At 44.8% G+C, this 58,310-nt stretch overlaps 2 protein-coding genes across 2 annotated transcripts; one reads left to right on the top strand and one right to left on the bottom strand.

Annotated features, from left to right (window-relative positions):
• The first annotated feature begins 5,413 nt into the window (after positions 1-5,413).
• LOC102874234 (NADH-cytochrome b5 reductase-like) lies at positions 5,414-31,182 on the top strand. The gene is made up of 6 exons (XM_006879712.1): positions 5,414-5,611; positions 15,173-15,321; positions 18,977-19,064; positions 22,684-22,788; positions 28,325-28,528; positions 30,979-31,182. Exons 1-6 carry the CDS (start codon positions 5,414-5,416, stop codon positions 31,180-31,182), a joined length of 948 nt encoding a protein of 315 aa, XP_006879774.1.
• Positions 31,183-43,258: 12,076 nt separating this feature from the next.
• LOC102869225 (tctex1 domain-containing protein 4-like) lies at positions 43,259-50,259 on the bottom strand. The gene is made up of 4 exons (XM_006879813.1): positions 50,198-50,259; positions 49,720-49,864; positions 47,135-47,290; positions 43,259-43,606 (listed from the first exon to the last, which is right to left on the bottom strand). Exons 1-4 carry the CDS (start codon positions 50,257-50,259, stop codon positions 43,259-43,261), a joined length of 711 nt encoding a protein of 236 aa, XP_006879875.1.
• Between the last annotated feature and the right edge of the window lie 8,051 nt (positions 50,260-58,310).

Raw genomic sequence — 58,310 nt, 5'->3', positions numbered from 1 at the left:
ATCTGCATAAAGCAGGTTGTTGATGAGTCTTCCTCATACGTAAACATGTTATTTCTGAACAGTATGAGGTGCTGTCCTAGAGAGATTCACTTGCACAAGAAGTCTCTGTTAACCACCTACCCTGTCCCTCTTCTCTTCCCTGGCCATCCCTCCCTTGGTGCCAGTTACCCAGAGCTTCATCTCCAAGCCTTATATATCTAAATTTGTTTAATCCAGCCGATAACTAGGTTTTGAACTTGGAAGCCCCACGGGCCCTTCAGACTTCTTGGTTAGATGCTGTTGAGTCGACCATGACTATCAGCAACCCTGTGAACAATAGATCTGAACTTTCTCTATTCTGCACCATCATCACGATCTTGGTCAAGCCATTCTCTATCTTGTTGAGGATTATCCTCTTTTTCCTCTGACTTCCACCTTTCCAGAGTTATGTCCTTCTGCCCAAAGTATGTGAGACAACACTGTTCACCATTCTTGCCTCTGAGGAGCATCCTGGTTGTACTCTCTCCAAAACAGGCATGGATCTTCTTTTTGGCAGTTCATTCAGTTGTTGTTGTTGTTGTTGTTATGTGCCATCGAGTCACTTGTGACTCATAGTGACCCTATGTACAACAGCCCTAAACTCTGCTCTGTCCTGTGCCAATCACACTGTCTCCGACATGCCCATCCCGATGACCCCAGTCATTGAATCAATCCACCTCATAAAGGGCCTTCCCCTCCTGCGCTGTCCCTCCATCCTCCCAAGCATGGTATCCCTTTCCAAGGACCACTCTCTCCTTACAACATGTCCAAAGTATGTTAGACAGAGCCTCAGAATCCTTGCCTCCAAGGAACCACCCAGTTCAACCCTTTGCAGGATGAATCTGTTTGTTTTCCTAGCATCCATGGTATTCTCAATACTCTTCTCCAGTACCACAGCTCAAAGGCATCAATTCTCCTTCTATCCTTCTTGGTCATTGTCCAACTCTCTGATGCATAACAGGTGATTGTGAAGACCATGGCCTGTATCAGACGCACCTTAGTCTCCAGAGAGACACCACTGCTCTTCAGTACTTTGGAGAGGTCTCTAACAACAGACTTTCCCATGGCAATATGCCTTTTAATTTCCTGGTTCAGTCAGTACTATTGCGAAATGCCACAGCTCAGAGGCATTGATGCTTCTTTTCTCATCTTTACTGATTGTCCAATTTTCAGATGCATAGGAGGCAATTGAAAGTACTCTGACTTGGATCAAGGTTGGATCCAATTGATACTTCCTTAATATCTGTTCCTTCCTGAATCTGCTCTGGTGCAGGTCCTTATCACTTCTCACCTGGATTATCACAGCCTCTGTCTTCCATTTTCCTGTGGTTGGGGAACAGTATATCAAAGTTATTACAGTCGTCTGAAGCTTTGGATCCTAATAAACTGCAGTTAAAATTCTGCTGCAACCACACTAGAGATCCTTATTCTTCTCAATGTTAGCCATAACTTGTTATGATCCACACAGTCAAATGTCTTTGCATAGTCAATAGACATTCTTTAGGTATTCTTTACTTTCAGCCAGAATCCATCTGACATCAGCAAGGATATCCCTGGTGCCGTGACCTCTTAACATTGAGAAGAGTAGAATTCCAGAGCATTTAATTGTTCTCATGTGAAACCTAAACCTAGACCAGGAGGCTGTTGTATAAACAAAGTGAGGGAACACTGTTGTTGTTGTTATGTACTATTGAGTCTCTTGCGACTCATAGCGACCCTAGGTGCCCTGAAACCTGCTCTATCCTGTGCCAACTTTATTGTCTCTGACACACTGACCCTCATTACCCTAGTCACTGAGTCAATCCATCTCATTGATGGTCTCCCTCTCTTTTCTCTGTCCCTCTACCCTTCCAAGCATGATGTCCCTCTCCAAGGATGGTCCCTCTGCAGCATGCCTAAGGTATGTCAGATGAAGCCTCAGAATCCTTGCCTCCAAGGAGCAGGCTGACTTCACCTTGTGAAGACTATGACCTAGATCAGGTGCACCTTGGTCTCCAGACTGACATCATTGCTCTTCCGTACTCTGGAGAGATCCCTGACAACCAACTTTCCCAATGCAATTCATCTCTTGATTTCCTGGCTGTTGGTACCAAGAGTGTTGGTAGTGGTGCCAAGCAAACTAAAGCTGTTAACAGTCTCAATCTCTTCACCATCCATCATGATACTGCCAGTTGGCCTAGTGGTGAGAATCTTTATTTTCTTGATGTTGAGTTTCAATTCATATTTAAGACTCCATGCAGTCCTTGACCTTCTGCAGCAAGTGCTTCAGGTCCTCTTCAGTTTTGGTAAACAGGGTTGTGTCATCTGCATAAAGCAGGTTGTTGATGAGTCTTCCTCCAATCCTGATGCCACATTCCTCCTCATACAGCCCAGGCTTCCGGATGATCTGTTCTGCATATAGATTGTAAAGGTATGGAGACAGAATATATCCCTAGTATACACCCTTCCCAATTTTGAACCATGCAGTGCTTCCTTGCTCTGTTCTGACAACTGCCTCTTAGTCCAAGAATAGGTTTCACATAAGCACAATCAAATTCTGGGATTCCCATTCTTCTCAGAGTCAGCCACAATTTGTTGTGATCCACACAGTCAAATGCATTTGCATAGTCAATGAAATGCAGACACTCCTCTGGTACTCTCTGCTTTCAGCCAAGGTCCATCTAACACTAGCTATAATATCCCTAGTACCACGGCCTCTTCTTTTTTTTTTTTTTTTATTTTATTATTTGTGCATGTGCGTGTACCGTCAAATCAGATCTGACTGGTACAGGAGGAGATTGTCCCTCCTTTCCCGGCATAGCATCTGGTGGATCCGAACCGTGCTCCTCTGGGATTGCAGTGCAGCTTCTTGCCACTAGGCCACCAGAGCTCCCCTTGCCTCTTCTAAACCCAGCCTGCACATCTGGCAGTTCTCTGTTGATGTGCTCCTCCGGTCATTTTTGGATAATTTTCAGCAGAAACTTGCTTGCATGAGATGTTAATGTTCTTGTTCGAAAATTTGTGCACTTTGTCAAGTACCCTTTCTTTGGAATGGGAACAAATATAGAAAATTAGGAATGGAGTGCATCAAAGTTGTATTCTCTATACCTATTCAATCTATATGCTGAGCAACTTATTCAAGAAGCTAGACTCTATGAAGAGGAATGTGGCGCTAGGATTGGAGGAAGACTCATCACTAACCTGTGTTATGCAGATGACACACCTTACTTGCTGAAAATGAGAAGGACTTGTGGCACTTGTTGCAGAAGATTAAGGAATGTAACCTTCAGTATGGATTGCACCTAACAACAACAGCAGTAACCACCATATTAGGATATTAGGAGTTCTGTGACCATAGATACCTGATTATATCTTCTCAGACTCCAATTTTCTTGTCTGTAAAATGGAACCATTTATACCATCTTGATTGCTGTGAAAATTAAATGAGTTGCAACACTTTGGTGAGTGACTCTTGCCAATAATGCTGAGTGAAAGAAACCAGACATAAAAGAATAGTAAGATTCTTTTCATGTAAAGGGGCAAGGCTAAATGTTGTTAGGTGCTGTTGAACTGAGTACAAACCATGTGAGCAATAGATCTGGATCTGTCCTATCCTGTGCCATCCTCACACTTCCTGACACACTGGAGCCCATTGCAGCAGTCACTGTGTCAATCCACTTAGCTGAGGGTCTTCTCTCCTTCCTCCACCTTTTTAAGCATTATGTCCCTCTCCAAGGAATAGCCCCTCCTAGCAACTTGCCAAAGGATATCAGGCTAAGCTTTATTCTCTTTGCCTCCAAAGAGCTCTCTGGCTACACTTTGTCCAAGACATATTTGTTTGTTCTTTTGGCCATCTTTGGGATGTTCAGTGCTCTTCTCCAACACCACAGTGCAAAGGCATCAATTATGTCATCTTTACTTGTTGTCCAGCTCTCAGATACATAGCAAATGATTGGAAAGACCATGACCTGATCAGATACAACTTAATCCTCCAATTGAATCATTACTCCTCGTAATTTGGAGAGGTCCCTGACTGCAAATTTTCCCAGTGCAATGCATCTCCTTATTTCCTGACTGCTGGTACCAAGGGTGTTGATTGTGGATCAAAGTAAGATGGAACTATTGATAGTTTCAATCTTCTCCATCTATCATGGTGTTAGCTATTGCTCCAGTGGTAAGCATTTTTGTTTTCTTGAAATTGAGATGCAGTCCATATTGAAGGCTGTATTGATCTTCTGCCACAAGTGCTTCCAGTCCTCCTCACTATCAGTAAGCGAGGTTTTGCCATCTGCGTAATACAGGCTACTAATGAGTCTTCCTCTGATCTTGATGCCACATTTCTCTTCATAGAGTCCAGCTGCTTGAATGATTTGCTCAGCATACAGGAGGGACTGGTCCTTGGAGAGGGACATCATGTTTGGCAGAGTAGAGGGGCGGCGCAGGAGAGGAAGACCCTCGATGAGATGGATCGATTCTCTGAGTGGAGTGGTGGGAATGAGTGTGTTTGAGATGGCGAGGTTGGCACAGGATAGAACAGCCTTTAGGGCTCTTGTACACAGGGTCGCTATGAGTCACAAGTGACTCGATGGCACATACCAACAACAACATACAGATTGTATAGGTATGGAGAGAGAATACAAACCTGATACATTCTCTTCTTAATTTTAAACCATTTAGTGTTCCCTCACTATGTTTTCACAACAGACTCTTGGTCTAGGTCTAGGTTTCCCATGGACACAGTTAAGTACTACGAGATTCCCAAGCTGAATGGTAATGATTAACGTTGCAACATAGCTGGCTAAACTAACAAAAAGCTAGTAAATTATTAAAAAGTCAAGATAGTGGTCACCTTTTGGAGAAGGAGGAAATTGTGATTAGGACCAGCTACATGGTTTGGTTCTGTGAGAAAAACAAAATAACACAGGTTGTTTTTACCTGCCTAGGTAGTAGTTACACTGATGTTCTTTTACAGTTATTCATGAAATGTTGCATAAATGTTTATGCATCTTTTTTATATGTACATTTTGCTTCATCATTTAAAGACCTTTTTTCAACTCAATGAGATAATCTATATAAAATGCTTGACCCAGTGCTCAGGACCTGGACAGAGGTGAGGAAGCCTGGGCCCCAGCTCTGACTGTAGTGTCTTGTCTGTGTGCGTCCCCTGTTAAACAGAACAGCCTGTTCTGTGCTGACTCATCCCTGCCCCCTGTGCTTGTACAGAACCTGGCACCAGCAAGCCTTGGGGAGAATGGGAGCAATGGAGGTGACCAAAGTATAACTCGTATGTTTTTTCTGTTCTAGGCTGGCAAGGAAGCAAAACCTTTGCCCACAGCCCTATGAGCAAGGCTTGCTCTGAGAAAATCACTGGTAATTCCTCCCAGGCCCTGTTCCCCAGGCTCCCCAGTCCCCACTGATGCTGGGTGACAGAGAAGAGGAGGAGGATGACGAGGAAGCTTGGCTCCAGCTTCGACCTGTGGAGCCCTTGCCCTCCCAGTGCTGTGGCGGTGGCTGCTCCCCCTGTGTGTTCGACCTTTACCACCGAGACCTGGGGAGGTGGGAGGCAGCCCGAGCCAGCAAGGACAGGAGCCTGCTGAGCAGGGAGGAGCCCCAGGTGAGGGAGGCCACCCCTTCGCTAAAGGACCAGAGCCACGTTCTACCACGTCTTCGTCCTTCCCACCTGCTCTGGAAAGCCTTTCCGACTGTCTGCACCTGAGCGGAAAGAGTGTGCATAATGGGAACAAGTGCAAAGTCAGTCTCTAGGGTGAACTAACTAGTAGTTGTGTAGTTTTTGGCAAAGCCCTTTAACCTCCCTAAACCTTAGTTTTCTCCCCTGTAGAATTGGGTTGAACATTTGTCATGTTTAGCACAGAGACTGACATTCATTTAATTTAACAAACATTTGCTGAGTGCCTGCCATACACTGGGCCCTGTGACAGGCAGTCGGGAGCTCTGGTGGCATGGTAGCATGTTGTGCCTCTAACCGAAGGCAGAAGAGTTCCTCAGGAGAAAGAGGAGTCATCTCCTCTCATTAAGATTTACAGCCTTACAGACCCAGTGGAGGGTTTGTTATAGACCCCGGGTATTTGAAAGGGAGCAAGACAGCCTTTGCTTTCATCTAGTAAATGAACACATAGTATCACTCACTCACTCACTTAATCGTTGCCACTGAGTCAGAACTGACCCATAGCTGACTCTCCATCTGGTTTTCATAGCCTGTAAATTGCATGGGAGGAAATTGTCCATCTTTCTACCATGGAGCAGCTGGTGGATTTGAACCACCTGCCTTTGAGTTGACAGCATAATTCTACCCAATTAGGCCACCAGAGCTCCCTAGTACATAGTATATATAGACCAGATAAATAGGCTATGCTGTTAATATTTCTACTACCACCAGCAGCAGCCCTACGTCTGTTACTATCGTTTCTTTTTTTTTCTGGCCCGCTGTAAAGTTCAACCCTTGAATTGTGCAAATAGGGAAACTAAGCCTGTGCTCCTTCTATTACTACACATAAGCCTGGTTTGAATTCCCATCCTGTTAGCCTGTCTTTGGATGGTCTTCCCGTTGTCCACGTCCCATCTGATTGGTAGTGTGGAAGCATCTCCTCCCACTTTCCTGGATCTCACTTCTTTCAACGCAACTTGGCATCACAGTTGCTTTTTAATCAATTATTAGCTATTTTCCATTGCTAGGATCCAAATTAGGCCAAAGCTTATTCTAACCTGTAGATCATGCATCCTGAGTAAATTATTTTTTTAACCCCAAAGTGCACCTTTACATTTATCACTGTTAAATGCCTCTGTGTAGTTCTACCTCTGGAACATATTGGTAGGGACCAAAGCCTTCTGACCTCTGCCAACGACAGAAATATTCATGACAATGCCCGTGTTTCTCCTCCTCACTGTCTGACCCCCCTCACTTTTTCTTGATCTCTGCAAATTTCATTTCATCTAAGAGACTTTTTAACTACTCTCTCTACTAATTCCTTATGACTCTACAACCTCTCATCCTGTTTCATTTCTCTTCTTAACCTTTACCACCACCAGACGCCAGCTAGATTGTTTATTTGTAAACCTCTTTGCTATACTTTAAGTTCTAAAAGAGCAGGGTTTCTATTTCTGCCTTGCTCATTGCTTTAACCTCAGAACCTCAAGTAGCACCTAGAATTGCAGGTAGTGCATAATAAGACTGTTGACTTTCTCCCTTATCTGTCAGAAAGCATGCACCCCATGTGCAGGGCCCAGGGGGGTTGATGATAAAGTAAAGATGCCTGTGTTCTTACCCTCAGAAACCTCCCCTTACAGAAAGGAGATGTAATACATGATTCAGAAGTTCTTGAACTTGAACTAGATAATGCATTGATAGTAAATAATGATAACACGCTTATATAGCACTTCCAAGACTGAATTCTTTTAAAATTTTTTTTCCTGGGACAATGAATTCTCTTTTGTGATTTTATTTATACCAATTTTGTATTCCAATGGACTAGCATTCCCTGGATCCTTCACTGGAGGGAGGGGGAGATGGGGAAAAGGTAAAAATCAGTTGCTATCAAGTTAACTTGGACTTAGGACAATTATGTTTGTCAGCATAGCAATGTGCTTTATAGTACCTTTATATTATAATATATATATATATATATATATATGGTTTGTTGTTAGGTGCTGTCGAGTTGAGTATGACTCATAGTTACCCTATGAACAAAAAATCTGAACCTGGTCCTGTCCTGCACCATCCTCACACTTCCTGATACACAAGAGCCCATTGCAGCAGTCACGTTGTCAATCTACTTGGTTGAGGGGCCTTCCTCTCTTTCGCTGACCCTCCACCCTTCCCAGCATCATGTCCCTCTCCAAGGAATAGCACCTCTTAGCAACATGTCAAAAAGTATGTGAGGTGAAGCCTCATCATTCTTGCCTCCAAAGGGCGCTCTGGCCACACCCACTCCAAGATATATATATATCTGTTCTTTTGGCCGTCCATGGGATGTTTAGTACTTTTCTCTAACACCACAATTCTTTTTCTGTCATCCTTATTCATTGTCCAGACCTTGGATACATAGCTAGTAATCGGAAAGACTATGGCCTGAATCATATGTACCTTAGTCCTCAAACTGACATCATCACTTCTCAATAATTTGGAAAGGTCCCTAACTGCAGATTTTTGCAATGCAATGCGTCTCTTTACTTCCTGACTTCTTGTGCCAAGAGTGTTAATTGTGGATCCAAGCAAGATGAAGTTGTTGACAGTTTCAGGCTCCTCTCCATCCATCATGACACTGCCTATTCGTCCAGTGGTAAGAATCTTTGTTTTCTTGATATTGAGACACAAACTGTACTGAAGGCTACCTTTCTTGATCTTCTATAACAAGTGCTTCACAAGTCCGCCTCACTTTCAGCAAGTAATGTGCATAACGCAAGTTATTAATGAGTCACCCTCCAATCGTGATGCCATACTCTTCATAGAGTCAAGCTTCTCAGATAATTTGCTCAGCATATGGATCCAACAGGAGTGAAGAAAGAATACAACTTGACAGACGCCCTTCCCAATTCCAAACCATGCAGTGCTCCCCTGCTCTGTTTGCACAACAGCCTCCTGGTTCAGGTATAGGTTCTGAATGAGCACAGTTAAGTGCTCTGGGACTCCCATTTTTCTCAGTGTCAGCCACAACTTGTCATTATCCACACAGTCAAATGCCTCTGCATAGTCAATAAAGTACAAACAGATATTCTTCTGGTATTCCTTATTTTAAGCCAGAATACATCTGACATTTTATAGATACAAATTATTGCAATTTGAGTGTAAGTTTATAGAGTGAGCAAGTTAATTTTCCGTTCAGATATTCATATTTTGTTTTGAGATTCACTCAATCCTTACATTATAACAGCCTTAGTCCCTATGATTTGCTTTCCATTCATCCTTCTATCTTCTGAGCTTTATCCCTGGGTAAATGCTGCCCTTTTGCTCTTGTGTGGTTAGTTATTTAAGAAATGAACACTGCCCTCATGTTACTACTCTCTCCCTTATAAGTCTGTCTGTTGTTTGCCTGGAAGTTGAGCCATGTGGGGTGAGTTTTGTTCCAGGCTTAACTAAATGCCAAAATCTTGAGGGTCCCATTGTTTTCTCTCACTCCAGCAGACCTGGCCATTTTTATAATTTCGTGTTTTGTTCCCTATTTTTTCCTCCTGCTTTGTCTCTCCTGTGTTCTTTTATATTTTATTTTTTTTTTAATTTTGTGTGTGTGTGTTTACTGTCAGATCGGATCCGACTGGTACAGGAAGAGATTGCCCCTCCTTCTTCAGCAGAGCATCTGTTGGATTTGAACTGCCCCTGTGTTCTTTTTTTAAGATCAATCTGCAGTAGTAGCACCATCTAGTTCTTCTGGTCTCAAGAGTTGTGGAGGTAGAGGTTAGAGTGGTCCATTGGTATTTTAGACTTATTGCCTCAGTGTGTCTTTGTCAATACCTAGTTTTTGTACTTGCATGCATGAGTTCATTTACTCCTTATAAATGCCTATTTTGTAGGTACTGTTACTATACCCAAGAGAAAACTGAAGTCCAAGAGCTTTAGTAACTTGCCCAAGGTCATACAGTGTTGAAGTGTTGAAGCTCTGATTTAAAACAAGCCATTTGACTAGAACCTGTGGTGTCTGCCCAATGATTAGCACCAGCTGAGATACAGACATTGCCAGTGAGAATAAGGATGTGAGCTGAGATCCAGTTATCTCGGTTAATTGTATAATCTTATGCATGTCAGTTTAGTTTGCTAAATCTCAGTTTTCTTATTCGATCAATAGGGATATCATAACAAATAATGGCTGACATTTAAAAAAATGGGGATCCTAGAACACTTATTTGTGCTCATGTGAAATCTCAGCATAGACCATGGAGCAGCTGTCTGAATAGAAGAAGGAAACACTGCATGGTTTAAAATCAGGAAATATGTGCATCAAGGTTCTATCCTTTCTCCATACCTGTTCAGTCTGTATGCAGAGCAACACATTCAAGAAGCCGGACTATATGAAGAAGGATGTGGCATCAGGATTGGAGGAAGAGTTATCAACAATCTGTGTTATACATATGGCAAACCCTTGCTTATAGACAGTAAAGAAGACTTGAAGCACTTACTGTAGAAGATGAAAGACTACAGCCTTCAACATGGGATGTATCTCAACATGAAGAAAACAAATGTTTACTATTAGACCAACAATAGACAGCATCATTTTTATTTTTTTTAAATTACACTACTTTATTTACAAAATTTGAATACATTGTTTTTCAGACCCGATTCTTCCAATTTCTCCCCCCCCCCAGCAAATTGTACAGCTCCATGATTAATTTCTCCTCCCCCTGCACATCCTCACCCCTCTGCTTTTACTCCCCCTGCCTTAGATCCCCATACTCATTCTACAATAATGGTTTTGTACAATATTTATCCTTGTGTAACTGAGTCAGTTCACTCAGCATAATGCTCTCTAGTCCCTCCCAAGTCAGGTAATAATTTACAAGTAAATCACTGCTCCTGCATGCTGCATCGTATTCCATTGTGTGAATGTAACATAATTTCTCAATCCATTCAATTGTGTTTGGACATCTGGGTTATTTCCGTTTTCTTGCAATGGTAAATAACGAATAGGCAATATCTTGATAAATGGAGAAAACCCTGAAGTTGTAAAGTATTTTCTTTTACTTGGATCCTTCATTAGCACCCAGAACAGCATCAGTCAAGAAATCAGAAGACATGTCGTGTTGGGAAAATCTGCTGTCAAGGACCTCTCCAAAGTTCTAAAGAACAAAGATGTCATTTTATTTTCTCTTTTTAAACATTTCCAACTTTTATTTGCCAGAGCCACTTCTGAACAACGAGATGGAAATTTGGAACATTCACAAGAACACACACCCAGCTAGAAATCTGCTTAAACTGTGGTTGCTCAACATGTTCTATTCATTCCTGCATATTCTCAATCAATTCTTCCTTATATTTGCCTTTCTCTTTTCCAACTTGCCGAAATTTGGCTTTACATGCAAGAATTTTTTTCTAGTCTTTATTCAGTTTTAGCCTGATAATAACCACCTTGCTTGAGTGGATGCCCACAGGCACAGGTAGACCACGTTTTGAATGCAGATGACATAGTTCTTTTTGTACACTGGACGACTTTGTCCATTTGCTGACCTTTGTGGTGCCCTCTAACCACCTGCCCCTCATCATCTTTGCAGACGGGAATGGAGCGCATGTTGTACATGGCACAGTTCCTTGGAGAGAAGGGAGGACATGATCTCCCTGCCCACGTGCGAGGGGCCAGTGAAGTGATGTTTGTGATTCTTGTTGAGGTTTGAGGTCATGAAAAGGTTGAACTTCATGGCAACTGTCAGGCATCCAGCAGCATCAGACTTTCCACCCACCAAGGATGTCATTATAACGATTAAGGTGTGCCTGATCCAAGCCATGGTATATTGTTAAATGTTTTCTGTCTCTGAATGTTGGACAGTGAATAAGGAAGACAGAATAAGAATTGATGCCTTTGAATTGTGGTGTTGGAGTACTAAATATCCCATGGACTGCCAAAAGAGCAAGCTAGCATGACTTTCAACCTTTCTCCAGGTTCTCGAGGGTTTCTGAGACAAGCTATTTACAGAAGTGGATGCCACTCCTGCTTCCAAGCTTGTTTTAATCGGGAGCTCCACCAAACACTCCACCATGGGTAACCATTATCACATTTGACACATCAGTGTCACAGTGTTCAGCTTCACAACAACCACAAGTTACCTCTGTACGGCAAGTGGACACACCAGGGCTGTACGACCTAGAAGAATGTTTGACCAAAAACAATTAAGAACAGACCTGAGGGCCACAGATTAGAGTCACCCACCTTTGGCTTGGTAGCATCATTTGCAGTCCAGTAGGCCATCTGGTCTCTCTCTGTGTTGTGAAGTCGAGTCGTAGGTGAATTGGAGGAAGTGCACATGGGGTGCATCTTTGAGGCAACAATGGTGAAACGTCCTTTCACATACTTTGGGCAGGGGCATGCTGTCAGGAGAGGCTGGTCCTTGGAAAGGGACATCATGCTGGGAAAGACGGAGGGTCAGAGAAAGAGAGGAAGACCCTTCACAAGATGAATTGGCAAGTGGTTATAATAATGGAGTGAAGTGAAGTTTAGATCTGTTCATAAGGCTGTTAGGAGTCATGATTGACTCTACAGCACCTAAAGCAACCACTCTCAGTTTTCTCATTTGAACAGTATGAATATAAACACATTGTCGGTTGTTCCCTGGTTGAGTGGGCCATCGAGAGCTGTGCTGTTAACCCAAAAGTGATATCTCTCTGATGGTTAGAATCTTCACATCCTCCAGTGGCCCTGAGAGAGAATGATGGGCTGTCTCCTCCTGTGTGCTTTGCTGCCTCAGAAAACCCACTAGAGGTGCATGGGATAGATGAAGAAAGGACACAGTGGAGGCCAAGACAGAGTGTTGGTCAGCTCTCTGGCACTGTTGGGGCTGCAGAGTTGGTGCCTCAGGAATCTGTGATGCCAGGCCCCAAGCTAGGCATGGAGTAAACCTAGTGTGATCATTTTACAGGAAGTCCTCTGTGAGTCCTGGTATCCAGAAAAGTCATCATGGAAGTGGGGGGATGGAGTGGTAAGGACACTAAGCTAAACTTAGAAGACATGACCTTGAGTCCCTGCTCAGAGAATATGAAATGAAGGTACTGGATTAAGTAATCCACAAGAACCAAGATATGATCTTGAATCTATTCCATATGAATTTCAAGATCATTTTAGGAATAGATTTGAGGTATAGAACACCAGTGATTAAAGACCAGATGAGCTATGAAATGATGTAAAGGATATAATTCATGAAGACAACAAAAGGTCATTACAAAAACAGAGGAGAAAGAAAAAACTGAAACAGATGTCAGAGAGACTCTGATAGTTACACCAGAGCATTGAGAAGAAAAAACAAAACAAAAAACCCTAAAAACGGAAAACATGCCAAAGCATAAGATTTTGAAGGTTAGTTCGAGAGGACACAGCAAAGTATTATAATGGAATGAGAGTTGGGATTGGAGATTAGAAAGGGAAAAACTTGCTGTGCATTTCTCAAGCTGAGAGAACTGAAAAACAAATTTAAACTTTGAGTTGAAATATTGAAAGATGCTATGAACAATATATTAAATGATCCAGAAAGCATCAAAAGAAGACAGAGGGAATACACAGAATCAGTGTACAAAAAAGAACTGATTGATACTGAAGAATTTCAGGAAGTACCATATGAGCAGGAGCCAGTGGTAATAAAGGAGGAAGTGGAAGCTACATTGAAGGCATTGGCAAAAAATAAGGCCCCATCAGGTATCAGTGGGATACCAAATGACTTGTTTCAATTAACATATACAGCCTTGGATTTGCTCGCCAGTCTTTGCTAGGAAATTTGGAGGACAGCTCTCTGGACAACGTATTGGAAAAGGTCCATATTTTTTTGTATTCCCGAGAAAGGTGATCCAACTGAATATGGACACTTATCAAACAGTATCATTAATATAACATGCGAGCAAAATGTTGCTGAAGATCCTTCAAAAATGGCTACAACAGTACATAGATGGAGAACTGTCAAAAGTTCAAACAAGATTTAGAAGAAGCTGGTGTCAGATGGATCCTGGCTGAAAGTAAAGACTACCAGAAGAATGTCTTTTTGTGCTTTATTGACTTTGCAAAGGTGTTTGTGTTTTTCATAATAAGTTGAGGCTGATATAAGAATGGAAATTCCAGAGCACTTAATTGTGCTTATGTAAAACCTTGACCTGGACCAAGAAGCTGTTGTGTGAACAGAGCAGGGGAGCACTGCATGTTTTAAAATTGAAAAGGGAGTGTGTCAGGGTTGTATTCTCTTTCCATACCTATTCAATCTATATGCTGAGCCAATTATTTAAGAAGCTAGATTCTGTGAAGAAGAGTGTGGCATCAGGATTGGAGGGAGACTCATCGATAACCTGTGTTATGTGGATAACACAGCCTTGCTTGCTGAATGAGGAGGACTTGAAGCAGAAGATCAAGGAATGCAGCTTTCAATTTGCATTGCATCTCAATGTCAAGAAAACCAAGATTATTACCACTGGACCAATAAGGCATGGTGGATGGAGAGGAGATTGAAACTGTCAACAACTTCATCTTACTTGGATTCACAATTAACACCTTTGACGCCACCAGTCAAGAATCAAGAGACACATTGCACTGGGAAAGTCTTCAGTTAGGGACTTCTCGAAATTATTGAGGAGTCATGATATCAGTTTGATGACTAAGGCATGTCTGATTCAGGCCATGGTCTTTCTGATTACTTGCTATGCATCTGAGAACTGGACAATTAATAGGGATGGCAGAAGAATTGATCACTTTGAGCTGTGGTGCTGGAGAAGAACACTGAACATCCCATGGACAGCCAAAAGAACAAATATGTCTTGGAGAGGGTGCAGCCAGAATGCTCTTTGGAGGCAAGAATGATGAGGCATCACCTCACATACTTCAGACGTGTTGCTTGGAGGGACATGATGCTTGAGAGGGTGGAGGGTTGCAAAGAAGAGGAAGACCCTCGACCAGGTAGAGATTGACACGGTGACTGCTACAGTGGATTATAGGTGTCAGGAAGTGTGAGGATGGCACAGGATAGGACTGGGTTCAGATCCACTGTTCATAGGGTCGCTTTGAGTTGTACTCGACTCAGCGGTATCTAACAACAGCAATCTTTAAAATGCCATCATTTTCTTAATTCTCTAAATTTGGATTTTAGCAGGTTTGCAGACCATCTAGGTTATTTCGTAGACTAGGATGTGTGTTCTGGATAGAGGGTACAGCTTGAGTAGAGAGGCAGGAGGCAGCAAATTATGCTTAGGAGGATAGTCTGCTGTCTGATACATGGAAAGTAGAGTAAGGTTGGACACTCACCCACTAGGCCCTTGAATATCCAGCAAAGGAGTCTGCCCTTTGTCAAGGGGAAGCTCATTACAAAGTGCTCTGGCAGTCTTCAACGAGAACATGAAAGAGCTAAGATGGGACTACCCTCTGTTGTACAGAAAATTTAATGACCAGGACACCTTTTCCCTGAGGACAGTGTGAAGGATGGTTGTGGATGCCTGCTTATCCTTTGAGCCTTGGCCTTAACCTTGTTGGATCTTTTGCCTTTGCAGAGCTGCCCCTCCAATCTGAACCCAGAGACCTTCCTGGCCTTCAGCATCAGCACTGTGGACAAGGTCACCAAGGATACCTACTGTGCCCGATTTGCACTGCCTGGGAACAGCCAGCTTGGCCTGCGGCCTGGCCAGCACCTCATCCTACGGTACATGCAGGTAGTGGGAGTGTCGAAGCCTGGAGTCCTGCTTTGCCATTTGCTAGCTGTATGTGGTCTAGGACAATTTGCTTACCTTCCATTAAGCTTTTATTTTGTAACTTTAAAAACAGGCATATTTAATGTAACTCAGAGGATTCTTGGGATTGAACTTTTAGAATAATAATTATTATAATAGCAAATAACTTTATAGCACTTACAGTCCTAGGCTAGGGTCTTATATGCATGAGCTCATTTAATCCTCACAAAATCCTGTGTGGTTGATGTACCACGCTTACCCAAGTAGAAGCTCAAGTCAGAGAAGTACAGTTTTGGAGCCAGGATTTGAAGGCAGGCAGTTAGACTCTAGGTCCTGTGGTGGTGGCGGTGGTAGTTAGGTGTCATCGAGTTGAATATGAAATTATGAAAGATGCAGCTTCACCCTCTTTGCCTCCAAGGAGCACTCTGGTTGCACTTTCTCCAAGATGTATCTGTTTTTTTCTTTTGGAAGTTCATGGGATATTCAGTACTCCAACTCCACAGCTCAAAGGCATCCATTCTTCTGTCATCCTTATTCATTGCCCAGCTCTCTGATGTGTAGCAGGTGATTGAAAAAACCTTGGCCTGAGTCAGACACACCTTAGTCTTCATACTGATATCATTGCTCTGCAACATTTTGGAGAGGTCTCTGACAGCAGACTTGCTCAATGCTATACAGCTCCTGGTTTCCTGACTGCTGGTATCAAGGGTGTTGATTGTTGACCCAAGCAAAATGAAATAATTGACAGCTTCAATCCTTTCTCTATCATAATGTTGACTATTGATCCTGTAGTGAGGACCTTTGTTTCATTGATGTTGAGGTGTAATCTGTACCAAAGGCTGTAGTCCTTTATCATCTGCAGTTTCATAGCCTCTTTCACTTTTCAGGAAGCAAAGCTGTGTCATTTGCATAACACAGGTTGTTGATGAGTCCTCTAATCCTGATGATGCCACAATCTTCATAGAATCTAACTTTGTGAATTATGTGCTCAGCATACAGACTGAAATGGTGTGGAGAAAGGATACAATCCTGATGCACCAACCTAATATGATTAATACTAGTTGAGAGAAGGAATATTGTCATTTAGAGAAGACTTGCCCAAGATCTCACAGCTGATATGTAGTGGAGCCCAAGTTTAAACTCAGAAAGTCTGGCTGCTGAGGCTCTGTTCTCTCCATGAGTTGTTAAGTCTTTGCTTACTTTTGAATCCTATTCCCACCCTGAATCCCACTCTACCTGTCCAGGGACAAGGTTCAACATAGCTTTTTTCCTGAACTCCTTTAATGATTGCTGTTACAGAGAGGGGAGCTCTGGTGGCTTAGTGGTGAGGAGGTTACGCTCCCCATCACAAGGCATGTGGTTTGAGTCCACATGCTGCTCCGTGGGAGAAAGATGAGCAGTCTCCTCCCACTGTGTTCTACTTTTGAAAGATGGGCAGTCTCTTCTCATAAAGATTTACAGCTTCAGAAACCAGATGGAGGGTTGTCTTGAGTCCAAATCAACTACTGTGAGTGGTTGACTACAAAGGTAGTCAAAGGGAAAAAACAAACACGAATTCTAGTTAAAGAGGACACAATGGGAGGGAAATTGTGTGAAACTTGGAGGGTTGCTCTGTGATCCCAGGAAGTCACTTTACACAGTGGTAGCTGTGGGTCAGATCTGACAGCAGATATGTTTTTACCTTTTCTTTCCCCCAATTAAATGATGACATTTACAAATTTGGAACTTTGCATGGAAAATCTTGGATTTCCTGCATCTCTTGAAAATAAGGTATCTGGTAAACCTAGCCTACATTTACTCATAGTGATCCTGTGAGAGAAATGAACTCTCTGTAGGCAGGGCTTTCCTCTTCAGGTTCACGTAGCTGGTAGCAGACTACCCTTTTATTTTTTTATTTTAATTTTTTTTAGACTACCCTTTTAGATGTGTGAGTTGACACATATGAATGAGTAATAGTTGTGGTTAAGGAGCTGGATGCACCAAAGGCTCCAGGAAGAGTTTGGGAGTGGTGGAGAGAAAGGGAGGCCTCCAGTGGGATTCAGGTGGAGGAGCCTGTGTGGAAAAGGCATTAACTTTGACTTGGAAACATTGAGGCTGAAACTCATAGTGGCCTTTGGAAATGAAGACATCCATCCACCAGGCACTTCATTCCCTGACTCTGAGACTTGGTAGAGAAATCTGATTCAGATATGCATTTGAGAGTTAATCAGCATATACCTGAGAATGTGTGTTGTGTGGAAAGAGGACAGGGCATAGGACAGATAACAGTGGTGTTGGTAGGAGGAGGAACCAGCAGAGACTTCAGAAGATACAACCAGAGGACACATTGGAAAAACTCATTACTGAGCAGACTCGCCTACTTGGCTTCACTTTGACCCTAGTGCTGATACTCAACTAGTACTGGTAGCTGGCCTGATTGGCATCCTTAAAGCTCGTTATTCCAGTGGGTGGGAGGGATCACAGGGCAGGTCACTGCTCCATGCAGTTCTTCAGTTTTCCTGCCTGTAAATCAGGAATGCCCAGAACTGCCTGTCTCCGACTGACCTCTATTCTCTTTACCTTTGCAGTGATGTTCCTAGCCCACATCCAACTCCGCTACTCCCCAAACACCTCTCAGTGCTCTGCTTTGCCTTCACAGGGAAATCGAACCCAACACCCCACCTTCTTTTCCACCAGCTCTCCCTCTTCCTCTCTAAGCATATGCTATGTTCCAACTTCATTACTCACTCAGTGTTTCTTGTCTTGCCCCTACGTTGTCCTGCCTCTGAGCTCTTGCCCAAACTATTCTTTCTGGCCAGAATGACTTCCTTTCCTGTCTTCACTCTTGTCTGTGGCCTGTTCCTCCTTCAGTACAAACTCTAGGAGGTGAGAAGGCACATTCCTACATAAAATGTCAATTCCTATCTCCATTATAAAAGAATGTTCTTTTCAATCAAGCTATTACATGTATTCTATTCTTTATTTCATCATTTATTCTACAAGCATTTGCTGAATATGTTTCTTGCCTTTAGCTTCCCTGCAACAGGACTTTGTAAATCTTTACATACGCCCAGGATGAGAATTCTGCACATAGTAGGACTTTTGAAGAGTGTCTGGGAACTCCCATGCAGCTCAGGAGCAGTAAGGAAGAACCCAGCTCTGGAGTCAGATGGAGCCAGAGTGGCATTCTAGCCGTGTGGCCCTGGGTTGTGTGAATTAAACAAGACAATACGTACTGTGTATCTAGGGTGTAGTAGACATTTCAGACAACATTACAGCAATAAGAAGGCAGTCAGCTCTAATTCATTGTGACCTTATAGAGCAGAAGAACAGCATCATATGTTAAAAAAACTTTCCCAAGTGGAGCCACATAACAGGTAGCTGAGGCAGGCGGGCAACAGACTGTTGTTCCCATTGTACAGAAGGAGCTGCAGAGGTTCTTGGGTATAAAATGATTTGGGTTTCCCAGCCGTCAGGTGGCAGTGATGGGATCCAGTGCTCTTTTCTCTGCTTCTCTGAGCCTGACCCTCAGTGAGAACCACCAGGAATCACCAGACGCTACCTTTGCTTTTACCAGCTTGCTGCAGAGAGGGTACTTGGTGTAGATTTGTTGAGTGACTGGCTGGCTGGCTGCCTTCTCTTTTCCAGGGGAACAGTAGATGGCTTAGAAATCCAGAGAGCATATACACCCATTAGCCCTGCCAACGCAAAAGGATACTTTGAAGTTTTAATTAAGGTGAGTTGACGCATGCAGATGCTCTAAGATGTCACGCACTGTGTTTCCATTTGCCAGTTTGGTGGAGATGGGGCAATTCCCACTGATGTGAAAAGCCAGTGTTTACTGGAAGCAGATTGATGTGAGGGTGGAGCAAGGACGTGAAAGAGGCCTTGGTCAGCTTCATTTTTTCTGGGAGAGGACCTCGATAGACCACCAACACAGGGCTTTTTCTGCATTTGAAGGGATCTTATCTCCAAACAAGGTTAAAACTGAGGAGCTGGGAAGGATGCGACTTTTGTGGAGGACACTCCTCAATCCACCACTAGATTCCAAAGGGGCAGGATTTGAATTAGAGAATCCAGTGAAAAGTGGGACATAGAGGACCTGTTGTCATTTCTTAGAAGAAAGTATGGGTCCAGAGGCATTTGAATTGGGCCTTGAAAAGTGAATATAAATTCACAGGGAATATAAACAAGTGGCAGGGGGTGGTATTCCGGGCTGACGGGCTAAATAACCTAAGGCACGAAGGGATGCAAAATAGTAGTTTCCCAGTCTGGAAGTAGCTGGAGGGTAGGAGTTTAGGGATAAAATTAACCGAGTGAGCTAGACACAAAACATCCTGAAGTCTCAGGGAGTAGGACTTGTATAAAAAGTCACGAATGGCCAATTATATGGGGGAAATAATTAGATTGGACTATATGACATTGCTGGTACTCTTAACATTAAGTTTTGACTTAAACAACTGTTTACATGGGTCAACCTAATGTACAATTCTAGAGCATCATTTCCCAAACAGAATCCTTGAGAACACCAGTATTTTAAGAGTTGCAGTTTATGAATTCTTCTACTTTCTGGGCCAGGAATCATCATGCCCTTTTTTCATCGATAACAAACCAAGGCCCCAGAAGCTGCCAGCGGTTCACATCTAGTAAGAAGTGCGGCTGGTGGGTGAGCCCCGGCCCCCTGACTCCAAGCCCCTAGCACTGTTTCCGTCTCCCAGCTTCCCTGTCTGCCTTCTGAGGCAGTGTTTATTCCCTCACACATAAGCTTGGATGGTATCCCTTCTCCACGCAACTGTTTGTCTGGGAGATTCCACAAATCCTCTCCAAATGGCCTGCTTCCCCAAGCTGCTTGTCTGGGTGCGCTTCTGTTGAAAGGATAAGCCTGGAGACAGCTCTTCAGGGCAGCTGGATCTCTCCCAGCTGCAAGGCTGATTTTCTCCTTCGTTTACCGGAAAGCCTCTCTTTAGAGAGATGCTTAATTATCCCTAAGCCGCTGGCTAGGAAGAGCCAGAAATGTCTTTGCAGACTGGGAAGCATGGCAGGATTTTTTTTTTTTTTCAGTTTACCCTTCCAGATAGAAGGAAAGGAAGAACTCTCATTTCTCAGACACCTGCTGGGCACCAGGCATTACTTCTGGCTCTTTATTCTCATAATCTCATCCCATGCAGGGTACGTTGTTCCTCCTACCCCCTCATCGTACAGATGAAGAAACTGAAACGCAAAGATATGATGCCATTGTCCCAAAGCCCCTCAAGTAATGATAGAACAAAAGTTGAATGTCTTTAACAAGTGTATAGTGATCATTCACTCTGTGAGCAATGGAGATAGTGAGAAAAACACTTCCTTTTTCCTTGGGTGATGTTCATGCTATTGAGCCTCTAAAGCTATAGCTAGTGCTTTTACCTTCACCTAGCCTGTGGCCAGAGAGCACTGGTGACATGTGGTAAGGAGTTAGGCTGCCAACCCCAAGGAATGCAGTTTGAATCCACCAGCTGCTCCAGCAGTCTCCTCCCGAGTGATATACTGCCTCTGAAAACCCACTGGTCAGTTCCAACTCGACGACAGCAACAGGCTGGGGCCAGAAAATAAGGAGTGCTTTAAGACACAGCCTCTAATATGTTAAAGGGAAGAGCCCTCCCCTCTTTCTTAGACCTCTTCCAGGTGACCAGAGGTTTCCCTCCAGGTCCTGCTTCATGCATGTACAACCTAGAGGAGTCTGGGATGGTTCCAGGGATGGCCATGGGGACTTAAAGTCAGCCTGGTGATCAAGGCATACTCCTTCCTTCAATCCTGGTTATAATCTCACTACAACACCTTTCTAGTCTGTCATCTTCACCCCACCATCACTCACCCCCCAAAGATTCCTTGCTGTTCCCAAGATAAGACCTGAGCTATCCTGCCCCAAAGTATCCCACAGCTAATGCCCAAAATTCTTCATTCTTACTCACATCTTCTGTGAATACTAACTTTTCATTCTTCAAAATCCAACTCCAAAGCTTCCTGTTCCAGGGGCCATGTTCATCCCACCCCATAGCGGTGGCTATGCCCTCCTTGGAGTTCTTTTGGCCCTATATATTTTCATGAGATATTAGGTGTTCCTGCCTTGCTGGGGGTTTAGTTTAGTGGTAAGGAGTTGTACTGCCAACCCAAAAGCAAGTGGTTCAAATCCACCAGTCGTTCTGTGGGAGAAAGATGGACAGTTTCCTCCCACGCAGTTTATGACCTCTTGAGATCTTGCTGGAGGGTTAGCTATGACTGGTTCCGAGTTGATGGAGCATAACAGTAACAAACAGCCTTGCTTATATCTGAGGCGCAGGGCTGTCCTAGACTGTGAGCTCCTTAAGGGGAGGGCCTGAATTTCAATCCATGAATTGGTTCATGTCTTTATCAAGTCCATTTGGCTGACCTTGTTGAGCTTACGTTCCAGCTATCTCTCTAGTGTCCCAAGATGGTACTTGGCCCAGAATAGTGCCCAGGAAATGGAAGCTGTCCTCCCCTCCGCCTCCAGAAATGTAGACTCTTTCCTACAGCCTTTATTTTCTTACCCATCGAGGAGATGAATTAGGCCAGCCTATAAAAGAACTATTTCATTCTGAACTTAACTAGTTGCCATTGAGTTGATTCCTGCCCATGGTGACCCCGTGTGTGTGTTTCAGAGTAAAATTGTTATAAGGATTTTCACTGGCTGTGATCTTCTCAGATTTCCAGTACCTTCTGAGGTACATCTTGGTGGATTTTAAACCTTAGACAAATGCTTAAAAGAGAAATGTTTGGGCCACTAAGAATTCTAATGGTGATTTAAAATTGTTAATCATTGGTGACCTGTCAAGAATGGGAGATTTTAAAGATAGATTTCAGAAGAAATCAGAACTGGTAACACTGATCCTACCACCTGGACTAGAGCTATGAACTGATTCCCTCCTTTAGAAGTAGCATTCACTTGCCAATTTACCTCAGTCCCCACCACTCCCTCTTGTATCTCAGAGGCTGAGTCTGAGTGTTCGCTAACATTAATCATGTTCTTTCTCGCAGTTCACTTAGTTTTGTCACCTGCATGGCTCCTGTAGGTATTTGGGTTTGAGATCGTTGTTGTTAAGACTATACGCCCTAAAAAAAAAAAAAGACTATACGCCCTACAGATTTTCACTCCATCCTCATCATTTACCTTTTGTTTAAGCCTCTGGGCCTCATCTGAGAAATGGGATCGTCAGAGCAGCTGCACAGGCTGATTGGGAGGTTTAGATGTGCTAACCCATGAAGCACTCAGAGGCAGGATGGGCCTGACATTAATGGCTAATGTGGTTTGTAGTAGTAGCATCTGTCTGATCCCCTAAGGCCTCTGTGTTCACTTTTAGTGCTATCGGGAGGGGCTGATGTCCCAGTATGTCGAGTCCTGGAAAGCAGGAGACACAGCTTTCTGGAGAGGACCCTTTGGAGGCTTCTTCTATAAACCGAACCAGGTCAGTCGCAGCACACTAATAAACCCACAAGAAACCTCTCTCAGTTTACTCTCTGAGACTCTATCTAGCTTTTATGTTTGAAGTTATAGAATCTCACTGTGCCAGTTTTCTTGAGCTCAATATCAAAAGTAGCTTTGAAGTTGGGTGTGGGAAAAGATGGAATAGGCTTTAATAAACAAAACCTCCTTCCCAACCTTCAGACCATGGATGGCTGCTCCTTGTTTAGAAAACCTGGACTTATGTGCCTGGTATTTCAGATTTCAAGCTTCCATAAGAGCAGAGGAAGAGGAAGGAATAAGTCTAAGATGCACAGAAGACACTGATGAAAAATAAGGCTCTAGGAATTGATGGAATACTAGTTGGCATGTTTTGACAAAACGATGTAGTATCAGAAGTGCTTGTTCATTCATCTCAGATAAGACATTTGAAATAGCTACCTGGCCAGCTGGCTGGAAGAGAAATTCATATCTATACCCATCCAAAAAAAGGTTATCCAATAGAATGTAGCAGTTATCAAACAAAATCATTTATGCCACACAAGCAAAATTTTGCTGAAGATAATTAAAAAACAGTTGCAGCAGTACATTGACAAAGAACTACTAGAAATGCAAGCTGAATTTAGTAGAGGATGTAGAATGAGATGATGTTACTACTGATGTCATATAAATCTTGACTAAATGCAGAGAATACCAGAAAGATGTTTACCTGTGTTCTAGTAACTGTGTAAAGCCATTCCGTTTTGTAGATCTTAACAAATTATAATAACAGTGTAAAGAATAGAAATTCTAGAACATTTAACTTTTCTCCAAAAGGAGGAACAGGTAAGGATTAACCTCAGGCAGAATTTATGCACAGACCGAGAAACATTCATTCAGACAGAACAAGAGAGTACCGTGTGGTTTAAAATCAGGAAAAGTATATTGCAGGGTTGCATCTTTTCACTGCACTTACTCAATCTATATACTGAGCAAATAATTAGAGAAGCTGGGCTGTATAAAGAAGATTATAGCTTCAGAATTGAGAAAGACTCATTAACAACTTGCAATGTGCAATTAGACACTACTTGCTTGCTAAAAGCTGAGGACTTAAAGCACTTACTGAGAGAGAAAAAACTATGGCTTTCACTATGGATGACACCTCAGCATAAAACAAAAATCCTCACAGCCTCACCAATAAGCAACATCAAGGTAAATGGAGAAAATACTGAATTTATCAAGGATTTAATTTTACTTGAATCCACAATCAATACCTATGAAAACAAGAGTAAAGAAGTGGTATTTTGCATTGGATAGATCTGCTGCAGAAGATCTCTTTAATTTGTTAAATAAAAGCAAGATTTCACCATGAGGACTAAAGTGCACTTGACCCCAGCCGTGGCATTTTCAGTTGTCTCATACACATGTCAAAGCAGCTCTGTAGCCTAGAGGGTAAGGAGTTGTGTTGTCAGATGATAAGCACGTGATTCGAATTCATTAGCTGTTCTTCAGAAGAAAGTTAGTCAGTTACTTCCTGTGCGATACACAGCCTCTGAAAACCTGCTGGAGTGTCAGCTAGGAGTGGGTTCCAAATCGATGGCACATAACAACAACAACAACAACATATACACATGAAAGCAAGACAGTGAATAAGAAGATTTAAGGATTGATGCATTTGAGTCACAGTATTGGTAAAGAATAATGAAAATACCTGGAGTACTAGAAGAGTCTTGAACATACCATGGACTGCCAAGAAAACAAATAGGTCTGTCTTGGAGAAGGTGAAGCCAAAAGTCTGTCCTTGGAAGCTAGGATTTTGAAACTTTGCCTCACTTATTTTGGGCATGTGGCCAGGAGAGATCAATCCTTGGAGAAGGACATCATGCTAGGAAGGATGGTGGGACAGCGCAGGAGAGAGAGACCCAGGATGAGATGGATTGATATAGTGACTGGGACGATGGGGGTTGGTGTGTCGGAGTTAGTGAGACTGGTGCTCGGAACAGGGAGGGGTTCAGAGAGGCTGTACATAGGATCGCGATACATCGCAACGTACTATGACAGGTTTGAAAGCAGGAGTGACATCCACTTCCTAAATAACATGCCTCCGGAAACCCTGTGAACTTTGATAAATGTCAATAGTTGTAGAGGGGCTACAAGCCTTTGGTTCATAGGGTCGCTATGAGTTGTGCTCGACTTGAAGGCAATTAGCAACAACAACCAGAAGAATGAACAAATTTGTCTTAGAAGAAATACAGCCAAAATGCTTCTTAGAAATGAAGATGGTGATACTTCATCTCAGTTAGGAGGGCCCAGTTTCTGGAGAGAGAGCAAGCTTGGCAGTGTAGAGGGCTACTGATAAAGAAGAGGACTCTCAACGTGATGGACTGACACAGTGGCAGGAAGAGTGGGCTCAGACAAAGCAATTACTGTGCGGCTAGAGAGCACCAGAGGTCTGCCTGTGCTTCATTGACTGTGCAAAGGCATTTGATTGTGTGGATCACAACAAACTGTGGCTGACTCTGAGAAGAATGGGAATACCAGAATACTTGATCGTGCTAATGCAAAACCTATACGTGAACCAAGAGGCAATCATCAGAACAGAGCAAGGAAACACTGCATGGTTCAAAGTTGGGAAGGGCGTATGCCAGGGATGTGTCCTGTCTGCAAACCTTTTCAATCTGTACACAGAACAGATTATCTGGGAGGCTGAGCTCTATGAGGAGGAATGTGGCATTAGGATTGGAAGAAGACTCATCAACACCTGCATTACACAGATGACACAACCCTGCTTGCTGAAACAGGAGGACCTGAAGCGCTTACTACAGAAGGTCAAGGACTGCAGCCTTCAATATGGATTGAAGCTCAACATTAAGAAAACAAAGATTCTCATCATTGGGCTGATTGGCAGCATCATGATAGATGGTGATGACATTGTGATTGTTAACACCTTCAGTTTGCTTGGCTCCACAACCAACACTCTTGGTACCAGCAGCCAGGAAATGAAAATATTAATTGCATTGGGAAAGTCAGCAGTCTCCACCAAGGTGCACCCAATTCAGGCCATGGTCTTTGCAATTATTTGGTGTGCATCAGAGAACTGGACAGTGACTAGGGATGACAGAAGGAGAACTGATGCCTTTGAGCTGTGGTGGTACTGGAGAAGAGTATTGAATATACCATGGGCTGCTAGGAGAACAAACAAGTTCATCCTGGAGAAGGTGAAGCCAGACTGCTCCTTGGATACAAGAATTCTGAAGCTTTGTCTGACATACTTTGGATATATTGCAAAGTGGGATCAGTCCTTGGAGAGGAATATCATGCTTGGGAGGGTGGAGGAACAGCACAAGAGAGGAAGACAGACCCTTGATGAGATGGATTGATGCAATGACTGGGGTAATGAGGGTAGGTGTGTCAGAGACAATAAGATTGGCTCAGAATAGAGCAGAGTTCAGGGCTGTTGTACGTGGGGTCTCTATGAGTCGCTATGAGACGGGAAGTGTTTCATTGTTCTACACAGGGTCCTTATGAGTGAGAACCATCTGGAAGGTACCTAACAACAGTAGCTTCCACAAAGATTTACAGCCTTGGAAATCCTACAGGGAGGGCCAACTCTGTTCTGCAGGACTGGTAAGAGGTGGAATCAACCTGAAAACAACAGATCCTTACACCATCTAGGATGCTGGTCCATAGTGAGTTGCACTGCAAACCCGAAGGGCGCTTATATCTGCAGTTTGAATTCACTAGCCACTCAAGGGAAAGAAAGATCAGTAGTCTCCTCCTGCAGTTTACAGACCCAGAAACTCAATAAAGGGTTGCACATGACAGCAGTGAACTCGAGTTTTTTGTTTAAAGAGTCCCTGGGTGGTATAAACAATTAACCCACGCATCTCAAACCAGCAAGTTGGAAGTTCCATTCCTCCCAGAGGCACCTCAGTATAAAGGCCTGGTGGTTTACTTCTGAAAAAGCCATTGTAAACTGGAAAACGTTCTGCTCTGACACTCATGGGACGTTATAATCCAGAATCCACGCAGCAGCAACTGGTGAAGGTATGCCATCTGACCCCCATTTATTTTTTTAAATTTCATATTCTAATCATGTAACCAGAGAGACCCCTCCTGGAATACGCTCCATGGCTTGATGCTCAGGGCCTTTGCTTTCCAACCTGGGAAGCTCATCCCTTCCCCATCACAATGTGCTCAAATCCTTCCCTGACTTTATCAGGAAGAATGAATCCTTTCTCATCAGTGAGTGCCCGTCTGGAAAGCAGTTGGCTGCCTGTACCAAGAATCCTAAGAATCTTCAAATCCTTTGACCCATTAATTCCACTTCTGGAAGTCTGTCCTGTTGAAAGACTCCAGACTGCTGGCTGACTTGTGCATGTTCATTGCAGCTTTTTAATAGCACATGCTTGGAGACAACCCAAGAATAAGGGAACTGGTCAGTAAACTGGCTTCCAAATGCTTGAGAAAAGATTTTTCTGGGTCTGGAAATGATGTTTGTAAATGATGTTGTGTGCTTATCCTTTAAGATTAGCTAGCAAAATTGAATGCATAATAGGCTGAGAAACTGTTAAAATGCATAGAAAAAAATATGGAAAGAAAGCACAATGAAATCTTTGCTTCTCTCAATGGTAAACTTAGAGGTGTTTTTTCTTTTCTTCATTATACTTTCCAAATTATTTGCAAGGAACACCTATTACCTTTATAATTAGAAAAACAAAAGAAAATGAAAACAAATGGAAAAGAATGAATCATGCCTGCCTCTCTTATTTCTGTTTAATTTAAAAATAGCTTTTATTGGATTTTTTCTTATTATAAATGCAAGACACGTTTGTTGCACCAGGGGGGAAAATTGGCAGATACTGAGAGGCAAAAGGAAGAAAATAAAAACATCCACAGGCCATCTCCCCAGATACCTTGGGACCTTAGTGTATACCCTTCCTCTGCTATGTTTGGATATACCTAAAAGCACATACATACACACATAGATAACATATGTGTACACATACATAATGATAATATCAAAGGCTTCTGGTCCATCTGTGATATGCCAGGCTATTATTTTTCATACTTGCCACATAATATCTCATTTAATCCTCACAACAGCTTTTGGTTATTATCTATCCCAACTTCTTTCAGCAGCTCTTCAGGAGAAAGATAGGCAATCTCCCTGTGTGAGCTGAAGGCGACCTCCCTGGCAAAGGGGAAGGACCCAATGAACAAGCTTCCCTGGGAGGTAGTGAGCTCCCTGACAGTGGAAGTGAGTGAGCAGAAGCCCAGTGGGGTGCCTTAGAAGGCAGCCGAACTGCTTACAGGGTAGGCTGCATAGTTACACTCCCTGTCAACCCCATTTCCATGATTTGTGTTTCACAGGCCTCACTTGCTATAGCTTTTCACAAGTAAAGATGGTTTTTTTGTAAAAGGTAGATGGACAGGACACCAGAAGGGACTATGTGATCTGGTCCAAGCCAGTCCAAGAAAGGGCTTAGTTGTAGGGTGGTGGCAGGGTCTCTTTGAGAAGTTTCCCAGTCCTCCTGTCTTGTTCCATCCCCATCATTCAGTATGGTGAGCTCCTTATGCTGGCTGCAGGCACAGGCCTGGCTCCCATGGTGCCCATCCTGCAGAGCATCACGGACAACGCTGATGACGAGACCTTTGTCACCCTGGTTGGCTGCTTCAAGACCTTCGAGGGCATCTACCTGAAAACCTTCCTCCAGGAGCAGGCCCGCTTTTGGAATGTCCGTACCTTCTTTGTACTCAGTCAGGTGAGCCCAACATGGTGACCTCCTTCTTTGATTAAGACTTTGTGGGTTCCTGTGACCTGTCCTGAGGGCCTGTTGTCCCCTCACTGCCCGATACACTAATAATAGCCCCGTCACTGGGTGAGCACCCCAGTTGCTGGGCGAGAAAGGCAGGGATTGTTGTGACATTCCACCAACAAGGAAACTGAAGCATATATCGTGCTGCTAGGCGGGCTGAGCTAGGATGTGGGCCCAGGGCTGTCTGATTCCAGATCTCGCCTGTCACACTGCCTCATCCCACCTCCCGCAGCAGGTGTGCTGGATAGAGCCTGGAGCCCGTAGTGGAGCCTGGGCAGGAGACATGCTGTAAGCTGTGGTGAGCTCCTTGAGGCAGGAACAGCGTGTTGACGTCATTACTCTCTTCCTGCTCAGCACTCTGCTGGCCACAGAGTAACCAACAACCACCTACTGCTGCCGAACTGATCCTACCTCATGGCAGCCCTTCCTCAGGTTTCCCAGGCTTTGAATCCCAACAGGAACAGACTGACTCATCTCCCTTGGTGTCGCTAGTGGGCTCAAACTGCTGACTTTTTTGGCCAGAAGCACAACTCTTAGCCTGCTTTTACCACCAAGGCACAGTTCTACCCTGTGCGTGCAGGATTGCCACGGGTCAAAATCAACTTGGCGGCTAGGATTCTACCCCCATTTGTCTCCATCCTGTGTCTCTGTTAAGCCCAAGGAACTAGAAACAGCCTGTGGCTGTCAGGTCAGCAACTGCTCGTGTGTCAGAGTACAGCGTCCATAGGCTCTCCTTCGGCTTCTTTGTCTGAGCTCATTGTCAGGTTTTTCTGGGGAGACTCAGACCTCCAGCCTTTTCACTTAGCAGCCAGCATGTGAACCAGCCAGGACTCGTTGACTTTAAGAGGGTCTGCAGTGTCAACAGTCGTGTTCTGTTTTTGGACACTGGGTTTCTGAATGGCCTCCCTTTTAAAAAAAAACTTCAAAATCCTTGATTATTTGTGCACTTTTCTATGTGTATCTTAAACATATTTAAAAAATAGAAGAAACATCTCCAAGTCAGAGCTGGAGCTTGCACTTTGTGGTGCCAAGGATGGAAGCCACAGTCAAGGCTGGAAGGGAGGGCAGGAAAGGAGCCTGGGTCCCTTTGAGCTTTCCAAAGCCCAGGACTTCCTTGGAATACTCCCTCTAGGTGTTAAAAATGGTTTTTGTTTCAAAATTTATTTTCTTGTTAATTTTTATTGCTGTGAAAATGTAAATACAGCATCATTAGGCCTTCTGTGCTGAGAGATGAACCCTCTGCTGCCTGGCCTCTCTGTTACACCCAGCCAGCTGCTCCCCAGAGATTCTCTGTTTAGTCCTGTCTCCCACGTGGGAGATGGCAGCTCCACGAGGCCAGGAACCACGTCTTTTCAGAGAAGTTGCTGGCTCTCCATTGGTGAAGTGCTGTTCGGCACAGGCGGGGTGAACATTCAGCAGATTCAAGTGAGTTGACCTTGACAGAGGCAAAAATTGCGTGTTCTGAGAGTGATGGTGATGAACAGCCTTGGAACTATTCTGAGAGACCCTCAGGCATGGGGTGAAGGTGTTTCCCTAAGGTGCAGTGAGCACTAGAAGGCAGTGAGCCGTGGTGAGAGCCCACAGCCCTACGTCACTGGGTTCCCTGGGTCACCGTACCAAGCCTGGTGGTGAAGGGTCAGTTCCAAAAGGTCGGACAGAGCAGAACTGCCGCATACGTCTCTAGGGCTGTGATCTTTATAGAAGCAGATGATGCCATTTTTCTCCCTTGGAGAGGCTTGTGGGTTTGAAACACTCACCCTTTGGTTCATGACAAAGTGCTTTTACCATAGCATCACCATGGATTTTTGTTTTATAAAATTAATCACCAGAGATTCCTGTAATCTGCTCATAATCTTGTTAAAAGGATGGTAAGAGTTCACACAAGAAGTACCTGGTAGGACCACGGTAGTACCATGGCTTGGTGAAGTTTGTTTCGCACCCTCTCTTCCTTAGTTTCCTTCTTTTTTTTTTTAAATTTTAAAGTCTAAATTTAAAATTTTCTTTTAAAGGAACTAAAAGGGACTTTATACTTAGAGATCTAATTCCAGTTCCAGGGCAGTCCTTCACCACCAGCTCTCAAGATCTTGAGCACTGAGCCACAATTTATGTCCTCAAGGAAGGCTCACCAGTGGACAGAAGTTCACATACATAATTTTTTCAATTTCCTCGGAAACCCAAAGCTGTCAGTCTTCCTACCTGCCCCCCCCCCGGATTGTCAGGCTAGAAACCATTCTGAGTGCTCACGGGTTGAACACTGAGTGTAGAAATAGCCACTTTCTCTTTGCCCCAATGCCTCAGGTACAGCAGAGCGGCTTAGTTTCCTTCTTATCCAAGAAGCTTGGCTGTGTGAACACTGAGGCTCTCCCAGAAGTCACTCATTGTTGCTTGTCTTCCAGGAGGACTCCCTGGAGCAGCTCCCCTGGAGTTACCGAGAGAAGACGCACTTGGGCCGCCTGGCCGGGGACCTGATAGCAGAGCTGATTGGCTCCTGTCGCAGGAAGCCTTTTGCCTTGGTCTGTGGATCCACTGAGTTCACCAGAGACATGGCCAGGTGCTTGTTGAGTGCTGGCCTGGCCAAAGACTCCTACTTTCTCTTCTAGCCCTGGCCTCTCTCCCGGGAGCCTGCTGTCGGGACCTAGGAGGGAGCATGGCTGGAATCCAAAGACACAGAGCCCAGGCATAGCTCTGCCATGAACTAGATAGATCGTGACCTCAGGTGAATGCCTTTGTCTTTCACTGCAGACCTCCATCTCTCATCTACTCCGAGAGGTTATTGATCCCTCTTGGCATCCAGCTTGTGGAAGGAGGAGTACGAGTTATCAGAGCTCTGAGGAGAGTGAACCAGCCTGGATGTCAGGAAGGACTTCTCAGGAAGCAACAGCTGTATTGAACCTTAAGGATGAGTAGGAAAGTGACAGGAGGAGGTGGGTAGGGTTTCCTGGGTCCCTCAGATGAGAAGACTGGTTAAATGTTCCTGTGGGATCCTGCCATTTAATTACAGCTTTCCCTGGAGACCGCATCCCTGCTATAGCCTCAGTGTTGGCACAGAGTAGATGCCACTAAGTATTCAGGGAGCAGCCACAGAAGAGGCTAAGAGCTCTTTGGACGAAGAACTTGCCTTATGTACCTCTAGGGCCCGACACCCTATAAATAAAGTCTTGGCTTCTGTGGCCTGACCACATTCTCAGTGTAAAGTAGGACCCTCTGTTACCTCTATTTTGTTTTGGTCCCAAGCCTTTCCTGCTGCAGATGCCTTTTCTTTGAGTCTCCTATTCCTGGCTCAAGAGCCCAGCCCACAGTCCTTTCCCAGCAAAAGAGACACAGGAGGAAAATAGCCCTCCCTCCTGCTTTAGGCAGCCAGCTCAGCCTGCACCTTCAGCTCCTGCACCCTGACGACGGTTGCTATGGAGATCTAAAGATAGAGCAGGAGTCAGGAGACCTGGGTCCTTCTCCCTATTCTGCCCACTGAGTGGCTGCTGATGCCGGTCCACCCACCCTTCCCCAACCCACCCCTTCCATCCTGCGCAGGGCATGCCCTCCCCAGGGAGCCAGGCACTCCTGGGCTGTGCAGTGCCAGTAATGAATTCCGCATTTCACAGCCTAGGCTCCGGTGTGCTACACCAGTCACGCTGGGTACTGGCAGCCCCACAGACAGAGACCAGTAAACCGCAGAGGCTTGGGACCAGCGTATCCCAGAGTTTGCATTCGACAGCCTTCATCGGGTCAAGGCTGAAGCTTAGAGTTCATCCAGGTTAACAGATTCTGTATAATGGGAAAACTGAGGCCCAGGAAGGGTAAATGACTCGCCCAGAGTTCAGCAGTTAGTGGCAGAGCAAGCACTGGAAGCCAGATGTCCTCATTTCAACCTCATGCTCATTCCTCTGCACTGGTACTTTTCAAACTGAACTCATCGGGCCACCAGGGTTCCTCAGGTGTTGGCAGTGACAGATGGCCAGGTGGGCTCTCAAGGCCCACCTTTAACCAAACAGTTTTACTGTTGTTCCTTTTGTCTGTTGGGCCGTGGAATATTTTTGAGGGGGTTATTAAGGGAGACTTCCACCCTTGCCCAAAAATGGGGTGGGGGAACACCGATGCTGTGCTATGTTTGATAAATAATCATCATAGTAGTTAGGGGGTGGTGTAGAATTTTAAAACTGTTTTACAGAAAGGATTCCATGTAAAGGAACACTGCATGTGACTTCTGAAAAACACAGTATGTATTGTCGTTAGGTGCCGTCCAGTCACCTACGACTCAGAGCAACTTTCATCCACAGATCTAGTCTCTGCCCTGTCCTGAGCCATCTCCCCATTTCTAATAGGCTGAGCCATTGCGGCAATCCCTGTATCAATCCATCTTGCTAAGATTCTTCCTGTCTTTCTCTGGCCCTCCGCCTTTCCCAGCGCGATGTCTGTTTCCAAGGACTGGCCCCTCGTGACCGCGTTCCCAGTGCATGTGAGATGAAGCGTCACCGTCTATGCCTCTAAGGAGCATCCTGGATGCACTTCCTCTGCGACGGATTTGTTTGTTCTTTCGGCAGTATAAGAATATTCAGTACTTTTCTCTAACATCACAGTTCAAAAGGCATTGATTCTTCAGTCATTTTTATCGTCCAGCTTTCAGATGTGTAGGAAGTACTTGAAAATATCATGGCTTGGATCAGGTTCACACAAATCTTTAAACTGATAGCCTTCTAATATTATTGTTAAGTGCCATTGAGTCGTAGATGACTCATAGTGACACTATGATAGAAAGTCCTCAACACTTGCATCCTGCTTCCAAGCTTCTTTTAATTGAGGAGTTCCACCAAACACTGTCCACCGTGGGTAACCATTATTGCATTTGATGCCTCAGTGTCACAGTGTTTAGCTTCACAGCAACCACAAGTTACCTCTGTACACAGCAAGTGGACACACCAGAGCTCTGCGACCTAGAAGAATGTTTGACCAAAAACAATTACAAACAGGCCTGAGGGCCACGGATTAGAGTTACCCATGATGCATATTAGTATTTAAAAAGAAAAGTTGGCCATCCAGTGGATTCTGTCTCACAGTGACCCCCCAAAGGGCAGAGGAGAACTATGTCATGGGGTTTTCAAGGCTGTGACATTGTATAAGTCACCAAACCTTTCTTCTGAAGTTCCTCTGGGTGAAATTGAGTCACTGTCATTTCAGTTGGCAATCCAGTGCTTAACCATTCGTGCCACCCAAAGGCTTGTGAGCATTATTTTTTTACATTTTATTATTTTTTGTGTGTGTACCATCAAATTGGATCCGACTGGTACAGGAGGAGATTGTCCCTCCTTCTCCAGCAGAGCATCTAGTGGATTCAAACTGCACGCCTCTGGGGTTTCAGTGCAGCTTCTTGCCACTAGGCCACCAGAGCTCCCATCGTTAGCATTATTTAGGCTCTGGAAAGAACCTATTTCATTTGGTTTAACTCAGTTTCTTAAGCATATTTAACGACAGAGCACTTTATCTTCCAGAATCTTCTAGAATCATGGAGACCATTGTTCTCTGACATAAGTGGTTCTTGTGGCACTGTAGTTAAGGCATGTAACTGGTAATCAGATGCTTGACAGTTCAAACTCACCAGCTGTTTCAAGAGAGAAAGATGAGGCAGTCTATTTCCATGAAGATTTACCATTGTAGAAACCCTATGGAGCAGTTCTTTGTCCTGCAAGGTGGCTGTGAGTTTGAATCCACTTGATGACGAGGGAATTGTCCATGAATTAGGCAGTGGGAAATAGCAGTCTGTTTCAGCACAGGCTTGTGAATGGGAAAGGCTGGAGCAGGATGTGTGCTTGTTACTGCCTGGCCCTGTGACTTGGCTCCCTCAGCCCTCCAAAATCTGCAAGTCTCCTTCCACAGATTCTTCTCCCTCAGGAAGTCCTATTGGTTCTCATTACCTGTCTTCACAAATGCTCTTTAGAGTGCCTGTTATAAGCCAGGCTGTTCTAAGCACCAAGGAAACAATAGGAGCAGGCAGGTGCAGCCCTTTCTGTCAGAAAGCTAGCAGCCTATTGAGGAAGGCAGAAATTACACTTGTAATTTTACAAGTAATGAGTGCTATGAAAAAGGAAGCAGGGAGTGTTAGGAGAGGAGATGACAAAGGCTTTTGCCTGTCCTGAGGAGGGTCAGGGAAACATTATTGCTGCTGAGGTTGGAAATGTCAAAGGCAATACTCTTGCTCATAAGTAGGGGTGTTAGAAGTGTCCTCATTTAGAGGGGAGAGGGCCTGGGCCCTTCTTTTATGCCTGTCTTTGCCCTAGGGTTTGAAAAAAAGATATTAGAACCACTCAGAGGCTCTGAAGACATTGCTTTGAATGAACAAGTGTCTTCCCCTCCCCGACCCTCCATGTTGGGTCAGTGCAGTCCAGATACTGGTGAGATCTCGCAGAATATTGGTGAGGATCCAATCCTTTATCCCAAGATGCCAAAGAGCTCATATATGTTCAGGAACATGAGTGCTCATGGCAGGGTGCTCTGCCTCACAAGCTGGGGGAGAAGGGAGAAGCCAGGCCCACTTGACCTCTCAGTTAGAGATGCCAAAGACATCAGAGGTCCGTAGAGCAGCTAAGATTCTGTGAGCCTGGCACTCTACCTTTTCTGCGCATGTCTGGAGCTTCAGGAAGGTAACAACTACCACAGAGATGGAGGGCTGATTCTTGGTAGCAGAAACAACTGCTGCTTTTGTTCAGGTCTAATGTTTTGCCTGCAGCATGTAAGCATTCACTTAATTGTCTCCCATCCTCCAGATTCTCCCACCAAGTGCTGTCCACACAACAGCCATGCTGATTAATTTACAACTGTGAGTCTGTCGTTGTTGGTATGTTCCATCCAGTTGACAACCCATATACACTCATAGCGACTCGTATGCACAATATCTCTGAACTCTGCTCTAACCTGAGCCAGTCTCACTTTCTCCAACACACCTATCCTCATAACCTTATTCAATCCACCTCATCTGTGGTCTTCCTCTCCTGTGCTGTGTCCCTCCACTCTTCCAAGCATGATATCCTTCTCCAAGGACTTGTCCTTCTTGGCCACATGCCCAAAGTATGTGAGACGGAGCCTCAAAATCCTTGCCTCCAAGCAGCAGTTTTGTTTCACCTTCTATAAGAAAGACCTTTTTGTTCTATTGGCCATCCATGGTATGTTCAAGACTCCTCTCCAGCACCACAACTCAAAGGCATCATTGTCCTGCTCTCTGATGCATAGCAATAATTGTAAAAATTAGGTGCACCTTACTCTCTAGATTGACATCTTTGCTCTTCAGCACTCTGGAGAGATCCATGACAGCAGATTTTCCCAATTGAGTTCATCCTGATTTCCTGACTGCTGATACCAAGAGTATTGATTGTGGAGCTGGGCAAGCTGAAATTGTTAACCATCTTAATCTCTTCTCCTTTTATCATGATGCTGCCAGTTGGCCCAGTGGTGAGAATCTTTGTCTTCTTGATGTTGAGCTGCAATCTATATTGCACACTACAGTCCTTGACCCTCTGCAGCAAATGCATCAGTTCTTCTTCAGTTTCAGCAAGCAAAACTGTGTCACCTGCATAACGCAGGTTGTTTCAAGCAGAGCCTGCCATGCCCCTGCTCAAAACCTTTTGATGGCTTTCTTTGTCCTTCATGATGTGGCATAAAGGCCTTAGCCTGGCATCTCCGTTCTGCTTACCTCTCACCCTAAGTCTCCCTAGCATGTTCTCATCAGTTCCTTTGCACTAGCTGCTCCCTCTGCCTCGACCATCCTTCTACCCTCCTTTCTTCCTTCCATGCCATTTTCTGTGCCTCCTTACCTTTTGTAGTCTCAGCTCAGGCCACTTCCTTTGGGAAAGCTTGCCTGCATTTTCCACCCAAGGCTAGATTAGAACATCCTCAGCAAACAAAGATTCTTGTGTGTTCTGCTCCAGAACCTATCAGGCCGTTTTCATTTGCAGGTGAACACATCCAGGGCCCACACTGGGACCCGTCCATTGCATCCTGAATGTCCAGTGCGCTCAGTACACTGAATACACAAGTTAGTGTCCTTACATCCTGTAAGGTTAAGCACTCCGTTTTTTGAAAGTTTGACTGTTCAGACCCACCCAAGTGTGCTGTGGGAGAAAGACCTGGCAATCTGTTCCTATAAGAATTACATCCTAGAAAACTCTAGAGGACCATTCTGCTGTCTCATGAAGGTAACAGTGAGTCAGAGTCAGTGTGATGGTATCCAACAGGGAGCAGCACTCTTTGGGTTGTACATTGCTTTTCATCTAGATCAGAGCTTATAATCTTCAACAAAGTACATAGTATTTTATTACTCAAATATATTGATAAGGAAACTAAGTTTCCAAGACATGAAGTAATTCTACAGGTCATGAAAGGAATACAGGTCCCAGCATGTGATGATTGTAAGGATATATATGACATGTGAGCACAGCAGGAAACACATAGCTACTTTTGTATTGTTTGAAATTGCAATAAAAACTATTTGTCCAAAGAATGGAAAAGAAGCTGTTCTATATTCTGTGTAAGAATTCTGCACCGCCAAGCGGTTGGCCCCTCTGGCCAAGCTCATCCATGACAACTTTGGCATTGTAGAGGGACTCATGATCACAGTCCTTGACTTCAAAGGACAGCTCTAGAAGACAAAGCAAAGTAGTATTACAAAATGAGCAAAGAGTTGGAGTGAGAAAACCAAAAGGGAAGAAACATGCTCGACATTTCTCAAGCTGAAAGAACTGAAGAACAAATCCAAGCTTAGACTGAAGGGTTCTGGGGACCAAATCTTGAATAATGCAAGAAGTATCAAAAGAAGATGGAAGGAATACAAAGTCACTGTACGGGAGAGAATTGGTTGACAGGGAATCATTTCAGGAAGCAGCATGTACTCAAGAACCAATAGCAAGGCTCTCTGCTTCTCATTGATCCTCATTGATCGACAGCCCTCTCTTCTCGTGCATTCTCAGCTGCATTCGTATTGGACACCTGGTCACCAGGGCTGCTTTTGTCTTTAAATATATACTGATTTATTTACAAAGTCAGATGACTTTTTTTTTCACACAAGATCCTTCCCTTTTCCTTCCCACCCCCCTCCACCCATCGAATTGTAAACTCTATGATTAACACCCCACCCACCCCTGCCCGTCCTCACCCCTCTGCAGGGCTGCTTTTAACTCTGGCAAAGTGGATGTTGTTGCCATAAATGACCCCTTCATTGACCTCAATTGCATGGTCTATATGTTCCAGTATGATTCCACCCATGGCAAGTTCAATGTCACTGTCAAGTCTGAGAATGGGAAGCTTGTCATCAATGGGGAAGCCATCACTATCTTCCAGGAGCGAGATCCCGCCAATATCAAATGGGGTGATGCTGACACTAAGTATGTTGTGGAGTGCACTGGTGTCTCCACAACCTTGGAGAAGGCTGGGGCTCATTTGAAGGGTGGTGCCAAGTGGAAAGTCATCTGCTCCTTCTGCTGGTGCCCCCTTGATTGTGATGGGCGTGAACCAGGAGAAGTATGACAACTGTCTCAAGATTTTCAGCAATGCCTTCTGCATCACCAACTGCTTGGTCCCCCTGGCCAAGGTCATCCATGACAACTTTGGCATCGTAGAGGGACCCATGACCACAGTCCTTGCTATTACTCCCACCCAGAAGACTGGAAAGCTGTGGTGTGATGGCCATGGAGCTGTGCAAACATCATCCCTGCATCTACTGGCACTGCCAAGGCTAAGGGAAAGGTCATCCCTGAGCTGAATGGGAAACTTACTGGCATGACTTTCCATGTCCCCACCTGCAATATGTCAGTCATGGATCTGACCTGTCATCTGGAGAAAGCTGCCAAATATGGTGACATCAGGAAAGCAGTAAAAAACAAGAAACTTATGAAATAATATGCAAAATGGATGACCCTGGAGGACATTATGCTGAGTGAAATATCCCAATCACAAAAGGACAAATATTGCATAGGGCCACTGTTGTAAAATGGGACTGACACTAGGATTGAGGGAAGACAGAAGGAGCGGAGGAATGATGTATTATACTGCATTGAAACAGATGAGGGAGAAAACTGTTTAAAAGGGACATGTGATTGGGTATTAATTGTCATGACAGGAATCCAGAATGAAGGCTGCACAGTGGAGTGGAGTTTGGGGGAGGGATTGCATAACAATGGAAGAGTTTTACTTTTCAAAGAGAAGAGTGAATTGGGGGAGGGGAGGGGATTGGGCAGGGAGAAAAGTGCAACAATGAATGATCGGAAACCCTAAATTTCTGTAAACTTTCATTAAAATGAATTTTTTTAAAAAAGCAGTAAAGCAGGCATCAGAAGGGCCTCTAAAGGGCATTCTGGGATACACTGTGACTGTAAACATGACACCCACTCTTAAATCGTTGTTGCTGGGGCTGGCATTGCCCTAAACGACCACTTTGTCAGACAATGAAATTGGCTACAGCAGCTGGGTGGTTGACCTGATGATTCACATGGTCTCCAAAGAAAAAGAGCCCCTTGGAACACCAGCCCGAGCAATAGAATAAGAAGAGAGAGAGGGACCCTTGGCTACTGCTGAGTCCTTGCCCCAACTCAATCCCCCTACACATTGAGAATCTCACATCCATGATACAATTTCTATCTAGTCCCCCTGAGAAGGGGGAGGAGCTTAGAGAGCCCATCTTGTCACATACCATCAATAAAGTACAGTGGACTCAGAAAAAGAAAAAAAAGAACCAATGACAATAAGGGAAACAGTTCAAATGGAACTGAAGGCCTTCGGAAAAACAATTTTAAATCCCAGGAATTGATGGAATCTCAATTGGCATATATTAACAAACAGATGTAGCTCTGGATGTACTCACTGGTCTATACCAAGAAATTTCAGGACAGCTAGCTACCGAGCCAACTGACTGGAAGAGATTAGCATTTGTTCCCATTCCCAAAAAAGATGGATGATCCAACAGAATGGAGATTATCAAGGAATGTCATTCATATCACATACAAGGAAAATCTTGCTGAAGATTATTTAAAAAACCACTGGAATAGGACATTCACAGGGAACTATTAGAAATTGAAACTGGATTCAGAAGAGACCAAGGGAGGCACAAGGGATATTAAAGCTAATGATCTTGGATATTAAAGCTAATGTCAGAAAATAGAGAGTATCATAAAAGTGTTTGCTTGTGTGTTATTAATCATGTAAAGATATGGACAAAGTACAGACAAACTAACTTTATGTTGGATCATATATTATGATTAATATTGAGAAGAATGGGAATCCCAGAACACTTGATTGGGCTTATGTGAAACATATACATACACCAAGAAGCTGTTACCTGAATGGAACAAGGAAACACTGTAAGATTTATAAATCAGTAACAGTGTGCATCAGGGATGGATCCTTTCTCCATATCTATTAACTCTGCATGCTGAGCAAATAATTCATGAAGTTGGACTCTATGAAGAAGAATGTGGCATCAAGATCGGAGGAAGACTCATCAAATGGAGTAGCTTATGGAGTTAGAGATAAGGGGAGCTCTGGCAAGAAGCTGTGCTGCAATCCTGAAGGTGTATTGTTCGAGGCCACCAGCTGCTCTGTGGGAGAAGGATGGACAATCTTCTCCTGTGTGATTAACTGTTTCTGAAAACCCACCAGACGGTCAAGTATGGGTCTGCTCCAACTCGACGGTATACAATCACCACCACCATTTCATTACAAAAACTTTTTGAACAAATACTGCATAATATGAAAAGTTGGTAAATGTGGGAGTTGAGGTCACTGATATCTACTACTTTCTATGGGGTGTGTGTGTGTGTGTGTGTGTGTGTGTGTGTGTGTGTGTGTGTGTTTATAGTAGTTCCCTGAATAAGATAGCTTTTTAAGAAAAAAAAAAGTTGTATTACCTGGTCAGTGGTTTCCAGGAATAAGAGGATTAAAAAAGCATTCATTCCCTGCCACTGAGAACAGGCTCTGCCCTTTAATGCCTCCAAGCTGTTCAGTTGTTCATTTAAAAAAGCACTTTTGAGCACCAGCTGTGTCCCAGGTAGGTCTGGTCTCTTTGTTGTTGCTGTTAGGTGCTTCCATATCAAGTACAGCTCATAGTGACCTTAAGAACAACAGATCTGAACCCTGTCCTTGTCTGTGCCATCTTCTTCATCTCTGACACACTCAAACCCATTGCTGCAGTCACTGTGTCAATCCCTCTGCTTGAGGACCTTGCGCTCCTTTGCCATCCCTCCATCTTCCCAAGAATAATGTCCTTCTCTGAGGAATAGCCTCTCCCCGCAACATGCCTAATTGCTGTGTTGGAGAAGCATACAGACTATCCCATGAACTGATAAAAGAACGAACAGATATGTTTTGGGGAAAGTGCAGGCAGAGTTCTCCTTGGAGGGAAGGATGGCAAAGCTTCATCAAACTTCGGACATGTTGCTAATAGAGGCTGTTCCTTGGAAAAGGTTCACTTATTTGGAAAGGTGGAGGGTCAGTGAAAGAGGGGAAGACCCCCACCCCCCCAGCAAGATGGTTTGACACAGTGCCTGCAGCAATGGGCTCAAGTGTGTCAGAGATGATGAGAATGGTACAGGATAGGACAGGGTTCAGACCTATTTTTCATAGGGTCACTATGAGGTATTCAACAACAAACCAGTTTGAAACCTAGACACTTCATGGTTCAAAATCAGGAAAGGAGTGTGTCAGGGATGCATTCTGTCCCCACACCTTTTCAATCTATGCAGAACAGATCATTCGGGAAGCAGGGCTTTATGAGGAGGAATGTGGCATAAAGATTGGAGGAAGACTCATCAACCTACGATATGCAGCTGACACAACCTTGCTTGCTGAAACTGAAGAAGACCTGAAGCACTTGATGCAGAAGGTCAAGGACTGTGGTCCTGAATATGGATTGAAGCTCAACATCAAGACAAGGATTCTCACCACTGGGCCATTTGGCAGCACCATGATAGATGGAGAAGAGATTGAGGTTGTTAACAATTACAGCTTGCTTAGTTCCATAATCAACATTCTTAACCCCAGTAGTCAGGAAATCAAAAGACAAATTGCATTGGGAAAATCTGCTGTCATGGACTTCTTCAGAGTGCTGAAAAGCAATGATGTCACTTTAAATACAGAGGTGCACCTAATCTAGGCCATGGTATTCTCAATTACTTGTTATGCTACAGAGAGTTGGACAATGACTAAGGATGCCATCGAGTTGTGGTGCTGAAGAAGAGTCTTGAACATACCATAGACTGCTGAGAAAACAAATTGTTCTGTCTTGGAGAGGGTGAAATCAAGTCTCTCCTTTGAGGCTAGGATTTTGAAGCTCCGCCTCACTTAACTGTGGGCATTGTGGCCTGGAGAGATCAGTCCTTGGAGAAGGACATCATGCTTGGATGGGTGGATGGACAGTGCAGGAGAGGAAGACACCGGATGAGATGGTTTGATACAGTATCTGGGGCAATGGAGGTTGGTGTGTCAGTATTAGTGAAACTGTTTCAGGACAACAAAAACATACTATATTGGTTGGTTTTTATTTAAGCCTCATGTTTAAAGTCAACAAGACTTTGGGGAGGGCCTTTGTATTTAAAAGTCAATTGTTATTGCATTTTGGAGGAGCATTCTTCTAAGTGGTACAGCACTCTTCTGTCAATACGCTGTACTAAGGTAACCTGGGGTTGCTGTGATGCTGAACCTTGTGCTATTGGGGTGTCAAATGTTGTAATGGTTACCCATGGTGGACAGTGTTTGGTGGAGCTCCCGGTTTAAGACAGGTTTAGAAGCAGGAGTGGCATCCACTTCCTAAACAACATGCCTCTGGAAACTCTGAACTTTGATAAATGATGATAATTATAGAAAGGCTGCAGGACTTTTGTTCATAGAATCATTGTGAGTCGTGCTCGACTCAACAGCAATCCACAACAACAACAGTGCTGCAGTTTGACACTTCATCCTCTTCTACCTTTTTTTTTCTTTATAAATAAGACAAATATACTTCGAATCTCTTACTGATCCTGTGACCCACCACAAGTAACCACTTCTTTGAACCTCAGTTTACTCATCTGTAAGATGGGGATGGTAGTGTCAAACCTCCCCCCCCCCCCCAGGGTTGTGTGAGGATGAGGGAATCCCGTTTAAAACTCCAAGCACAGCACTTGACATGAAATCGGGGATAGAAGCGTCATACTTTCTTACATCTCAGTGTTGGCCCTAACTACCGGGACCTGCCACTGTGGCTGGCCTCTCAGGAAAGTACTTGTCCCCCAACTTTTCACTAGCAAGAGCCTCCCTTTTTATATTTTCCCCATGCTTTGGAGGATTTTTGATCCCAAAGTACATGCATTAAGTCATTATTAATTTATCTTCCATTTTTTATTAATCAAAGACATAGATAGCTGCCCCTCAGAGCGTCTGATCTGTACAGCCAGCCGCGAGCAGCACGTTGTCGGCATGATTCCAGGCCGCAGCCAAGGACCTGCACAGCGCGTGTGGTCCGCGTGGCCTGAGGAGGGCTGAAGCAGCTTCATCTTACTCCTTTTCTTCTTCTAATTGACCCTGAGTCGCGGAAGCGGGAGGCTTGGCCCCGGGAGGAGCTGCATTCCCCCACGGTCACTGACTAGTGGGTTAGGGGCTGTTTTCCAGGTCAGTTTCTAGCATGGACCCCTTACAGCCAAGCCCTCCGCTCCTATCCCACGGGATTCACTCCAAATAGATGGCGTACACTAGGGCCACGCAGAAGAGTGTGGGGTTCACGTACTGGGAAGTGGCGAAGCTGTCTGCATAGGGGTCCCACAGGCTCTGGCTGGAGACCACCACGTCGTCCTGTCCTTTGCTCCCAATGCTGACTGAGCACACTAGCTTGTAGCGAGGTGGAGTGACCGCCTTCACCAAGTCCCGGATCTCTGCGCTCAGAGCTGCGGCCAGCTGGGCGCACCGGCTGGGGTGGTAGGCCACCCCGGCCAGCCTGGAGGGCAGGTGAGCTCGCATCAGCTCCTCCACCAGGAGGCAGGGGAACTTCACCTCTGGCCTGGCCGACCACAAGGGAACCTGGAGGAGGAGAGGAGGAAGGTGCTGGGAGGAGGGCGTTAGCAGCAGAGAGCAGAGTTTGACTTGGAAGCCTCGAAGTTGAACACAAGAACCCTGAACCCTGAACCTACAAGTTGAAACAATGGGATAGAAAATGGAATGAACTTGAACTTGGTGTTTGGAAAAAGGGATTGTCTGTATGGAGTTTCTTTGGCAACAGCAACACAAAAGGTTGGAATGGAATCTTAGGAGGTGGTGAGTTTTGTTGGGGGAGAAACAATTCGGGAAAAGGGAGAGAATGGCCACAGCGTGAATGTTGTCATTATCAGTGAATCGCTCGTGTTGAATTACTGTATGTTCTGCTGGGTCTTTTTTTTTTTAAGTTGTTTTTTTTTTTATTTTAATTGTGATTTTAACTCATTCAGTGTTGCACATTTTACCCCTTCTCTCTCCCTTCCCTTTCCCCGGTTCACTTTTGTTTTTTAAAAATATTCTTTCATTGTTGCACAATTACCTCCCTCCTCCCCAGTCCTCTTTGCAATGTACCTCTTTTTCTGGACTGTTGTGTGTATAATGCCTAATCATATATTCCCTTTAAACAGTTCTTTCCTTCATCTGTTCCAATGCAGTGTTCATTATTTATCCCCTCTTTTCTTTAGTTTTCTTAGTTTCTCCCCAACCCCCATGTCAGTCCAATTTTATAACAGTGGTGTTATGTAGTATTTGTCCTTTTGTGACTGATATTTCACTCAGCATAATGTCACTGAGGGTCACCCATGTTGTGTAATATTTTATGAGTTCCTTGTTTTTCAGTGCTGCATAATATTCAGTCGTGTGAATGTAGTTTTTCTACCCATTCACTTATTGATAGGCACTTGGGGTGCTTCCATTGCTTTGCTATTGTGAATAACACAGCAAATAAACTGCTGTGTCTTTTCAACAACAACAAAATAAGGTGGTTTTTTTGTTTGTTTGTTTTTTTGTTTTTTTAAATGAATACAGACCTGCAACACAGGAAAAGGACTTTGTAAACTGGATAGGGCAGTAATAATGGGAAAGACTCTCTTAGTTTCAAGTGGCTCCACTTAGAGTCTTAAGGCCTGTGACCTTGGCTTCCACTACCCTGTGCGTCCCTGGCATGGGCACCTACCTACCTGTTCCTGGACAATGCTGATGGGTTGGCGATGGTTCTGCTGGAGCTGTGACTTCACTCTGGAAGAAGACCGACTCTGCAGTGAAGAGAGTATGGAAGCAAACATTTAGTTAATATATGCTGAGTCCCAGGGATAAATATGCCACCGGTTTTAGACTGCTTCACAGCAGACTGAGCAAGGATCTGGGTGTGAAAAGTTTCTGTGGGTACTAGGGGAAGCATGGCATAGGGGGTACCTAGTGAAAGTGGTATTAATGGGTAGGTTACCCCTGGGAGCAAATAGAACTAATCCCACTATTGTCTCTCTGAGATGCTGTTCAGAATACACTCAGAACGGTCCCCTAGAGAGTGAGGGCACAGGGGATTTGCCCATAGCACCCGCTGGCTGGAGTTGCACCCAGGATACGACTACTTGGTACTTCTGACCTGTTGTGTGTGGGCTGAGCACATTCCCTGCCATCAGAGAAACTCTCAGAGACACAGCTACAAATGGATGTCTGCAGGAACCTCCAGGCCAGGGAAGGGTGATAGAGGTGATACATAACAGTGTCTCCTGGGTTTCTGAATTCTCACACCCTTAGAGGTGGGTTCTTAGGTGCCATCAAGTCAACTGGGACTCATAACAAGCCTATGGACAGCAGGTCTGAGCCTTGCCTTATCCTGAACCCACTCTCACCATCTCTGATATACTTGAGCCTATTGTTACAGTCACTGTGTCACTTGAGGGTCTTTCTTTCTCTGACCTTTCACCGTTCCAAGTATGATATATTTTTTTTCAAGGACTGGCCCCTCATGACAGCATGCCCAAAGCATGTAAGATGAAATTTCCCCGTGCTTGCCTCTCTAGAGCATCTTGGTTGTACTTCCTCCAAGACAGACTTGTTGATTCCTTTGGTAGTCCCTAGGAGATTCTGTACTCTTCTCCAGCATCACGATTCAAAGGTATCGATCGATTCCTCTTCTGTTCCCATTTTCCATTGTCCAACTTTCAGATGCATAGGAAGTAACTGCAAAGACCATGGCTTGCATATTTTGCACATTATTCTTTGAAATTATATTTGTTACTCTGCAGCACTTTGGAGAGGTCATTGATGGCAGATATTAGAGGCATAGCTTTCTTATTTTGTAAAGAAATGGAAATGCTCAGGAGGTGAAGTAGCTTGTCAACAAAATGATGTTCCTCCAAGAGGGCAGCACTCAGCCCCGTGTCCCCTCTCCTCCCGACCACCCTCACCTAGTGCCCTATCTGGCTCTCTCAGTCTTTGCCAATTCATCGCTGACTCTCCAGCAGATTTTCAGAGGCTGCAAATTGCAAGTCAGAACTGACTCATAGCTGACCAGTTGTTGATGTGTGCCGTCTACTTAGAACCGACCCATAGCCGCTGACCCTTCAGAAGTTTTCAGAGGCAGTAAATCACATCACACAGGACAAGATTGCCCATCATTCTCTCATGGAGCAGCTGATGGATTGGAACCATGAGACTTTGGCACTACAGTGCAACTTTTTACCGGTAGGCCACCAGGCTCTGATTAATGAACCTTTTTCTCCAGAAAATCTCTACGATACTGACCCCATCCAAGTAGCAAAGAAGCCTGTGCCTCATGTTTACGCTATGTTATGCCAACAACTACACTCTGTTGCGCACATGCACTTTCTCTCAAAAGCAGTCTACAACTTTCAGTGCCAACTTCCCCACTTCCATCCACTCCTCAACCACTGCAACCTGCTTCTATTCCCCTCTCCATCTCACTCACTCTCAGGAAAGTGCCTGGTGTCCAGAAGCCACTTCTCAGAAGCCTTTGAGGTTTCATCAACCCCCTCCTTTCTTCAGTTCTGTTTCTTCAACTGTGCAACAGGAGAGTAACTGCTACATCCCCGAGGGCTAAATAACATTTTGGGAGCCCTAGGTGACATAGCTGTGCTGCTAACCCAGAGGCTGCACATTGCCAGTGGTTCAAATCCAGTGCTGGCTCTGAGGGAGAAAGATGGACAGTCCCCTCCTGTTGGGATTTACAGCTTGGAAACCTGATGGAGGGTCACGGCAGGTCAGGACTGACTGGAGCCAACAAAATAGCACGTGTGCGCTCAGCATGCGTTTCTGAGCTCCTGCTTGCGTGCAGTGCAGGCTTTCTGCCAGGTTCTCGAGGACCCTGATTTAGGAAGTGGTTGTAGTCTCCTGGATGCTGCAAACACTTTGTATTAACAAATGTGAACGTGTTTGGCACTCTGCCCCATCCAGCGAGCGTGGGGTTCTGCCTATTCTTTCTGCCCTCCCTGGGCCTCGGTTTCAGAAAGGGGCCTTGCCCTGCGAAGCCCCTCCCAGCTTCGTGAGCCCCAGGCCCCGCTCATCCTCTAGGGAGGCCCTGGCGTCTCCCACTCAGCGGGTCCCTCTCACCTTGAGCTCCCGGGTGAGTCTACGAGCAGCAAGCAGGCCCCGGAGGCTGAGCAAGGCGGTGTCTGCATCTGGCCTTTCTGAAGCTCGACTGGCCACTCTTCTCGATGGAGGACCAGATGAAGGAGCTCTGCTCCCCGGACTAGGATGAGCAGCGGCCTGAGGGGAGACCCAAGCAAGGTGGGCAGGCTGGAGGCAGAAGGAAGATGGAGCCCCTGGCAAATGTGACTGTGGGGGTCTTGTATCTCAGCTGTCTGCCACTTCAGGCATCTATGACCTCCCTCTTTGAGTTTCATCCCAGCTTAGATCCTCCTTCATCCCAGCTTAGATTCTCCTTCTTCCCCACAAATGGGCCTCCAGTGAGTAGAATCAGTGCATGGAAGAGAACACCGAATTTTGAGCTACTCAGCATAGGGTCTCAACCTAGCTCTGCCTTTGGGCAGCTATGTGATCTTGGGCAAATCACTCTGAGCTTCAGTGGCTTCCTTGGTAAAGTTGGGGTAATGATATTCCTCGGTTCCAGAGTTATTTATTGAGTCCTTTCTCTGTGCCTGGTGCTGAAATACAGCAATGAATAAAATAAAACCTCTGCTTTGAAGGTGTTTGCGGTGGTGAAGGATACAGAAAATAAACAGTCAAACGTCTTAACGGGGCAGGGCGGGGGAGGTGCTGCTCCCACGGGAGGAGGAGGCTAACACCTCACAGCGTCATGGGGATTAAGTAGGATCATGTCCAGGAAATGTCTAGCATTGGGTCAGGCACACAGAAAGTGCTAAAGAAATACGTGATGAATAAATGATGTAATGAAGGCAATCCTTTATGGACTCTGATCACCAAACATTGAAACAGCTGATAAAGGAGTTCTGTTGGTGCAATGGTTGAGCACTTGACTGGTAACACAGAAGATCTGTGCTTTGAATCTATAATTTTCTTCAGTGAAAGTGCCCTGGCTATCTGCTTCTGTAAAGACTGTGGCCTAGGAAACCTTACGGGGTAGTTATACTCCATCCTATACGGGTTGCTGTAAGTCAGAATCTACTTGGTGGCAAGCACTAGCAACAATCCTTCCCTTGAGTCCTGAATGGCACTGTTAAGCACTCGACTACTAGCCTGAAGTTGGCAGTTCGAACCCACTCAGAGGCACCATGGAAGCTAGGGCTGGGGATCTGCTCCTGAAAGGTCACAGCCTTGAAGGTCTATAAAGCAGTTCTGTTCTGCACACACGGGATCACTGGGTCATTGAGGACAGTTAACCACAACAATCTTTACCTTGCAAAATTGTTACAGATATTAATTTCATTTACATTAACAAATGCTTAAACAGCATTTATTACATGCCACACATGCCTCTTCAAAACCCTTTACAAATCTCAACTCATTACTCCCTTTTTAGAGATGAAGAAATTGAGGCCCAGGAAGGAGATTAAGCAACATGCCCAAGGCCATGTACTTGGATGTGTATGGACACGAACATGTCTGGCAAAGAGTAGGAGCTCACAGTTGCTTTATTGTGGACCGGGGGAGGGCTAGGCCAGGTGTCCAGTGTGCGGGAGGATGCTGTGGCGAGGATTCCATGGTGGGTTGTTCTTGGTCCTCAAGATATTCTTGTGTCTGAATAGCTGAAGGGAGTTTGTGGAGGGTGGGGTGCAGTCGGGAGGATGAGAAAGGGTGAGTGAGGACAGGAGGGCCCAGCAGGGGAAGAGGAGACAGGAAAGTACCCCAGACAACTTCCTGGAGGTTGGAATCCTGGCACAGCCCTCGGAGGAGTCTCTCCTGAGGCAGGGAAGGGCACCCTGGCAGCTTCCCCTTATGTAACTGAACTTCCTCAACGTGCCTTGGCTTGTTCCAGGCTCCAGCCAGGCCAAGGCAGCAGGACTAATTGGGCATCGAATGGGGAGTGGGGTGGGGCCAGCAGGAGGCTTCCTTTGTGAGTCTCCCCCACCCCATCTACCTCCAGGTCTCTGCAGATCTTCCTGGAAGACCCCCTTCTGGAAAGCTTCTGTGTGTCCCCACCTGGTTGCTGAGTGGTTCTGGGTTTGAACCTGTCTGCCACTTGCAGGCTGTAGGCTCCTAGGTGGTTCTGCTCAGAGGCTGTAAGGACAGAATGGAGGACCTCTGGAAAGTGCTTGGGGGAACGCCTAGGTCAGTTCATGGCCACTAGTTTTCACTCAAGTTGCTACTGTAGCAGTAATCACGTCTATGAACAGCCTGCCAGGGCGCAGCATTTCACAGCTTATAAAGCCCTTTCTCCAGTCTCACATTTAGTCCTCACAGCAGCCCCAAGAGGTAGAGCAGGGTGAGCAAGGGAACGACTTGTCAAAGGTTATACAGCACAGCAGCGTGGAACTGGGGCATACTACATGGGGTGTTTGAATCCAAAACCTTTCCCTTAAAGGGTGGTAATACAATAACCCAGAAGTTTACACGTGAGAGACCTTCTCTGCCTGATCTTCCAATCTCCTGTTGTGGTGATGGTTTGATGTGTGAGAGTAACCCCTCTCTGTGAGGTTGAGGGCCCAGCAAGATGATGTAGAGGGACTCAGAGCTATGGGGGCCCCACGTATACCCCAGTCCAAGCCCCTCCTCACTTTCTTTCCTTCAGCCCAGGAGCCAGAGCTTGTGAAGGTCACGCCCTTGTCTGGGGCCTCTCTGGAAGCTTCATCCTTGGCCCGTCTGGACTTCTGGGACATCATTTCCAGTATCTCAGCCTTGGGCTCAAATGGGGCAAAGTAACTATGAGAGAAAAATAAGAACTCAGAGAGAGGAGAGAGGATGAGGATGATCCCAGTCCTGCTGGAAGTATGGCTCCTCCAAGTGCGAATAGCTCACAAAACCCCATTTACCACTCTCTGCACCCATCATGCCGTCAGGCCTGCTTCCTGCTTCCACCCTCATGTTCTGTCTTTCTCTTCGACCCTTTGTTTCTCTTTCTCCTGGTAATCCTCTGTCTCTTTCCGTGCCTTCTTGTCCTTTTCTCCACTCCTCTGTCACACAGGGCCCTGACCTACACATACACACTGTGCTGACCACCCCGACCCCTCCACCTCCACCACTCCCCACCCCCACCTTCTATTAGGCTCCCCCAGAGGGTGTCTGAGATGCAGCACACCACCCATCACACTGGGCATGTCGTACTGACTTCAGGTAGTAGAAAGAAGGAATAAGGGGAGTGGGGAGTGGCTGCTTCCAGAGTCCCTACCTCCTGACCTCTGTGCACAGAGCCCACACCTGTAGCAAAGTGTCTAGGTTCCCAAGGCTCTTGTTAAGATAGAGATGGTTTTCTGGGACTCAGCTGGGAACCCCAGGGGTAACGTGATCTCCCCGCTCCCTGACCTTCTCTACACCGTCTTTAAGTCTGCCCAGACTCCTGGGGAAAAGGAAGAGTTAGGCAGCACCTAGCTTTCCCATGGGCCTATCTTTGTCCCCAGGGACTAGTGACAGAATGAAAATGTGAAAACAAAGCTGACTTTGAAAGGACCCTCAGAATAATGGACGTTCAGACATCTGCACATACACGCGTGGAGATGTGCGCGTACAGATGGGCACACCCAGAGCTGCGTGAGTACACAGAGTCATTGCTGTTGCCACCTGGACACAGATGTGCACACCCAGAGGTGCTAACGGTACACAGAGAGACTCAGGCAAACAGATGCGCACTTACAAATAGAGAGATGACATGGTCCTTAACACAGATGCCCACTCAGAGAGGGACAATCCCTCAGAAATCTTTGTCTGTTTGGCAAGCTATATACGCACGAACAGGTGGGCACAGGCAGAGGTAGATCCATAGCTGTACCAGAGCAGATCTACACGTGCAGTGATGTATACACACAATGATGGACGTTCACACACAGACGTACATACACGCCGTGATGGTGCCGTGATTGTAAGCGTGTGCTTGGCCAGGGAGGTGTATTGTAGCAATAGACACACAGAGAGGTGCTCAGTGGTGCCTGCAGATAGCCAATTACAGTGGGACAGAAGTACATACGCAGAGACAGACGTACTGTGTGAGTCACACATAATGGAATGATAGACACGCATGAAGAGAAACTGCTATCAATACACAGTGCTGGGTGCCCTGCCACACAAGAAAGATCAGCATACATAATGCTTAACGCGTGCACATTAAGATGGGCACAGGTACCTGAGGATGACTGTACATGGATGGCACATGTACATGGAAAGAGGTGAGCATGCACAGTGGTAGAAACAGGTACACACACAGTAGGTCCCCTCCCTTGGATAGGATCTGCCCCAGATTCATACTCACAACCGTGTGGAGCTTGCAACCCCTCAGGGCGAGCCCAGCATCCACTACCTCTGCACCACAAGTCAGTCACAAGAGAGGAAGGTCATCGCTAAGTCAAGGAACTCCCCGGACGGTTGGCGTGCGTCCTCAGGGCTCACTTGACGCATCAGGACACTGGCAATCACTCTGGCACCGAGGAGTGACTCGTCATGTGGGTGGCACAGGCACTCCCTAATGTCGCTGGCTATCGTGGCCCTTTGTTCCTTTGCCACACCTCCCTTGGGGACCGGGAGAGGAGCCATGGCCAGGGCTGCTGATTGGCAGAAGGGGCAGCCAGGTGACAGGCGGCCCCACCCAGAGGTGACTTCAAGGAGATGTGGATCTGTGTAGCATTTGGAGTTCATGCAAACAGAATTCAGGACAAGAGAAAACATGACTGGATTCTGCAGAATGAAAAAGGATCCTAAGGGAATGTCATGAACAGTTATATGCCAACACATTAGATAAACCAATGGAAATAGATATAAGAGGAAATACACTCCTCGTGTCCATTTAGCTTTCACAACAGCCCAGTGGAATAGAGACCGCTGTGTTCTTTTCACGGGTGAGGAAACCAAGCCCTGGAGAGGTGAGATGACTTACCCAAGGTCATATAGCTAGTAAGTGGCAGAGCTGGAATTTGAACTCAACAGGTCTTGAGCCTAAGAGTTCTGTGCTTAACAAGCACATGACCACACTTCCTATCATGATTGAATTGTATTCCTTCAAAACATACTGTTAACTTGGCTAGGGCATGCTTCTCTGTTTAGTGTAATTGTCCTATGTGTTGTCAGCCCTAAGATGTTAACGAAGCAGGAATAGAGGCAGTTAGGTGCTGACGCAGACATTCTCTGTGATGTGCTCTGGGGCGTGATCAGTCAATCAGTTGTAAGGGGATTAAAGTGGGATGCAACACCCTCACTTAGGTCCACCCCTGACCTGACTAAAAGAGAATTTCCCTGTAGTATGACCTGCAACACCTTTTGTCTCAAGGGAGATAAAAGGAGGGCCCAGCAGAGAGGGAGGACCCAATCTTTGGGAAGATACCATGCTGGGAAATGTAGAGGGTCCACAAAGACAGGAAGACCCTCAACAAGATGGACTGACCCAGTGACTGCAGCAATGGCCTTGAGCACAGTGAGATGGTGAGGATGGCAGAGCACAGGGCAAGGTTCCAAGTGTCCCTGTGGGTCGCAGTCGACTCGATGGCACCTACTAACAATAATAATAGCCTAGGAGTAGGGCCCTTCTTTTGGACTAAGATCTCTGTACTGGGAAGCTCCTTGACAGAAGGAAAGACCAAGACATGGAGGGATTGTGGACCTACAAATGGTGAAGGACACAGGACGTTGCTCCAGAACTTAACAGACAGAGATTGAGAAAGCCGTCTCCTAACACTGAGTGTGGACTTCTAGCCTCCTAAACTGTGAGGGAATAAATTTCTGTTTGTAAAAGCCACTCTTTTGTTCCGGTATTTCTGTTATATTGTTGTTGTTGATTGCCATTGAGTTGAGCACGACTCATAGCAACTCTATGAACCAAAGACCTGAAGCCTTACTATAACTATCATCATTATCAAAGTTCATAGAGTTTCCAGAGGCATGTTGTTCAGGAAGTGGACAGAGCGGAAAGCACGGGCTTCAGACACAGATAAGAACTGCTTTAAGTTGACAAGGACACTTCTAGCTGTGTATCTTGGGGTAGTTCAGTCCATAAATGGTTGCTGAGTACTTAGAATGCATGAGGTGAGGCAGTGGGGATAGCCATGCAATGGTCATGCCTGGGGTAAACCGTACACTGGCACTACTTTGAAAGTCAAGATCAAGGATCTTCACAGCAAGACCATTGGCCTGAGTGTAGGGAACCCACAGAGGGGGACACTCAGCCATCTTGGGAGTTAAGGTCAGGATAACCTCCTGGAGGAACTTGGAAAGAGTGAGTAAAGAGTCCATCAAGGCAAGAAGAGTTGGAGAAACCCAGGCTGAAGGCACAGTGATAAACATCTGTGAAAGGTGTGAAAGAAATTAAAAAGGCAACATGTTGTTCACCAAGGAAGAGGGAGTTTGAGATGAGGCCTGAGCCATATCCTATGGAGGGTGAATGTCAAGGGGAACTCTGGGTTCAATCTTGAACTGAGGAATGACATGGTCAGACGAGTGTTTTAGAAAGATCAGAGAGTGCGATGGAATGAGATGGGATATGTGGGAGGATTCAAGAGCAGAGGGCCACAAACCAGTGTCGGGAAGCCACTAGGATAAGGCAGGTGAGAGTTGGTGAGTTTGGAGATTGATGGCTTCAAAAATAATGTTGGAGGCAAATGAAGGTTGGATCCCTGAGTCAGTGGGAGGGTTAGGGTTCTAGATATAGGAGGTGGGGGCTACTTTCACTGGGGCCAAAGAGAAGGGGTGTACGCGCGATGAAGGCTGTAAAATGAGCATGTCTGCTTTACAACTTGCTTTTATTCTCAACAGGTGGAGATAAGGTCAGCTGCAGGAGAAGGGTAGCTATCTGGCCCTGGGGAAACTAGTGACTATTAGGAATGGCTTCTGTGGGAAACTGGAGAGAGAGCTGAAGAGGGGGACAGAAAGGCTACGGGGCATGTGGAGACCCCAGATGAGAAAGGAGGCCAGGAGGTGGTGATGGCACTGACCATATGGTGCCAGGCCTTCCCTGCTGGCTGTGAGTGAGGTCTGTAACCTGCTGGTTGTGAGTAAGGTCTGTGCACTGCTGGCTGTGGATGAGGTCTGTGTTCTGGTAAAGAACGTGGTCAGCTGGGCTCATTTAGGATGAGGCTTGACACTGATCCCTGACTCTAAGCCTGAGAAGGAAGGTGGGACATGGAAGGGGAGAAATGCTGGGAAATGGAAAAGTGTCTGTGAAATTGAGAAGCAGATATAGTTGGAGAATGAGAGTTCTGTGAAGAGAGGTACTGTTAGAGTGAGAGGAGGTTTCAGAGGTTTGAGGTGCTGGTGGGTATCGAGGCCACAGTAATAGAAACCACAGTAAGAGAAGTCAGTGTTACGGCGGTCCTTCATCTCTTGACATTCTCTATTCCCATACAAGCAGACAGCATCCTCCTGCAACACTCAAATTACCTGTCTGACAGCTGTTGGGCCATGTACAGGCTGATTAGAAATGTCTGGGACATAATACCTTCAGAATAATCCGGTGTGAGATACAATGTTTGTGAAGTTTATGAACTTTGTAAATACACCACTATAATTTTTTTTAAACACCAAGATCTAGGACCTAGGACTAAAACCAAGGACTATAAACTTCATTAGAGAAAAGCTTGGAAGAACTCTAGAAACTTTAATCCAAAACGTCAACAGTCTTCCAACTATCCTGAAAAACCTACAATCAGGAGAGGATAAAATAGATGAATGGGATCTTCTAAGAATCAAATCTCTATGCACATCCAAAATCTTTTCCAACAGGGTAAAAAGGGAAGCCACAGATTGGGGGAAAATGTTTGATAATTACTTGTCAGACAAGAGACTTATATCTAGAATTTTTAAAATACTTGAGCACCACAACAAAATAAAGGTAAATAACCCAATTGAAAAATGGGCACAGGATATAAACAGACATTTCACCAAAGAAGACATTCAGATGGCAAACAAACACATGAAGAAATGTTCAAAATCCCTAGCTCTAAGAGAGATGCAAATCAAAACAACTATGAGATATCATCTTACCCCAGTAAGAATAGCAAAATTTAACAGAACAGCAAGCAGCAAATGCTGGCAAGGTTGTGGAGAAACTGGAACCCTTTATTCACTGTTGATGGTAGTGTGAAATGGTGCAACCACTATGGAAGGCTGTATGGCGCTTCCTCAAAAAGTTGCAAATATAAATACCATTTGACCCAGCAATTCCACTACTGGGAATATACCCTAAAGAAATCATAACTGCCACCCAAGCACATATATGCACACTCATATCTATTGTGGCTTTGTTCACAATAGCAGAGTTGGAAACAACCCAAGTGCCCATCAACAAATGAATGGATAGATAAGCTGTGGTATATTCACACAATGGAATACTGTGCTGCATTGAAAAATAAGGAACTCATGAAATATTATGCAAAATGGATGATCCTGGAGGACATTATGCTGAGTGAAATATCTCAGTCATAAAAAGACAAATACAGCATAATGCCACTGTTATGAAACAGGACTGACATGGAGGCTGGAGGGAAACTAAGAGGGGATAAATAATCCACATGGCATTGAAACAGATGAGGGGGAGAACTATATATATAAGGAATATATGATTAGGTTTTATTGGCATAACAAGAGTCTAGAATAAGAGCTGCATAGTAAAGTGGTCTGGGGTGGGGGGAGGGGGACGGACTGTATTACAATGAAAGAACTTTGTTACCCAAAGAAAAAAGCTATCTACCCTAAAGAGACCATAAATGGCACCCAAGTAGGTTTATGCATACCCATGTTTATTGCGGCTTTGTTTACAATAGCAAGGAGTTGGAAACAACCCAAATGCCCATCAACAAACGAATGGGTAGAGAAGCTGTGGTATATTCACAGAATGGAATATTATGCTGCATTGAAAAACAAGGAACTCATGCAATATTATTCAAAATGGGTGACCCTGGAGGACATTATGCTGAGTGAGGTATCTCAGTTACAAAGGGACAAATGCCATATGGTGCCACTGTTGTAGAATGAGGCTGACATCGGGATGGGGGTAAGACTGAGAAAAACTGGATGAAATATGTTTACAGCATTGAAGTCTTTGGGGGAGAGAATATTTTATATTTTAGGGCATTATGTTTATCGTAAGAGTACGGAATGAGGGTTGCAGAGTGGATTATATTTGGGGTTGGGGGATGTGTGTGGGGGATTGTGTACCAATGAGGGAATTTTTCTTTTGCGTTTGAAGGAGAGGAGCAAACGGGGGAGGGGGCGGGGAGAAGGGTGCAACAATGAATGAATGGAATTCCAAAATCTCTGTAGATGTTCATTGAAATGAAAAATAAAGAAATTGAAAAAAAAAGCTATCTGGGGGGAGGGAGTAGGGAGGAAAATGTGCAACAATGAATGATTGAAAACCCAAGTACTTTATAAACTTTCATTAAAATCTGAATTTAAAAAAATGCAAAATAAAAAACACCTACAGTTAATTCCACTTTCTAGGTATAATAATTTTTAATTATATATATGGAATGTCTTCCATATTTTCCTTGTCGTATGACAACCATAATATGGCCATAATAAAAATTTGTTGATTAAAAAAAAAAAACACACCAAGAAACAAATATCTTCAGAATATTTCAGATAGAGCTAAGAGTTGGTAGACAAACACTTGACCTCAGGTGGGGCAACTCAAGAGCATTTTCCATACTATCTCCCAGAGGCACCCAGAAGAGCTGAGCCTCAGTTTCCCACAGCAGAAACCTGTTCACTGTGCAAGTGGGCTGGTCTTTTATCATCCTTATTTTTTATCCCTCCTTCCCTACTAGTGCTTCCTGGCACCACCTGCCAAATAACCTTCTCGTCCTAGAATCTTTGAGGATCTATCAGCTTCTAGAGGAACTTGACCCGAGACTCTTTGAGTTTCATTTTTCTGATCTGTAAACCAGAGATTAAATATATGCCTCTAAAAGTTAGTTGTAAAAAAAAAAAGTTAGTTGTGAGAATTTTTGTTTTCATTATGAGATTCAATCTATGTTGAAGGCTGTAGTCTTTGATTTTCATCAGTAAATATGCATCCTGTCTTCTTCACTATCACCAAGCGAGGGTGTATAATCTGCACATCACTTACTGTTGATGAGTATTATTCCTCCAATCCTGAAGACATATTCTTCTTTATATCGTCCAGCTTCTCGGGGTACTTGCTCAGTATATTCACTGGATGAATAGGTGTGGTGAGTGGATTCAGCCTTGAAGTATGGCATTGCTGATTTCAAGCCATACAGTGTTCCCTTGTTCTATTTGAATGAGTGTTTCTTTCAGTAAGTTCTACACGAGTACAATTAAGTGTTTTGGGATTCCCATTCTTCTCAATGTTATCTATAAATTATCATAATCCACACAGTCAAATGCCTTTGCACACTCAGTAAAACACATTTCAGCCAAGCTCTATCTGATATCAGCAAGGTCTTCCCTCCTAGACCAATAAACAACATCATGTTAATGAAGAAATTGCCATGGATTTCATTTTACTTGGATTCACAATGAACACCAATAGAACAGCAGTCAAGAAATCAAAGATATTGCACTGGGAAAATCTGCCGCTGAGGATCTCTTTAAAAGCGTTAGGGTAAAGACATCAATTTAAAGACTAAGGTATATTCCTTACCCAAGCAATGATTCATGTGTATCTGAAAGTTGGACTATGAATCAGGAAGGCCTGTGAAAAACGGATGCCTTTAAATCATGGTGCTGGTGGCTTTTTTAATATTTCACAGTCTCGCAAAAGAACAAACAAATCTGTCTTGGGAGGAGTGCAGGCAGGATGTGCCTTAGAAGCAAAGGTGGTTTGACTTTGTCACACCGTCTTTGGTCTTGTCATCAGGAGAGTCCAGACCTTGGAAAAGCAGAGTGTTAGAGAAGGAGGAGAAAGATGGAGGAGGCACAGTGACCACAACAATGGGCTTGAGCACGAGGGAGACTGTGAGAATGGCAGAGGCCTCGACACTGCTCCGTTCGGCCTTTCAAAGGGTTCCTATGAGTTGGAGTCAACTCGATGGCACTGAACAACAACCACAACTGACTGTTAGGAGGATACAGTCTCGTGAGCTGTTGCAGATCGAGGGTAAAGTATTTTTATAATTATTAATAATGAGACAGACTACCAGGAATGATATAGAACAGAGTGTGAAAAACAGGGGGCCAACAGTTCCTATGACTGAAGGCCCCGAGCCAT

This window comes from Elephantulus edwardii, unplaced genomic scaffold (genome assembly GCF_000299155.1).
Source record: "Elephantulus edwardii isolate Elephantulus edwardi_28Jun2011 unplaced genomic scaffold, EleEdw1.0 scaffold00005, whole genome shotgun sequence".
NCBI classification, from domain to species: domain Eukaryota; kingdom Metazoa; phylum Chordata; class Mammalia; order Macroscelidea; family Macroscelididae; genus Elephantulus; species Elephantulus edwardii.
Note: the sequence above shows the minus strand (reverse complement) of the source record. Positions and strands in the feature narration are given on the sequence as shown.

What these genes read in the sequence shown, in the direction of transcription:
- LOC102874234 (XM_006879712.1), top strand. Translation starts at nt 5,414, where the DNA reads ATGCTGGGTGACAGAGAAGAGGAGGAGGATGACGAGGAAGCTTGGCTC. An exon ending in TCTTCTATAAACCGAACCAG is followed by an intron (nt 22,789 to 28,324) that starts GTCAGTCGCAGC and finishes CCCATCATTCAG; the next exon opens with TATGGTGAGCTCCTTATGCT. An exon ending in CCTTCTTTGTACTCAGTCAG is followed by an intron (nt 28,529 to 30,978) that starts GTGAGCCCAACA and finishes CTTGTCTTCCAG; the next exon opens with GAGGACTCCCTGGAGCAGCT.
- LOC102869225 (XM_006879813.1), bottom strand. Translation starts at nt 50,259, where the DNA reads ATGCCCAGTGTGATGGGTGGTGTGCTGCATCTCAGACACCCTCTGGGG. An exon ending in CTGGGGGAGCCTAATAGAAG is followed by an intron (nt 49,865 to 50,197) that starts GTGGGGGTGGGG and finishes TTTCTCTCATAG; the next exon opens with TTACTTTGCCCCATTTGAGC. An exon ending in CCTGGGCTGAAGGAAAGAAA is followed by an intron (nt 47,291 to 49,719) that starts GTGAGGAGGGGC and finishes GTCTCCCCTCAG; the next exon opens with GCCGCTGCTCATCCTAGTCC.